This window comes from Bos mutus, chromosome 4, assembly GCF_027580195.1.
Source record: "Bos mutus isolate GX-2022 chromosome 4, NWIPB_WYAK_1.1, whole genome shotgun sequence".
Classification (NCBI taxonomy): Eukaryota; Metazoa; Chordata; class Mammalia; order Artiodactyla; family Bovidae; genus Bos; species Bos mutus.
The window spans coordinates 12,867,209-12,931,209 of record NC_091620.1 but is presented as its reverse complement, the minus strand read 5'-3'; the positions used below and the strand labels follow the sequence as shown (position 1 = coordinate 12,931,209).

The 64,001-nt window shown below is 39.9% G+C and overlaps 3 protein-coding genes across 3 annotated transcripts; all 3 read right to left on the bottom strand.

Annotated features, from left to right (window-relative positions):
- Window positions 1-19,456: 19,456 nt before the first annotated feature.
- LOC102275825 (olfactory receptor 2A1/2A42) lies at window positions 19,457-20,395 on the bottom strand. The gene has a single exon (XM_005902262.2). It carries the CDS (start codon window positions 20,393-20,395, stop codon window positions 19,457-19,459), a length of 939 nt encoding a protein of 312 aa, XP_005902324.2.
- A 17,185-nt stretch (window positions 20,396-37,580) lies between these two features.
- On the bottom strand, window positions 37,581-38,513 carry LOC102276104 (olfactory receptor 2A1/2A42). Its single transcript, XM_005902263.2, has one exon. The coding sequence runs from the start codon at window positions 38,511-38,513 to the stop codon at window positions 37,581-37,583; it is 933 nt and encodes a 310-aa protein (XP_005902325.2).
- Window positions 38,514-59,185: 20,672 nt separating this feature from the next.
- Window positions 59,186-60,125, bottom strand: LOC102276937 (olfactory receptor 2A7-like). Its single transcript, XM_014480287.2, is given in 2 exon segments — window positions 59,186-59,377; window positions 59,379-60,125. Coding segments are annotated over 2 exon segments (939 nt in total).
- Window positions 60,126-64,001: the final 3,876 nt, after the last annotated feature.

The following is a 64,001-nucleotide window of genomic DNA, read 5'->3' as shown; positions in this document are numbered from 1 at the left end:
ATTTACTTAATATACATTTTTTTTAGAACTCAATATACAAAACCCAACTCTCTGCCCCCAAAAGAACTCTCAATCTAATTGAGGAGAAAAAGTAGCGAATAAGGATAACAGAATGTGAGGAGTATTATGTTGGGATCCACACAAAGTGTGATGCACGCATAAAGGAGAGAGTACTGCTTGGAGAGTAGGAAAAGGCTTCATGGATAAGATGATGTTTGAGTTGACTTGTCTTTAAAAAGTATTCTGTTTCATGGTGGAGAGGAGGAAAGGCATACCAATAGCAGGAATGGAATACGCCAAAATAGAAGCATAAGCCCCAGGGAAGCCCCTTTCACCGTGAAGTGTGGTAAAGAATTAGCAGAGAAGAAAAAGAAAAAAGAAGTGGTAACTATGTAAGGTGATGAATGTTAATAAGCTGCATTGTGGTGATCATTTCATAATGTGTATGTATATTGAAACATCAAGTTGTGTACCTTAAACATATACAATTTTTATTTGTCCATTATCCTCAATAAAACTGAACAAAACCCTTTAGAAGAGCCCCATCTCTGGAAGCATAAAGTCCAAATTCAGTAGCCTGTATGACCTTCAAGATCGTTCATGGCTTGACTTCACACTCTCCTTAGGTCTCTAGAGGTTCACAGTTCTTGAAATTTTACCTATAGGTATTTTTAGCTTGGGCACATATATCATAGGATAATATTAATATATAGACCTCTGCGTCTTATTTGGGTTTCCTCAATGGCTCAGCAGGCAAAAAATCCACCTGCAATGCAGGAGACACAGGAGATACAGGTTTGATCTCTGAGTTGGGAAGATCCCCTGGAGGAGGGGGATAGCAGAGACATTACTTTGTCAACAAAGGTCCGTCTAGTCAAGGCTATGGTTTTTCCAGTGGCCATGTATGGATGTGAGAGTTGGACTATAAAGAAAGCTGAGCACCAAAGAATTGATGCTTTTGAATGGTGGTATTGGAGAAGACTCTTGAGAGTCCCCTGGACTGCAAGGAGATGCAACCCATCCATCCTAAAGGAAATCAGTCCTGAATTTTCATTGGAAAGACTGATGGTGAAGCTGAAACTACAGTACTTTGGCTACCTGATGCAAAGAGCTGACTCATTTGAAAAGACTCTAATGCTGGGAAAGATTGAGGGCAGGGGAAGAAGGGAACGACAGAAGATGAGATGGCTGGATGGCATCACCGACTCAATGGACATGGGTTTGGGTGGACTCTGGGAGTTGGTGATGGACAGGGAGGCCTGGTGTGCTGCAGTTCAGGGGGTCGCAAAGAGTCACACACGACTGAGCAACTGAACAACCACCACCACCTGGAGGAGGAAATGGCAGCCCACTCCAGTATTCTTGCCTGGGAAATCCCATGGACAAAACACCTGGAAAATAATATCTGAGAATGACCACATCTTTTCCTAGAATGGTTACAGTGTGTTTTATTCCGTTGTAAATAATATACAAAGTGAAAGTGAAGTCGCTCAGTGGTGTCCGACTCTTTGAGACCCCATGGACTGCAGCCTACCAGGCTCCTCTGTCCATGGTATTTTCCAGGCAAGAGTACTGGAGTGGGTTGCCATTTCCTTCTCCAGGGGATCTTCCCGACCCAGGGATTGAACCCGGGTCTCCTGCATTGTAGGCAGACTCTTTACCGTCTGAGCCACCAAGGAAGCCCAATAATATACAGGTACTTTATAATATAGAAAACAGATATTTAAAATAATGAGATGAAAATAAATATAATGAAAGGTTCTAATATTTTCATCCCATTCTCCCAGTAGATCCACTGAGCATCCTGCTGTAGATATCCTTTAATTCCTTGGTTGGACCTCAACTCTTAGAAAGAATGGGGTCAATATTTCCTTGGTTGGACCGCAGCTCTTAAATTTTACCATCTCCAATAGTTAGTCTACAAGCAGAGTCACCCTCTTCAACCCAAGTAGGCACTCTCATTCAATTATTTAATTTCCTCAATTATTCAACATAATATTTGTTGTGTTTCCATTTTGTGCAAGGCATTGAATAAGAGGCTAAGGATATTATGGTCCACATACTCCTTACCATGTCAGTTTATATTGTTGTTCTTGTTCAGTCGCTAAGTCGTGTCTGAACAGTATGAAAAGGCAAAAAGATACGACACTGGAAGATGAGTCTCCGAGGTTGGTAGGTGTCCAATATGCTACTGGAGAAGAGTGGAGAAATAGCTCCAGAAAGAATGAAGAAGCTGGGCCACAGTGGAAACAACGCTCAGTTGTGGATGTGTCTGGTGGTGAAAGTAAAGTCCAATGCTATAAACTCCATGAATTAATGTAAATTGGACGTGTTCAAGCAGGAGATGGCAAGAATGAACATCAGCATCTTAGGAGTCAGTGAACTAAAATGGACGGGAGCAGGCAAATTTAATTCAGATAACCATTACATCTACTACTGTGCGCAAGAATCCCGTAGAAGAAATAGAGTAGCTCTCGTAGTTAATGAAAGAGTCTGAAATGTAGTACTTGAATGCAATCTCTAAAACAACAGAATGATCCCGTTTCGCTAACAAGGCAAACCATTCAACATTGCAGTGATCCAAGTCTCTGCCCCAACCACTAATGCTGAAGAAGCTGAAGTTGAATGGTTCTATGAAGACCTACACGTTCTAGAACACCAAAAAAAAAAAGATGTCCTTTTCATCATCAGGGATTGGAATGCAAAAGTAGGAAGTCAAGAGATACCTAGAATAACAGGCAAATTTGATCAGCTTATATTATGACAGCACGTAAACATTAAACAAGTGATTACTTAATGGCTATTATAATTTTAATTCGTGCAGAATGTTTATATGTTTAACTTAAGAGAATAAGTCTGTGGAGTTGGAGAAATCAATAGTTTGGGAGTAATACTTCAGCTGACTCTGAAGGATGAATAGAAAGGAACTAGGCAAAGAAGATGGGGAAGAGGGTTTCAGGTGGTGGTGAAGGAATTGAAAACCCCAAGGCTGGAAGGTCACTGGCTCATTTTAGGAACTGAACAAAAGCTAGAGTGTTTCTGATCTAGAGGATGGGGGAGGGACACTGGCACAAAATGAAACTGTGATGTGAGTGGAGACCAGAGATCCTGGGGGTCCTGGCTGGACCACAGTTAGGATCTGAGTCTTTATCCTGATGGCAGGGGAAGCCATTGAAGGATCTAAAGCAGGGATTAAGGGCCAGATCTGCATCTCAACATGGTCACTTAAGAGTATAACAAACTGAGACTTCCCTGGTGATCCAGTGGCTAAGACTCTGCACTCCTAGTGCAGGGGGCCCAGGTTTGATTCCTGGTCAGGGAACTAGATCCCATAAGCCAACCGACTAGAGATCCCACATCCTACAAACAAGATCGGAGATCCAACGTGACACAACTAAGCCCTGGTGCAAATAAATATTAAAAAAAAAAAGAGTATAACAAATGATCTCTAATCTTTCCTTTCTTATCTTTTAATTGTACTTAGAAACCTGCTTTTCCATCACCCTCAGCTTATACTTTCCTGTAAACTTTTACACTCACTTCAAGATTCAACATTAAGGTCACTTTATTTGGTGAAGTTTCCCTCTTCTCTATCCCAAACTTCCACACCCTTTGGAGCTAATCTCCATAATGGCACTTCCTAAGTTTTTTTTTTTTTACTATAATTTACCTGTTTAACTTTGATTTGGGGTGGGCAGGTGCAGAAAGTGGATTGATTACACTCTTCAAGGCACACTGTCTCCTCTGGTTCCTTTGGTTTCGAGTTTCCTCCTTTGTTTTGAATCTTTACTCCTTGTGTATTATAGAAATGAACTCTGTATTGTTGGTATTTTTAGTTTACATAAATGCTGTTGTGCTATCAACTCTTTATGACTTTCACTTTTCCCAATCAGAATAAATTTTGAAGGTCTAGTCATTTTTCCTTGTGAACCCTTACACCACTCTTATGGCAGAAAGTGAAGAGGAACTAAAGAGCCTCTTGATGAAGGCGAAAGAGGAGAGGGGAAAAGTTAGCTTAAAGCTCAACATTCAGAAAACGTAGATCATGGCAGCCAGTCCCATTACTTCATGGCAAATAGATGGGGAAACAGTGGAAACAGCAGCTGACTTTATTTTTTGGGGCTCCAAAATCACTGCAGATGGTGATTGCAGCCACGAAGTTAAAAGATGCTTACTTCTTGGAAGGAAAGTTATGACCAACCTAGACCTCATATTAAAAAGCAGAGACATTACTTTGTCAACAAAGATCTGTCTAGTCAAGGCTATGGTTTTTCTATTGGTCATGTATGCATGTGAGAGTTAGACTATAAAGAAAGCTGAGCACCGAAGAATTGATGCTTTTGAACTGTGGTGTTGGAGAAGACTCTTGAGAGTCCCTTGGGCTGCAAGGAGATCAATCCAGTCCATCCTAAAGGAGATCAGTCCTGGGTGTTCATTGGAAGGACTGATGTTGAAGCTGATACTGCAATACTTTGGCCATCTGATGCAAAGAGCTGACTCATTTGAAAAGACCCGGATGCTGGGAAAGATTGAGGGCAGGCGGAGAAGGGGACGACAGAGGATGAGATGATTAGATGGCATCACTGACTCAATGGACATGAGTTTGGGTGGACTCTGGGAGTTGGTGATGGACAGGGAGGCCTGGCATGCTGCGGTTCATGGGGTCGCAAAGAGTCAGACACGACTGAGTGACTAAACTGAATTGATCCCTTCTTCTTTTATTTTGCTCTAGCCCTATTTTCTTCTTTCACCCACCTTTAATTTTACCTTATGTGTGAATGTGTGTGCATATATATGTTTATGAGCCATATTATATTCTTTTTGCACATGCGTACACAAATACGTGCTCATATATACATAAATTTTTATACAGCTCTTAACAGTGGCAGGATGAGGGACTTAGGGTCCCAAGAATTCCTGTGATGTGGGCTTAAAGTCAAATATTTCTTCTATCATTTTGTAGATATATATTTGATTTTTTTTTCTTATTTAGGAGAAGCTGGGAAATGTGCATTGTATCTTTTTTTGATATTTTGTCTTTTTTAGATGAAAATCTCATCATATTATTGAAAGAAAGAGTTGGGTTTTTGTGTATCACCTCTCCTGACGGTAAAAACTGATAACCTTGTTATTGGCCTCATTCTTAATCTCAAGTCCTTAATGTCTAATTCTCGAAGTATCTTGCTCCAGGTCTCAAAGTCCCCAGGGATTGTCCTTAGGTGTAAGGACAATCTTCTACCTTTATTCATATTATTCCATTCTTCTTCAGAAGGCAGCCAAGTCTCCCTTAGCTGCACAGCAGTTTTTCCGTCTTACTCCTAAGAACAGACCCAGAGCATCCTGTTGATATTGCACCCCTAGGTTCCCACTTATCTGCCTGTAACTCCCTGTGGGGGCAGAGAGGTTTCGGCAACAAGAGGGAGAGGGAGTGACCAGCCATGGATTGCTGTGTTCCAGTTTTGGTTGTCAAGGCACAGAATGGGAGACAGAAAAATGGAGACGAGAATAAAGATGGAGAGAGAGAGAGATGCTATTCACTTTAGCAGAAAAGTCCTAATTCCCTTATGATACAGATAGTTCTGCTTCCATGGTTCCCTCAGGACAGGGATACTGAAGCCATTAAAAATATAGAAATAAAACATTTGAGAGTTAGGTGGAGAGTTCAATCCTATCCTTTTGGTGATGATCAAAGAGTTCCAGAGAGGTTGTGACTTAAGACATCACACCCCTAGCACCTAGGTAGTGGCCAGGTGGTTAGCATCTGTCTGATTACTCAGGCTACCAAGGCAACGGGGCACTTTCTTTAGATGGTCTGCATTTGTGATATCATGACTGTGCATGAATTCAAGGTAAGGTACTCACTGTGGGATAGGCAAAGGGCAATTATGACATGGACTGTGTCCCAGAAGAAGTTGGCGAATTTAGATGCAAATGATAATATTCTAAAGCAGCCTCTGATAAGCCCAAAGGGAGATTAAAAATACCAACCCAGGGAAACTTAAAGGAAAGTATGAGTAAAGTGGTAAGGAAAGGCTGAGTCTTGAGCTGCCCCTGGATAGAAAGTGTGGGTGGGTGTGGGAGATAGATTCCCATAATCGCTGACACTCTACACCACTCCTTAATATGCACATTCCATTCCTGACACAGGCCTAAGAGGGGTTACAGCAGCATTTTGGAAGGGTGTGGGCAGCAGGTGAGCATGAGCCCTGAGACATTGACCCGGGTATGTGTGGAGGAGGTGGAACCATGATCATCTGAAACAACCTTCACCCTCGTAGCACACATCAAGCTCCACCAGAATGTCTTTCTACCAAGTATTTCTTTGAAAGACTCATCAACCAATTTGGTCCCCAGTCCTAGCATACTTAGGATTTCTAGTTCCTGAAGGAAACCTGAATCTTCTGCTTGGCAGAAGCTATAGCACCATCTGGTGGAAATAAATGCTTTAGGTCACAAGTCTTTCTGGTCACAGAAGCTGTCTTTGCACAGATCAATCTTGAAATGTTATCTTGGCTCTAAATCATGCTAGGAGCACACCATTTTTAAGTAACAAAAGGTTTCTCATATATTCTAAATCTTGATCTCATATATTCTAATGGTTAAGTTATCAGCTCTTAATCAGTGGCAGCTTTCTCATTTTCAGAATAATTCCATATACTTAAGGAAATGGCAATCCACTCCAGTGTTCTTGCTTGGAGAATCCCAGGGATGGCGGAGCCTGGTGGGCTGCCATCTATGGGGTTGCACAGAGTCGGACACGACTAAAGTGACTTAGCAGTAGCAGCAGGGTATAATAATTCCATACCATAGTGTCCACTATACTCTTAGCTTCCCTCATAGCTCAGTTGGTAAAGAATCTGCCTGCAATGCAGGAGACCTGGGTTCGATTCCTGGGTCGGGAAGCCCCGGAGAAGGAACTGGCAACCCACTCCAGTATTCTTGCCTAGAGAATCCCCATGGACAGAGGAGGCTGGCAGGCTACAGTCCACGGGGTCGCAAGAGTCGGACATGACTTAGCAACTAAACCACCACCACCACCACCATACTCTTATCTCAGAATTGTTTCTTTTAGGCTCTGCATCCTCAGATTTGGGTTTTAAACATGTCCCAAGGGATCCTTTTCATTGTGTCCATGGGAAAGATTGAGGGCAAGAGGAGAAGGAAGTGACAGAGGATGAGATAGTTGGATGGCATCACCAACTCAATAGACATAAGTTTGAGTAAACTCCAGGAGATAGTGAAGGACATGGAAGCCTGGAACGCTGCAGTTCATGGAGTCGCAGAGTCAGACATGACTTAGCCACTGAACAACAAGGGATCCTGTCCTCTTTGAATTTACCAAAGCAATTCTAAATCCCCAAAGAAAATAAAAGGAAGAAATGCTGACTGAATGGCTCTTTTCAGTCTTCTCCAGAGGAGTTGGAAAAAGAAGGTCGCTTATAGTAAAGGAGCTAAAACATTGTGATGGTGAACTCAGGGAAGAATTAATAGTTGCCAGGAGCTTACAGAATCATTTTCTAGAAATTTTATTGGTTCCACTAAAAAAAAAAAGTCCCTGGGACTATGTTTTAATTCAAATAATAAATGCATTGCATCATTGAATAACTACTGAGACTTTTGAATGTGAGCATTCTGCTTCTCAGTCTCTCTTTACTCTGGTTTGGTCTACATCAAATATGGATTTGATTCTCCCTGTGAAGATTTGGGACTTCAATAGGCTGCCCTCTAAACAGTTTCAGGCTGCTTTAGAGTTTTAGGTTAGGTAGTGTGAATTTTGTGTAAACATCTGTCTTAACTTTCTCAAAATATGATTTTTTAAAAATCATGTTTTACACATTGACATGTTTTGAAATTTAAAGGTATAAAACTTATCCTTTGATATACTTTGCATGCTAAGTTGCTTCAGTCATGTCTGACTTTGTGCGACCCTATGGTCCGTAGCCTGCCAGGCTCCTCTGTCTATGGAATTCTCAAGGCAAGAATACTGGAATGGGTTGCCATGCCCTTCTCCAGGGGATCATCTTGGCCCAGAGAGGGAACCTGCGCCTTTTATGCCTTTATGTCATTGGCAGGCAGGTGCGTTACCACTAATGGCATCTGCAAGCCCCTCCTTTTGTATAAGTCCTGGTTAAATGACCAGGAGTGGGGTTGCTAGGTTACACGGTCGCTCTATTTTTAGTTTTTTAAGGAAACTCTATTTTCCTATAATCCACAGTAGTTACAGCAGTTTACATTTTCACCAACAGTGGAGGAGGGTTTCTTTTTCTCCATGCCCTCTCCAACATCTATTATTTGTAGACTTTTAGACTCGATAGCAAGTCTGATTGGTGAGGTGATACAGCATTGTAATTTTGATTTAATAATTAGTTGAGCATCTTTTCATGTGCTTTTGGCCATCTGTATATCTTCGAGAAATATCAATAACTTCAGATATGCAGATGACACCACCCTTATGGCAGAAAGTGAAGAGGAACTCAAAAGCCTCTTGATGAAAGTGAAAGAGGAGAGTGAAAAAGTTGGGTTAAAGCTCAACATTCAGAAAACGAAAATCATGGCATCTGGTCCCATCACTGCATGGGAAATAGATGGGGAAACAGCAGAAATAGTGTCAGACTGTATTTTTTGGGAGCTCCAAAATCACTGCAGATGGTGATTACAGCCATGAAATTAGAAGATGCTTACTCCTTGGAAGGAAAGTTATGACCAACCTAGATAGCATATTCAAAAGCAGAGACATTACTTGGCCAACAAAGGTCCGTCTAGTCAAGGCTATGGTTTCTCCAGTGGTCATGTATGGATGTGAGAGTTGGACTGTGAAGAAGGCTGAGCACCGAAGAATTGATGCTTTTGAACTGTGGTGTTGGAGAAGACTCTTGAGAGTCCCTTGGACTGCAAGGAGATCCAACCCATCCATTCTAAAGGAGATCAGTCCTGGGTATTCTTTGGAAGGAATGATGCTAAAGCTGAAACTCCAGTACTTTGGCCACCTCATGTGACGAGTTGACTCATTGGAAAAGATTCTGATGCTGGGAGGGATTGGGGGCAGGAGGAGAAGGGGACGACAGAGGATGAGATGGCTGGATGCCATCACTGACTCGATGGACGTGAGTCTGGGTGAACTCTGGGAGTTGGTGATGGACAGGGAGGCCTGGTGTGCTGCAATTCATGGAGTCGCAAAGAGTCAAACACGACTGAACGACTGAACTGAACTGAACTGATATCTTCTTTGGAGAAATGCCTATTTAGGTCTTCTACCCGTTTTTGATGGGTTGCTTGTTTTTTCTTGATATTGAGCTGTAGGAGCTATTTATGTATTTTGGATGTTAACCACTTGGTTTCATTTTTTGCAAGTATTTCCTCCCATTGTGTAGGTTGTCTTTTAATTTTGTTGATGGGTTCCTGTGCTGCGCAAAAGCTTATAAGTTGATTTGGTCCCATTTGTTTATTTTACTTTTAATTCTTTTGCCTTGGGAGACTGATCTGAGGAAATATTGCTACAATTTATAGATTGTTTTGTTAATTTAGCTATTCAGTAGGTAAAAGTGGCTCAAATGGCAAACAGCTTTCAAAAGTTTTTCTTGACATTCTGCTTCCTTTACTTGTTTTAAGAGGTAGATTTATTGTGATGCTGGTAAAACTTAAGCTTCAGTGTCCCTACCAAGGGCCCCTTTCAAGGCCAGAACTAATTTTATAGTCATAAATGTATGTTCTTTTTCCTAAAGAAGTTGAAGTTTTATAAACTTCAGCCTAGTTATGTTGTTGCTTGTCACCATCATTCCAGTTTGCAGCCTCTCTCTTTGGTCTCTTATGTATCCCTCTGGAGTTATTTTATGTACATATAAGCACATATGGCCATAGATTATCCATACCTCCTATTACTTGCTTTTCTTAATGTATCACAGAGATTTTTCTATATAAGATACAGAAGAGCATCCACATTATTTGTTTTATTTTTTGCCATGCCAGGTCTTATTGTGGCATGTGGAATCTAGTTCCCTGACGAGGGATTGAACCTGGGCCCCCTGCATTGGGAGCAGAGACTCTTAGCCACTGGACCACCAGGCAAGTTCCTCCACATTGTTTTTGTTTGCTGCTAACTGCATGACCTTCCATTGCATGGGGGTGGGGGTTACTGCTCTTTATGTAATTGGCCCCCACTTGTGAAATTTAATGGATATTTGCTTTGTGTGGTTTTGTTTTTGCCATTTTCTTGTCTTCTGGCAGGTTTCAGAGACTTTAGAGACTTCAATTCAGTCACTCAGTCATGTCCAACTCTTTGCGACCCTGTGGACCGGAGCACATCAAGCTTTCCTGTCCATCACCAACTCCCGGAGCTTGCTCAAACTCATGTCCATTGAGTCAGTGATGCCTTCCAACCATCTCATCCTCTGTCGTCCCCTTCTCCTCCTGCCCTCAATCTTTCCCAGCATCAGGCTCTTTTCCAGTGAGTCAGTTCTTTGCATCAGGTGGCCAAAGTATTGGAGCTTCAGCTTCAGTCCTTCTAATGAATATTCAGGACTGATTTCCTTTAGGATGGGCTGGTTGGATCTTCTTGCAGTCCAAGGGACTCTCAAGAGTCTCCTCAAATACCACAGTTCAAAACCATCAATTCTTTGGCGCTCAGCTTTCTTTATAGTCCAATGCTCACATCCATACATGACCACTGGAAAAACCATAGCTTTGACTAGATGGACCTTTGTTGGCAAAGTAATGTCTCTGCTTTTTAATATGCTGTCTAGGCTGGACTTAGATGGTAGCTGAAAATCTCCTGTGGCCACTGGTTTCAGAAGAGGTGAGGATCAAAATAGGTGAAATTGGCAAGAGGAGTGTCAGTCTCTAGGTATCCAGGACTGTAACTCTTATCAAAACAGATTCCCTAATACCTACTATTTACAACCTAGCATGAATATATGCATCTGCATGCTTATTTGTGATTGTGAAACAAAGGACAGTCTTGGTAAAGAAATTCTGGGTATCTGAAGGCAAGAGGAAGAGATCATTGTAAGCCTAGGTTGCCTCTAAAATCCTACTGGGTAGGCCTTGGCTTCATAAAAGGAAAAATAGCTCAGGAAGTCCATATTACTCTATCAGTAGCATTGCTGCAGCCCACAGAAAGATTCCCACTGCACATACGCTAATATTTGTTCTGCTGAGTTCCATGGAGAAGGATCCAGGCATGGAGTACTGGACGACTACTGCACACTGGAAGATTCAATCATTTAGCATCTTGACTTTTTACCAACTTCACTCTCTAGTTCCTTTCTGCTCTTCCAGTTCAATACAAACAACATGGGAAAAGCATTTTGGATAACTGGAAATGCAGACTTCTCCACTCTCTCCACCATCTTCAAGCATGAGTGTCCAATCTCCTATTATATCCTGCCTTCTGGGAAGAAAGTATCATTTATCTGTCTAATCAGATCAGATCAGTTGCTCAGTCCTGTCTGACTCTTTGCCACCCCATGAATCGCAGCACGCCAGGCCTCCCTGTCCATCACCAACTCCCGGAGTTCACTCAGACTCATGTCCATCGAGTCAGGGATGCCATCCAGCCATCTCATCCTGTGTCGTCCTCTTCTCCTCCTGCCCCCAATCCCTCCCAGCATCAGAGTCTTTTCCAATGAGTCAACTCTTCACATGAGGTGGCCAAAGTCCTGGAGTTTCAGCTTTAGCATCATTCCTTCCAAAGAAATCCCAGGGCTGATCTCCTTCAGAATGGACTGGTTGGATCTCCTTGCAGTCCAAGGGACTCTCAAGAGTCTTCTCCAACACCACAGTTCAAAAGCATCAATTCTTCAGTGCTCAGCCTTCTTCACAGTCCAACTCTCACATCCATACATGACCACAGGAAAAACCATAGCCTTGACTAGACGAACCTTTGTTGGCAAAGTAATGTCTGTGCTTTTGAATATGCTATCTAGGTTGGTCATAACTTTCCTTCCAAGGAGTAAGCATCTTTTAATTTCATGGCTGCAGTCACCATCTGTAGTGATTTTGGAGCCCAGAAAAATAAAGTCTGACACTGTTTCCGCTGTTTCCCCATCTATTTCCCATGAAGTGATGGGACGGGATGCCATGATCTTCGTTTTCTGAATGGTGAGCTTTAAGCCAACTTTTTCACTCTCCTCTTTCACTTTCATCAAGAGGCTTTTGAGTTCCTCTTCACTTTCTGCCATAAGGGTGGTGTCACCTATATATCTGAGGTTATTGGTATTTCTCCCGGCAGTCTTGATTCCGGTTTGTGTTTCTTCCAGTCCAGCGTTTCTCATGATGTACTCTGCATATAAGTTAAATAAACAGGGTGAGAATATACAGCCTTGACAAACTCCTTTTCCTATTTGGAACCAGTCTGTTGTTCCATCTGTCTAATGGGTTATCCCAAATCTAACCCTTTGCCCAGTTATAACTTTTGCTCAGACAATCTTCTTTGGATCTTTCCCAATATCTTTTATAGAATCGAATTATAGTGGGTTTTAGTTAAAGAGAGCACATTTTAAATCCTGTGTGTTTTATAAGGGGTCAGGTAAAAAGTACTGATGCCTAAAGCAGAGACATTACTTTGCTGACAAAGGTCTGTCTGGTCAAAACTATGGTTTTTCCAGTAGTCACGTATGCATGTGAGAGTTGGACTATAAAGAAAGCTGAGCGCCAAAGAATTGATGCTTTTGAACTGTGGTTTTGGAGAAAACTCTTGAGAGTCCCTTGGACTGCAAGGAGATCGAACCAATCCATCCTAAAGGAAATCAGTCCTGAATATTCATTGGAAGAACTGATGTTGAAGTTGAAACTCTAATACTTCGGCCACCTGATGCAAAGAATTGACTCATCGGAAAAGACCCTGATGCTAGGAAAGATTGAAGGCGGGAGGAGAAGGGGACGACAGAGGGTGAGATGGTTGGATGACATCACGGACTTGATGGACATGAGTTTAAGCAAGCTCCGGGTTTGGTGATGGACAGGGAAGCCTGGTGTGCTGCAGTCCATGGGGTCGCAGAGTCGGACACAACCGAGTGACTGAACTGAAAAAGTACATAGAGAAAGTAAGGGGGGGGGGAGAGAAAAGAAATAAGGTGAGAGGAGGGAACTGATGATTTTCAATTTCATAGATCTAAAAATAATGTTTAGTACTTTTCAGCTTAAAAATTGTTGATGTGTATATTCAGTTCAGTTCAGTCCAGTCGCTCAGTCGTGTGTGACTCTTTGCGACCCCATGAATACTACCATTTTGGAATTCCCAGCTCCTCTTTGGAACTGACAGGGTGGGTGGCATCTTATTAACACTTCAAAGATGGGGCAACCCCTCCACCTTCCCTCCCCAACCTATCATGGTACACCTGAACTCAGATCCATGGGATTTCCTACTATCTGAAGATTTGATGATCAAGGCTGACACCAGCCCTCAGGAAGTGATCTGGGGAGTATTAGCAATTCAGAACGTCTGCTGTAGTGGGGCCCAGAGGATTTGCCTTGAAGCTTTATTTGGATTGCATTTCACATAACATGAAACACAAAGCCATCTGTATCACTGGCAGTGCTGCTGCTGAGGACCTGGGAGGAGGCTCAAGTCTCTCTTCTCCAGCCTTTAGTACCAGCAGGTCTCTCAAATTTCCCTGATGTCCTAAAGGGCCAGAGAGTTAGGAACTCAGAGCCTCTGATTACTTGTGGCAGAGGCTGCTAGATGGTTAACAAAACCGTTTCCTATTATTCCTGGGAAATAACATACGCTGACCATATATCCCAGACATCTTTGTGTTTTTTTATGATCAAGTACTATATCAATATGACTTTTTCTTACTTATGAGAATCTTCCAAATATTACTTGTTTACCCATACTACTTGTTTATTATAATAGTTATAAAATATTCCATAATGTAGGCTTATATAATGTTTAACAACTGGACTGTTGAAGGATATAAGGTTATTTGTGGCATTTTGCTATTACCAAATTTTCAATTTAAAATAAATTTACACATACATGTTTTTAACATGTATATATGAATATTTCTATAGGATATGTTTCTAGAATTGGAATTGCTGCATACCAGGTGTGCAAATTTTAATTTTGGAAGACATATTCCCAAATAACCATGAAATCAATTTATACTTCCACCAAGACTATAGGGAAATTCCTAATTGCCTGTATGCTCAGCCACACTATAAAGTATCAATCTTTTTCTTTTTGTCCAGCTGATGGGCAAACAAATGGTATCCCATGCTTTAAAATTAATTTCTCTAATCACTAGAGAGGCTGTGCATCTCTCATCATATTCATTAGTGGTTTTCACTCGTTCTTCTCTGTGTGGTTCATTTGTCTCTACTGTATCCAGGAATTTTTGCTCAGTTAAACAATTCATTTGTATATTACTACTTTGTTCATTATATTTATTTTGAAACTCTGTTAGCTATATCTTTATCTTTTTCTTAAAAAGGAATTTCAGAATATTCAGAGTGATTTTCTTGAGTCTAAGTTTACTGTATGTAGAGAAAGATTCCCCAAGTCCAGGCTACAGGGAGGCAGCCTGCTTAGTGATTACGGGTGTGGTTGTGGTGTCAGGCTGACCTAGATTAGAACTCAGGTTGTGTCATACACTTTCCTGTAACTCTTACCATCCCTGTGCCTCCATTTCTTCTTGTTAAACATGACTGTAATAAAAGTACTAAACTCGGAACTGTTTTGAAGCTTAGACAAGATAATAATCACATATCTCTGTTGATGTTTGGCAGAAAGCAACACAATTCTGTAAAGGAATTATCCTTCAATTAAAAAATACATAAATTAAAAAAACACTGTTGTGATAGTTTCAGGTGGACAGCAAAGGTGCTCAGCCATAAAAAACATAATGCATACATGTCACCACAATACCTGAAACTTAATAATGCTCAATAAATACTACAAATTAAAATTATTATTTTAGAGACACAAAATTAGACATTATTTAAGTTTATTACAGGTCCCGGAACCTATCCAGTGAAATTACTCTTAACAACATCTGAGAAGGCTAATAAAATTTAACTTTTCTTAGAGTGGGCATTTCACCTTATGCTTCAGCCAGCCTTATACAATTCCTATTTCCTGGAACACTAAAATGTTCAACTCATTTATTAATTCAGCCGTTACTCTTGTGTTCCTACTATGTTTAGAGCCCAAGATATTCAATTATCTTAAGAATCCACTTCATTTTCTCTGCATGGAACTCATTCTGTATTCCTTTGGGAAAATTCAACATCCAAATTCCAATGAAACGTGAGGAAACTAACAGAGAGACAGGAAGTAGAAAATCAGAAAGACCTGCAAAGATTGTCTAGTTCAACTTCTCATTTTATAGATGAGGAAACTATAGGCCAGAGGAGTAAAAAACTTCTCTAAGGTCACAAGCGAGTCAGTGGGGGAACTGGGATGTCCTGAATCTAAGCCAGCACTCTGTTGACTGAATCACACTGTATTCAAGGACCCACCTCTACTTTTGGCCCAACACAAACTTCAAAAATTAGAAACAAAGAGAAGCACAGGTTAAAGAAAGATCAAAATGAGCCAATGCTATTCAAAGTTTGTCAAGAAATAAGAAGTATAAGACACTCCCCTTGCTGGTTAGGAAAACATAGCCGTGTTTTCACCCAGTCAGACAGCATTCCAGCTCTCCGCTCATTTGTTTTTGCCCTCTCTCAACAGCCCCTATTAACAATGATAATCTACATTTACAGTAAGTGGCAAACAGCAATCCTACAGGTCTGTGGTTGGCAATCCCCAGTCCACATGCCAAATATGCTGCAGGTGCCAATTTCAGGCTGCAAATGAGCCCGCCGCCACACGTGAATTCCCGTTCCTATCATTACTGCAGCTATTACTGATAACAGTCTCCACCCTCTTGACTGGGTTTTTTAAGGACAGCACCTCCCATGCCTTTCCATCAAGCACCAGTCCCATCCTGGCCTTCCAGAATCACAGGTTCAGCAGGTGGACATGCTCCTCTGCAAAGCAAATGACCACTGTTCCCTGTGATAGAAATGAAGAAACAGTCCTAGCAGTTTTTACAGTAAATGCTAAAGGCAAAGGCAAGTCGCTCAGTTGTGTCCTACTCTTTGCGACCCCGTGGACTGTAGCCCACGAGGCTCCTCCATCCATGGGATTCTCCAGGCAAGAGTACTGGCGTGGGGTGCCATTGCCTTCTCCAAGTAAATGCTAAATTTCTACCCAAATGTGTTTCCTTTCCTCTCTGTGATCCTAGACCAATACTACATTCTTGATTATTAATATTCATCAAATAAGAATACACTAAAAACAAGAACTGGATAAATCTAAGGGATAGTAAGATCTTTGACTTAAACAGATACAAGGTAACACATTCCCAGGCCTGTAAGGTATGGGTGGAAATTTGGAGACAGGAACTATGATTTGTTCATTCAGTTTACTGAGAGTCTACTATGAACAGTACTGATGCCAGCCATTCAGTTTATGAATATCAACAGATCCTCTACAACAGAGTGGTTTAGAATTATTTTAAAGCCAAACTGCCTGACCTTGTATTTTATTTCCTTGAATTTTAAAATAAATAAAATTAAAGGAAATAAAATTTATTTATTTTATTTTGTGTCCTTGGGTAAATCAATTCACTTTCCTGAAGTTCATTTTCCTCATCATTATATAAGGATAACAATTGTACCCACTCTACAGATTTTGATGCAAAGATTATTTGAAAGTATTTTATATAGTTCTTACCATAGAGTAAGCACTTCATAATTATCAGATACGATTAAACTTTGTAACTATAACTCACAATTAGAGAGACTTTAGGAAGATTAGCAATCAGAAGATAGCTCCACTGAAAATTTGGAAATGCAGATGATTGCTGAGTGCTTATTCTGTATTAGGAGTGTTAAGGCAGTAAGGATAAAGAGAGAAACTGATACTCGTCCTTCCCCACATGAAGAGATGATATATAATTGAGAAATGTTCTGTAGATCCCAGGTGAAAGATCAGAAAATGTTGAAAATAAAAAAACAAAATGTGAATCTCTTTGCCCAAGGGAAGGTCTCACATGTTTTCTTAGTATTTGGTTGTCTAGGAACAGGTTCAAGGGGAGAGATGGCAGTACCCTGGAGCCTCTGCCAACTGACTCGTTAAGGGGCCGCTGAATCTGAGATCTGGCTGGGACCCCTTATCACGTTGTTCCCTCCAAGGCTGAGCAGTCCCCTGTGCTGCTAAAGGGGATATGCTCCTGCACATGGCAACGTAGTATGCAACATCCGTCATGAAATGAAACAACCATTTAAAGACTGTGTTAGGAATTATTGGAACTAAAAATTGTATCCATGCTGGACAAATGACAAGCACTCTTTCTAATGCTCTGGAATTTGGCGAACCATCAATTTAAAGCTTCATTGTTACCTCTTTCTTGCACTTTTCTGTTTCACTATCCTAGTTGACAGGCTCTTCCTCTACCCTGGACCCTTGGAGTCCCAATCCTTTCTTGCTCCCTCATTTTCACACCAGTATAAAGTGAAATTGCTTTCTTTGACAAACTTAAGTACTTTTTCTTAGTGAAGCTCAGGGCCAATCTTTGACTGGATATTGAAAGTTTTTCTTTTCCTCCACTTCCTTCTTCTCCCAGAACATCATACGCTATTTGATTTTTATATATAGGTATGTCTATGTGTTTGGTAATCAGATTGCCTAGGTCTGATTCTGGACTAGGTACTTAATAGCTGTTAGGCTTTAGTTAAGTTACTTAATCTCTTTGTGCCTCTGTTTCTTCATCTAAGAAATGGTGATTAGTCTCTATCTCATAGGTCTACTATGAAGATTTAAAAAGGTAATACTCGTAAGATGCTTAGAACAGAACCTCACTATAGTGAACACTCAGTAAATATGTGTGCATACATGCACACACATGTGTATGAACACGTGAGTGGTGTATGTGACACTAGGAATGTCCTAGTTCTGGGTTTTAACACCATGCAAGTCTAAACCAAACCTCTAATTTCGATAGCTTCCATTCCCATCCTCTTTGTGTTGCTACAAAATTCTGAACATCTTTAGCAACCATGCCCACAGAACTCTCTGACCAGGACCAGAAGCCTTCAATAAATAATACCTAGCTCTCCCAGATTCACTGTGGCACACATTGGGCTGAGAAGAAACACAAAGCTTCCCAACATATCCTGTATTGGAATAGGTTCACCTTATTCTTAATTTAATAACTGATGGTGAGGTACTACATTGTCCTGTTAGTAGAAAAGACTTGGGAGTCATATTGTTGGGATATGAGTCTCACATTTGCCATTGCCTTAATGTTTGCATCTATAAAATGGGATGATAATGAAAAATGCATTTGTTATGATGATAAAAGGAGATGATCTCTATAAAGTATCAATCAATGTGAAGCAGGTGGCATGGAGTACTTAATAATACTTTTAACTATTGTTATTACACCCTTTTTCCATTCAGTTGCCTCTGTGTAGGGCTCTCCATTTATATCCAGCAATTGAAAGTTGGGCTGCAGCACTTGCTGACTCCTCCTTGGTGAAGAGTGTATGTCTATTCAGAGAGAATCGTAGATATTTTTTCCTTGAGAAGATAAGAAGAGTTTGGAAACAAGTGGCCATCAAAAGACCAGCGGAGACTGGACAATGGGTTTTGTTGGGCAGTTCCCTGGGATGCCAGCTATATATGAGACTCAATTTCTGATCACAGAAATTGTAAGGCAGATTACAGGATTTGATCAGCAAAATCAATTTCCCCTAAGTAGGCATTTTGGTACAGCTTCCCTGGTGGCTCAGAGGGTAAAGTGTCTGTATGCAATGCAGGAGAACTGGGTTCAATCCCTGGGTTGGGAAGATCCCTTGGAGAAGGAAATGGCAACCCACCCCAGTACTCTTGCCTGGAAAATTCCATGGTTGGGGGAGCGTGGTAGGCTACAGTCTGTGGGATCGCAGAGTCGTACACGAGTGACAAAATACACTATTTCTAAGAGGATTTACAATTGAGAGGAAACATCCGAGTGTGGGATGAAAATGGACAAAGTTATTCATGGATTCTGCATCTCTGCCTGTAGCAACAGTATTTTTAAAAATTGTTATGAATGTGGTTATATCACTAACGCCTGTTGTTCTGCTGTTATTGCACACACCCAGTGGAGTCAGAGGTAGAGTGTCTATTTTAACCTTTTGGGCTCCTTAGCAGTGGATAAAATAACTTTTCCCCCCTCTGGATCATCTTAATTCACCAAGTAGTTAAATGAAAAAGTAAATAAGTAGTTAAATTAAAAAGTAAATACGGTTGATAGAATTAAATATAATGAATGCAGCAAAACCTAACTAATTTATGGGGAGGAAAAGAGAGTTCTTTACAGAGTGTCTTGGATGACTTAGTCTTGGAGACACAGAGTGATGAGCTTTGGTAGATACTCAGTACCGAAGTTCCAAGTAAACTCTTCAGGCGGGGGCAGTGATTCAAATGTTACTCCAACAGGAAATGACTCTCCTTGAACAGTACTCTCCTCAGGGCACCCTTGACCTCTGCATTCCTCAGGCTGTAGATGAGCAGGTTCAGCATGGGGTTGAAGAAACTGTGAAACAGGGAAAGGCTCTTCTGCTGCTCCTCAGGGTGGCGGGACTTGGGGGCCATGGACATAACGATGGCACTGCCAAAGAAGAGCCTGACCACGAAGAGGTGGGAGGAGCAGGTGGACAAGGCCTTCCTGTAGCCCTCAGCGGACTGGATCCTCAGGATGGTGGCCAGGATGTGCGTGTAGGAGCCCAGCAGCAGGCAGAGGGGCCTGACTAAGAAAAACATGCAGGCAACAAAGAGGACAAGTTGGTTGAGCCCGGTATCAGCACAGGCCAGCTTGAGGACAGACAAGATTTCACAGAAGTGGTTGATTTCATGAGGCCCACAGAAGGGCAGCCTCAGGACGAGACCCGCATGGACCAGGGCCAGGAGGGAGCCACATGCCCAGGAAGTCCCCACCAGGCTGATGCCAACTCTCCAGCTCACAATGACAGAATATTGGAGGGGGTGGCAGATGGCCACACACCGATCATAGGACATCACCCCCAGGAGCAGACACTTGGTGTGAGTGAAACTCACAAAGAGAAAGGTCTGTGTAATGCAGCCAGCAAAGGAGATGGGCTTGGCTGAACTCAGGAGGTTGAGCAGCATCTGGGGCACTGTGCTACAGGTGTAGGCCATGTCAGCAATGGCCAGGTGTGACAGGAAGAAGGACATGGGGGTGTGCAGTCTGCAGTCCAGTGAGGTGAGCCCCAGGATGACCCCGTTCCTCAGCAGGGTGAGGACATAGAACAGGGAGAAGAGCCCAAAGAGGAGCACCTGAATCCTTGGGCCAAGACAAAGAGCCAGTAGAATGAACTCTGTAACTATTGTCTGATTTTCTCCCATTTCACTATGAAAACTATAAAACAGGATCACTTAGGACAGAATTGTTGAAAACCTCTAGACATTATTTCAAAGAATAGCATTTTTAAGGGACATGATTTCAAGATGATGACTGCTGCTGCTGCTGCTGCTGCTGCTGCTAAGTTGCATCAGTCATGTCTGATTCTGTGCGACCCCATAGATGGCAGCCCACCAGGCTCCCCCGTCCCTGGGATTCTCCAGACAAGAACACTGGAGTGGGTTGCCATTTCCTTCTCCAATGCATGAAAGTGAAAAGTGAAAGTGAAGTCGCTCAGTCGTGTCTGACTCTTAGCGACCCCATGGACTGCAGCCTACTAGGCTCCTCCATCCATGGGATTTTCCAGGCAAGAGTACTGGAGTGGGGTGCCATTGCCTTCTCCAAGTTATACATTAAGTTAATCATATAACCTGACATACAGTTTTACAGAAAGGGATTGTGTCACCATGATAGGTTACCTAGAGCCACTGATGCGTGATGGGCAGAAAGAATGTCCAATCAAAAGAGAAGATAAAATAACCACGACATAGGAATCATTCTGAAGCTGCATGTGTCAAGTTACTAAGGCACATTCCTAAATGACGACAAGTTGCTAAGCTGCACATCTGTTACTAAGAGAATTTCTGGAATGTAGAAGTAATCAGTAAAGGAAGAACACCAAAGATGAGAATTAGAGTAGTCCTAGAGAGGAAATGTAATTCCAGTTTCTCAACAGAAATATCAACTGTGTTGCCTTCAGCAAATCAACCTTTGCTCTCTAGATGTAGAGCAGTTTACATGATAACAGGAGGAACGAAAAGATAAAGGGCAACTTTTATGACACTGTGATTGTTTAAGTTGCTAAGAAGGAATCAGTGGATATGCTCCACATGAACTCTAGTGAATACCTGTATGTTACAATGAGTGATGAAATCAAACCAACCATTGGCTGTGAATGTACTGATGCCATCATAGTTACTAATTTACCAAACAACTGTTTTGAATAACAACCTCTACAATTTGTAGGAATTGGGTTTGGGAGTGCTGCATGGCATTTGTGTATTGTGAATCTAGACCTTTTGTGCAAGGGTGTAAATGACTGTAAAGTCAGCACTCACACGTTGCTTTGAAGGCTGTGATGAGTGTGTGTGGACACAGGTGAAACACTTGAAGATGTAGCTTCCCATGTGCTACCTGTAACCCTACTACTCTACTCCTATTAAAAGAGAAAATCTAGGTCATAGAAAAAGTGGGAAAGGCCATACCTGGAACAAGTGTGTGGTAGGCTTCAGTGTTTGTGTGATGGTTTAGCATTTGCATCACGTACCATATGTGAAATTCAAAAAGACAAGACATGACAATTCATTAAAAAATCAACTTGGTCCTACTTCAGCAGCACAAGAACTGACATCTGCTTTACAGATAGCCAATTGTTTTTGAAAAGTAATTTAGTCAATTTGTCATTTAGAGATGTGTATAGCATTCATTTGGTGGTTCAGTATTTGATGCTTCTGTGAATTGGTGATGTTTATTTGTCCTAAGTCCTGGATTACAGCTTCTGCAAAATACCATGTACAAATATAACATCTTTGCTGGTGCAAACATTTAGTTAGCACCTTACGGCTAGGCAAATATGACCTGAGGTTGATCTATTGAACTTGGGCCTGCTTATTTTGGAAGAAGCAGCTTCTCCAGGATTAATGTACAGAAAGGTGCTTTTGTTGATAATATCCTGGTCTAGTTGTCATTAATATAAATTAATACCAGTCATTAATACCAATGGAGACAATAATGAGATACTCCCTGAGGAACTCGGAAAAAAGAGGAATAAAACTTGTAAAGTCCACTCATCGTGAATGGAGAGAACTGGAGAAGGAAAACAAGAGAACTGTGTAGACATACAACTGGAGAATTCTAAGTGCATGCAAAAAACTCCACTCAAGGAGCTTTGATGCAATCTCATGGAGGAAGGGCTTCCCTGGTGGCTCTGTGTGGTAAAGAATCTGCATGCAATGCAAGAGACCTGGGTTCAGTCCCTGGGTTGGGAAGATCTCCTGGAAACAGAAATGGTAACCCACTCCAGTATTCTTGCCTCAGAAATCCCATTTTCAGAGGAGGCTGGTAAGCTACAGTCCATGGGGTGGCAAAGAGTAGGACACAACTGAGCGGCTGACACTTTCACTTCACTGTTTTTCATGGAAGAAGGAAGAGAGGATCTGACTGTGACTCAGGAATCCAAATATAACAATCGTGTGAGGTCCTTATCTGTGGAAAGACTGAGGAATAAAGCAGGCAGTGATCCATGGGCCAGTGGTTATCAGCACATCTTCAGCAGTGTCCCGGGGTGTCTGGCCTGATGGGATGAGTGTGCTGTCCTGCAGCAGGTCTGTGTCTACAGTTCAGATGGCTTCAGTGATCAGGGATCAATACTCTCACTGGTAAGACCTCCAGTTAAGCACCTCCCCACCTTCCACCCTGATTCCATGCTCACCAACCAACCAGGAGGTATTGATTTGCCTTCTTATGCAGACATTTTGACAAAGAGGATATGCTGATAATCAAAGTTCTTGCCAATTTGTTATAACAAATAATTCCATTCAGGGTTATTTATGCCTGGAAAATCCCATGGAAAAAGGGGCCTGGTGGGCTACAGTCCATGGTGTTGCAGAGAGTCTGACACGACTGACCAACTAACACATCAATAAGTTATTAGCAAGACACAATTAAATCAACTGTACTACCAATTTCTAACACATGATGAAGGCTTATTTTTTTCAGGATTGTATTAAAAATCATTGTTCTAGGACAACCTTTTAAATTTATTTGGAAAATACATAAAACATAATAAAGCATTTAGCTGTGAAAATGCATCTGAATCTACCTCTTATAAAATGCTTAATCTCTTTTTAAAGTCCTCTTTTATTTCCTTTTGTAACTTCCAAGTTAATTACATAAAGAAAAAAGAAACACTGCTTACAAAGTAGGAATCTCCTTGAAACCTAAAGGCAGAGACAGGAGGAAGGAGGCCTATTGACTATATTAAAATTCTTTATGAAGAGTTGTCAACTGGATTGTAACACATCCCTTGTGAACAAAGAACAGGTGTATCCATTTCTGTAATTCTGGCACTTAGCAAACGTTTACTGAGTGGACAAATGAATGAATGAGACACATGAGTGAATGAATGCCTAAATATTGAATGCTTGGACCATCCTTGAACTGGGTCTGGTACTTCAGACTTGCTTAAATTTTTCTGAGCATCAGTTCAGTTCAGTCACTCAGTTATGTCCAACTCTTTGTGATCCCATGGACTGCAGCACGCCAGGCTTCCCTGTCCATCACCAACTCCCAGAGCTTGCTCAAACTCATGTCCATGGAGTTGGTGATGCCATCCAACCATCTCATCCTCTGGCGTTGAGAATAATCATACCAAATTAAGGACATTCTTCCCAAGGCCAAAAAGAATGCTGTCTAAAGTTTGGTAATAACAAGTGTAGAATCTCCAAAATATTTAAGCATTGAACACCTGAAAAACACTTCTACTTTCTTTTTTCCCTCATATTTTATGCTGGTGGTGGTTTAGTCACTAAGCTGTGTCCAACTCTTTATGACCCCGTGTACTACAGCCTGCCAGTCTCCTCTGTTCATTGGATATCCAGGCAAGAATACTGGTGTGGGTTGCCATTTCTTTCTCCAGGGGATCTTCCCAACCCAAGGGTTGAACCTGCGTCTCCTGCCTTGCAGGCAGATTCTTTACCAATTGAACCACCAGGAAAGCCCTATTTTCATTCTACATGGCATTAGAAGTCTCTTACCTGAACTCAAATGGATTAGTTTACTAAAGATTATGAGAACTGAAAGATGAGACTAAGAAAGAAATGAAATTCCAATTTTCAAATACAACATTCAAGCATCATTTTATGCTATAATGATGCATCTGATATGTATGTACAAGTTAGCAATTTAAAAATTGGCAAATTGTTTGATGACTAATACATTATCCAGGATCTCTGTGGTTTCAAAGTAAATATCTAAGATTGGAATCATTTCTTTATACATGAACAAACCTGTCAGCACTATATGGGGCCTCTGTTTCAAAAAGTAAAATTTAAGATCTGGTGGGCTGACAAACTCTTTTCTAATGTTGTGGGTGTGAGTCACAGAGCATTCCTAAAAACAAAAGCTATTTTCAAACCCCCAGTTCAACCCAAGTGCTGCATGCTTACTTCCAAGTTATAAGAAATATCTGTTACAGTTAACATACTCAGTAGAGCCCTTCTTTGATTCTTTTCTAGATCAAAATATTATAGCATTTCTGTTGATCTTTCTTCCTTGAACCATGTGTTATTTAGAAAGTGATTGTGTAATCCCCAAATATTTGGGGGATTTTCCAGCTAAATCTGTTAATGATTTCCATTTTAATTCTGTTTTGATCTAAGAACAGACATTGTGTGATTTCTATTCTTTTAAATTTGTTCAGGTGTATTTTTTGGCCCTAAATGTGCTCTATCTTGGTGAATGTTACATGTGAGCTTGAGAAGAATGTGTATTTTGCTGTGGATGAAGTAGACTCTAGGTGTCTAGTTGGTGGATGGTGTTCAACTATATCCTTACAGATTTTCTAACCTCTGGATTGATCATTTATCATAGAAAAGCAAGATGGAGTAGTAATTAAAGAGCATAAATTTAAGGATCAGACATGCATTTCACTACTTGTATGATTCTGAGTTCTTAACCTCTCAAGCCCTAGTATTAAAATTTTTGAAAGAAAAGTGACAGTATCTATTACATGAGGTTGTTGTGAAAATTGGGGTAATACACGTTAAATAGTTAAATGAATTAACTGAGGTAAAAATTAAGCATATTTCTACTAAACAGTGACTGTATTATAGTGTAAGTAAACAATGTCCTTTTGTGGATAATATACAGTTGAGGGATCAGTAAGGCAGGTTTTGGCTTCTGACCTTCAATGTCTTTATTTGGAAAGTGCATGATTAGTTTAAGAGATATTGGGGATTAAAAAGGGCTTAAACCTGACAATTCTATTAAAAACTAAAGAGATTATCCTTTAAGTAGCAACTCTGGCTTTTCTGCATTTTCCTCAACCACACATATACATATACACACACAACCACACACACATACATTCACTTTCATTCATGTACACTCTAGATTTGGGAAAGTCTAATACATAAAGTGTTTTCTGTGTGCCTGACACTGTTCTCCAAGTTATAGGTAATGGATGAGATATGTATGGGCTTCATAGATTATATATTGTGGTTCTATTGATGAGACATAAACATAAAGACTGAAGTAAGGTCAGTTTCCCTGAAATGAAAGATCACACCCTAATATATCCTAGAAAAATCTCTGTTTATAAAAATTATTCCATATATTTAACCTAAATCCAACACCCAGGATTTTCTTATTCTTTTATCTAGTATCAGAGGTTTGCAACTTCTAGCGAAGTTATAGGTTTCATACAGCTACTTATCCACTGTATAGAATGAAATTAACTGAATTAAATATATACTTACATTATTTGTGAGGAATATGTTAAAAAGTTAGCATTAATTTTTCTTCAAACTATCCCCACAGCAGAATAATTATTAGCCCATATTTATAGAAGAATAATTATTAGCCCATATTTATAGAAGACTGAATTTCCTTATCTGTGCTTAAAAAGAAGAGCAGTATAAAAGTGAGAGTTAAGAATTTGGTATTAACATATACACATTACTGTATATAAAACAGATAACCAACAAGGACCTGCTGTATAGCACAGGGGATTCTACTCAATGTTTTGTAATAACCTATATGGGAAATGAATCTGAAAAAGAATAGATATATGTATAACTGAATCACATTGCTGTACACCTAAAATGAACACAAATTGTAAATCAACTATACACTAATATAAAATAAAAATCAGATTAAAAAACAAAACCAAAATACTAGATGTTACACATGTACAAGAGGAATTGATGGTAAAATAAAATACAGCAACCTGGTTCACACCCATATTTGGACTCAAGGTCTCAGGAGAGAAAAGCACCTGAAGGCTGGATGGGGTCCTGCCTTGGCAAGCTTCTATGGGAGCTGTAGAGCCCTCACCTCTGTTCCAGATTGGAAATGGGACCAGATCCTCAGAAAGGAGGTTTATTCTCTGATGGGCTCAACCTGGCTATAGCTCTTGAGGGTTCACTGGAAGGGGTGGCTGTGACATGTAGCGCATGACCACCTCCACTGGGGAGGGGGACAGAGCAACTCTCCTTTTCTCTTTCCCTTCTTGTCCCCAGCAGGACAAGATTAGGAAACACAGACAGCCCAGGGCACACCCCTGAGAAAACAGCACTCCTTACAGTCCCTGAATACTTGGCATTATTTGGATTTCATGAATCCCAGCACTGCTGTGGTTCTCAAATCTCCAGATGGTTCAGCTGAACCCATAAGGAACCTGAACCAGTAAGACATCGAATAAGCTCCTGGCATTAAGTTGTATAGTTTCTCTTCTCCCCAGTGTTATCTGGGTCCCTTGTGTTAGCAGAGGTGAGCAGAAAGCACCCTGAAAAAAGCAGCTGATTCCAAGTAACAACTCAAGATGTGTAGATGCTGCTGAGATTTGCTTATAGAGGCAGGAAATGGATTAGGAGGTCCAAAGAGGCAAGGTGTCCCGGGGGGCTTATTAGACACTGCCTAGGGAAGGATTTTCTAAGACACAAACCATCAAAGTAGGTTGACCACTGGAATTACTCTCTAGTCTCTGCTCTGAAGAGGTGCTGAAGAGTCTTCTCCTTCAGGAGAAGGGGGAGGACTTGGGCTTTCTCCAGAAACCATCACCTCTTCCAGGAGCATGGAGACAACTGTTGCCTAAGGTATCCTCATGTTTATTTGTCCTTTTGTCTTATATTGAACATTCAAGGTTATGAATTTCATGTCAAGCAATTGTGAAATTTACAAATGAATGAGTTTTTATAGCGTGACCTCTGACTTGCTGGGAGTGAGGCATAAACATAATCTTTCACAGATTATCACATTTTGAAAACATGCTTACCTGCGCTCCACAGGTGTGTGTCCATTATGAGAAGAACCATGTATTTATTTAGGGATGGGGTAAGTGCTCCTGATTATATAATAAAGTTGGTACATAGCAGGCAACCCATAAATATTAAGATTACTTTCTTCTTGACTTCTCCTTTCCTTTCTCCAGGTGAACTGCAGAACATCTGAAAAATGGAAAACTAATGTAAACTACAAAAATCCTGCTAAATTCCATGAAAATAATGTTTTAGGACATGTCTTTCAATATTTAACATCACATAAACATCACTTATAAAAAGTCAGTTTAGGATATAAAAACAAAAACTTTTAAGTAATAATTAGAACTATAAAATTTTGGAAATACATCACTTCAAAATACAGTATTTTCTATTACATGTTAAGTTGATACAACTTTTAACCTGTGGACAGCTTGTAAAAGTGGTCAGAGTGAAATATGAACAAATACAAGACATAAATGTGTATGCTTAGTTGCTCAGTCATGTCAGACTCTTTGCGACCCCATAGACTGTATGTAGCCTGCCAGGCTCCTCTGTCCATGGGATTCTCCAGGCAAGAATACTGGAGTGGGTTGCAATGCCCTCCTCTAAGGAATCTTCACAACCCAGGAATCAAACCCAGGTCTCCCGCATTGCAGACAGATTCTTTACCAACTGAACCACCAGGGAAGCCCAGATAAATGTATACAAAAGAACCTATTAATAATACAGTGAGATTGGTCATATCTTATTTGACATGGATATGCTCTCAAATGTTTACACTATATGTCAGCATGTAGAAATCAGGAATGTCTTTCATGAACAAGTAGTAAACTAGAAACTTGTGTAAAGAACAGTTTAGAGAAATATATCTAAACTTAGAAATATTGGTTATAAATGGATATTTTCATAAAAAATAAAACTTAAAAGTAAGACAATCAGTAATTAAATATAAGATTTGGGATTTTCACAAAAATTAAAACTTCTAAAAGTCTGATAGGAACATAAAGATAAATATCTACAGCTCAAAATTGTCTATATTCTGTTAAAATTAAACTGTAGTAACTATCTTTATAGTGTTTACTCTTTAAAGAGAGTAAAAATGATGTAAGTGTATGATAGAACTCAGCAGACAGACAACACAGTCAGTATTAGGTGAAATGAAAACATTTACATTATTTGTTAGCATTGGGCATTGATTTCATTAGACATTTATAATTTTATAATGTGATTTATAAAGCTTATACATTTATAATTTGATGCCTACAATAAATATACTGCTGGCATTCGATTTTAGAGTTCACTTGAACACCATACAGATAAAGATCAGCATAAAATGGGTGGATTCCATTGCCTTTCAAAGTATATCTGTAAAAGAGCAGGAACTAAATTGTGAAAACTACCCAAGACACCAGTGAATGTATCTTCAGGACTGTGACAGAAACGGATGGCAAAGAATGAAAATGACAATGCTCCGAAGTATATTTCTTAAGTAATCATGAATTAAAGGGACAGAATTTGTTTGGGATCCTTCACAACAGAGAAGGAAGAGGCCGAATTTACTAAGACTATTGATAGGTTTTTGTTTTTTTAATGTCAGCTGCTAGTGTTACCTTAGGCTCAGATGGTAAATAATCCACCTGCAATATGGGAGACCTGGGTTGGGAAGATCCCCTGGAGGAGGGCATGGCAACCCACTCCAGTATTCTTGTCTAGAGAATCCCCACAGACAGAGCCTGGTGGGCCACAGTCCGTGGGGTTGCAGAGTTGGACACGGCTGAGTGACTAAGTACAGCACAGCACAGCACAGCACTTCCCTTAACTAAGACAGCTCTGTAGAAGATGTGTGAGTTTCTTCCTTATGCAGTTGTCTCTGGGGTGTAACTGCCAGCACATGGCTGCATCCCCCAGCCTCTTACTTTACAGACACAGTCACTGCCTTTGGAGGATCTGGGTGAGTCCTACTCTGCCACTCAGTAACCATGTGATCCCTGAGGATAGAGATCTGGGACTTCTCTGATATTTTAATTCTTTTCAAAGTATAAACTGAATATAGTTCATGTAAAACCTTGATTCTCCGGCAATTGTTGTTCTTAGATAAGATTCTTTTGTTTTTTCTCTAATTTTATTTTATTTTTAAACTTTACATAATTGTATTAGTTGGTATCAAAATGGCTGTGTCCTCATAGAACAGTACTTGATATGGAATAAGCACTCAAATAATGCAAACTATTAATACTTGTGATGCAACATCAGCAGACTTAGAGATCTGGGATGCTTTGCAAATAAATGATATTTTAATCCTTTGTAAACAGACTATCAAAATCCTTTTTCTGGTTTCTTCTGAACACTGGGAATTGCAGGACAGTTCATGTGGAATATTTCCAGTTTTTAAGGAATTATATCTTAATTCTCCACACATTAAGAGAGTTCCCTTTCTCCATTCCAGCATTTAGTTCTTTGGATTGCCGCCATTCTGACTGGCGTATGAGCATCTTTTCATGTATTTGTTAGTATTCTTAAAATGTTGGTTTTTTTTGATTGGGTTTTATTTTTGAACTTCTACTATTTGTAATTTTCTCCCATTCTGGCTCAGGAATTAAATTTATTCAATTCTCAAGATAATTGACTTTATTTTGTTTTCATGTAAAAGAAAAAAAAGCACCCAACATTCTAGAAAGCTAGCAGAAAGGCATAAAATTAGAGATCTGGGAGGAACTTATAGGTCATCTGGTCCAACATTTCATCTTACAGTGGGAAACCGATGTCCATGGCAATTAAGTGACTTTCTGAAAGGCACACAGTGGCCTGGTAGAATCGGCATAAGCAGCTAGATGTCCTGGCTGTGAGTCAGGCCTCTGAGGACTAAACCAGACTTATGCTCAATGATGCACCTTGCTCCCTGGCCTAAAACAGTTACCAAATTAAAAACAAACAACAGAGAACAAGCAAAAAATAAAACAAATGAACTAGACCAAAGTGAGCCCAGAGCTCTCGTCAAAGTTCATCAAGAAAGCAAGGCAAATGATGTCTTCCCTGTAATCTGTGATAAAGCACCACAACCATAACATCCTGTGAGACCATCTTTGATCTCTTCTTTCATTTTTCTCCCTCTTCCTCCTAGGAACCATAGGTTTACCAAAGCTTCTCCATATCATAAATATTTAAAGTGGTCTGTAGATCAGCACCATTAGCAAGATAGGAGAGGTTGTCAGAAATGCAATCTCTGCCCATCACATTCACACCTGCTGAATCAGAACAAGTATTTATTCAAGATGCTCAGACTTCTTGTCAAGGAGTATATGTCAAGGCTGTATATTTAACTTATATGTAGGGTACATCGTTCAAAATGCTGGGCTGGATGAAGCACAAACTGGAATCAAAATTGCAGGGAGAAACATGAGTAACCTCAGATATGCAGATGGCACCAACCTTATGGCAGAAAGCAAAGAGGAACTAAAGAGCCTCTTGATGAAGAGAGTGAAAAAGCTGGCTTAAAACTCAACTTTCAAATAACTAAGTCCATGCCATCCAGTCCCATAATTTAATGGCAATAGATGGGGAAACAATGGAAACAGTGACAAACTTTATATACTTGGGTTCCAAAATCATGGTGTATGCTGACTGCAGCCATGAAATTAAAAGAGGTTTTCTCCTTGGAAGAAAAGCTATGACAAACCTATACATCATATTCAAAAAGAGAAATATTTTGCTGGAAAAGGTCTGTCTAGTCAAAGTTATGGTTTTTCTAGTAGTCAGGTACTGATGTAAGAGTTCAACCGTAAAGAAGGCTGAGCACCGAAGAACTGATGCTTTTTAACTGTGGTGTTGGAGAAGATTCTTGACAGTCCCTTGGACTTCAGGGAGATCCAACCAGTCAATTCTAAAGGAAATCAACTCTGAATATTCATTGGAAGGACTGATGCTGAAGCTGAAGTTCCAATACTTTGGCCACCTGATGTGAAGAACTGACTCATTTGAAAAGATGCTGATGTTGGGAAAGACTGAAGGTAGGAGGAGAAGGGGACAACAGAGGATGAGATGGTTGGATGACATTACCAACGTAATGGACATGAGTGAGCAAGCTCTGGGAGATGGTGAAGGACAAGGAAGCCTGGCATGCTGCACTCCATGGGGTCACAAAGTGTTGGACATGACTGAGCACCTGAACCACAACAGATGACTTGTATCAACATTGACACCAGAGAAGCACAAATCTATATACCTAGCAATGAACAGTGTCCTATTGGTCAGTAGTTGGCAGTGCCCATGTGATATGCCAAGGACACCGAGGCTTTGCAATTTCTAGTGGCTTCTGAACTTGTTTCCACCCCACATCCCATCCCTATCACCTGCAGTAGTTATAGCCTAATTCTTCACCATATCACACAAGACACAGAAGGGTTAACACATTCTATGTATCTACTGTGCTAGTACAAGCACCATCCTGGTTTAGCTATTTGGCGTGCTCTTTTTGAAAGGGACATAACCTTTGTTCTATGTGATAGAAATGAATATACACAGCTCTTTTTAAATTAGGCAATCTTAATATATTGGCAATAGCCCTGAATCACTGGCAAATGGGATGTAATTATTAATATTCTTCCCATAAGAAACTTTTGCAAGAACAAAGTGAATATGGAACTAAAATTATTTAATGGTCAGTAAGATGTCTAACTTTGAAAGATTAATGGTTGCCATGTTTTATGGAAGTACTTACCTTTTTTTGGATAGGAGTTTTGACTAAATGATCATATTTTATTTAGTCATTTACTGAGTGTCTACTATAGAACAGGACTGGTAAAGCCATTGAAGATGTAAATATCAGAAGGTCCCTTACAAAAGAATGGTTTGCAATTAATCTAGATTGTGTGTGCTCAGTTGCTCAGTCATGTCCAACACTTTGCAAATTCCTGGACTGTAGCCCACCAGGCTCATCTGCCCATGGGATTCTCCAGGCAAGAAGACTGGAGTGGGTTGCCATTTCCTTCTCCAGGAGGTCTTCCCAACCCAGGTATCGAACTTGCATCTCCTGCCTTGGCAGGCAGATTCTTTACCACTGTGCCCCTCCTCTAGATTGGATTGACTCAATTTGAATTCTGATTTCACTTTTTGATTTTTAGTGACAATGAATGTGTTGACTCTCTAAACTTCAATTTTTATAACTGAGATACACTTAGTACTTACTTCACAATTTGATGTGATGATTACTATCTAAAGATTTTAATATAGTGTTTGGGACACAGGCAGTACTAAATACATTTTAGCTATAATTATTTTCTACATACTATGTTCTGCAAATAAGAACAATTTTAAAATGTAAAAAAAAATGAGAAGATAGTTTAACACTGAAAATTATGTGTAAATCGTTAACTGATAAGGCTTATAAATTCACATGAACGGCAATTGTAGAGTACTCACTCTGTGCTAGGCAGTGTGCTAGTGCTGGTGAAAAGTGATAAGCAGAGTCCAGTTCCTGCCCTTGGGGAGTTCTTCATCTTACAGGTGAAACGTGATACCTACCTGAGCAAGGTTCTGTAAATACCACCCTTTTAACCACTGGGAATGCCACAAATGAAATCTGGATTCCTTTGTCTTGGGAAAAGGCTCTTTTTAGACAAAATACTATCAAACATCCATTCTGCCTGTCCTCTGCTGGTGAGGAACCAGTGAGAAACTGTGGCATCAGTCTTCTCTTGCACTGGTTCTCTTTCACTTATCAGCTCATTTCCAGAGAACCGCCTCCTTCTCTGACCCTTCTGTGACCCTCTGAGCCACAGTTCTTCCTTGTTACTACACCCACTGTTCACATCTCACTTTGGAGTCAAGCTGCTATCTCTAGCAAATGTAAGTCCTTTCTTTTGAAAAGCCCAGTGCCCTCACTGGTTTGAGTCACTTGCTTTGATTCAACCTCTCGATTTCCCTGATTTTTACCCATGCTGCTGCTAAGTCGTGTCAGTCATGTCCGACTCTGTGCGACCCCATAAATGGCAGCCCAACAGGCTCCCCTGTCCCTGGGATTCTCCAGGTAAGAACACTGGAGTAGGTTGCCATTTCCTTCTCCAATGCATGAAAGTGAAAAGTGAAAGTGAAGTCGCTGAGTCAGACATGACTCCTCCGTCCATGGGGTTTTCCAGGCAAGAGTACTGGAGTGGGGTGCCATTGCCTTCTCCCATAGGTATGCTCTAAAGAGGCCATTACCCAGTGGTAATGATTATAGGGTCAAGAATCAGACTGCCTTAGTACAATCCTGAACTGGATTGTCATTCGCTGTGAACTGGGTGAGTTACTCAGTCCCTCTGCCTCCATTTCCTTATGTGTAAAATGGGGATTGTCTCTTGCCTCAAAGGGCTGTTTTGAGGATGAAATGAAATAATTCTTGTAAAGTGCAGTGCCTGGCCTGTAGTGAGAGAAACAGAGAGACAAAATCAGAGATGGAGATAGAGAGAGAGAAAGACAGAGGGTGTTGATGTCTTTGTGATGACTTTTGATCTTCAGTTTAGTTCAGTCACTCAGTTGTGTCCAACTCTTTGCGACCCCATGAATTGCAGCATGCCAGGCCTCCCTGTCTGTCACCATCTCCCGGAGTTCACTCAAACTCACATCCATCGAGTCGGTGATGCCATCCAGCCATCTCATCCTCTGTCGTTCCCTTCTCCTCCTGCCCCTAATCCCTCCCAGCATCAGAGTCTTTTCCAATGAGTAAACTCTTGGTATGAGGTGGCCAAAGTACTGGAGTTTCAGCTTTAGCATCATTCCTTCCAAAGAACACCCAGGGCTGATCTCCTTCAGAATGGACTGGTTGGATCTCCTTGCAGTCCAAGGGACTCTCAAGAGTCTTCTCCAACACCACAACTCAAAAGCATCAATTCTTTGGTGCTCAGCTTTCTTCACAGTCCAACTCTCACATCCATAAATGACCACTGGAAAAACCATAGCCTTGACTAGACGGACCTTTGTTGGCAAAGTAATGTTTCTGCTTTTCAATATGCTATCTAGGTTGGTCATAACTTTTCTTCCAAGGAGTAAGGGTCTTTTAATTTCATGGCTGCAGTCACCATCTGCAGTGATTTTGAAGCCCAAAAAGATAAAGTCTGACACTGTTTCCACTGTTTCCCTATCTATTTCCCTTGAAGTGATAGGACCAGATGCCATGATCTTAGTTTTCTGAATGTTAAGCTTTAAGCCAACTTTTTCACTCTCCTCTTTCACTTTCATCAAGAGGCTTTTGAGTTCCTCTTCACTTTCTGCCATAAGGGTGGTGTCATCTGCATATCTGAGGTTATTGATATTTCTCTTCCTCTTCACTTTCTGCCATAAGGGTGGTGTCATCTGCATATCTGAGGTTACTGATATTTCTCCTGGCAATCTTGATTCCAGCTTGTGTTTCTTCCAGTCCAGCATTTCTCATGATGTACTCTGCATAGAAGTTGCATAAGCAGGGTGACAATATACAGCCTTGATGTACTCTTTTTCCTATTTGGAACCAGTCTGTTGTTCCATGTCCAGTTCTAGTTGTGGCTTCCTGACCTGCATATAGGTTTCTCAAGAGGCAGGTCAGGTGGTCTGGTATTTCCATCTCTTTCAGAATTTTCCACAGTTTATTGTGATCCACTCAGTCAAAGGCTTTGGCATAGTCAATAAAGCAGAAATAGATGTTTTTCTGGAACTCTGCTTTTTCCATGATCCAGCGGATGTTGGCAATTTGATCTCTGGTTCCTCTGCCTTTCTAAAACCAGCTTGAACAACAGCTTTTGATCTTAGCTGAACTAAATCACCAATCTCAGTGAGAGTAGACTTAATTCTTACCTTCTTCATAGTTTTTATTCCTCTAGAAGTGCAATACCTTTTGCAACTCTGTCCATAGGTTTTACTGTCCAGAACAACCGACCTCTCATAAACGGTCTCTGATCTTCCAGGCATTGGAGAGCAAAGAGTAGCTCACTTTGCATATGTGAGACAGTGCAGAGATACTTCTTCAGTTAACATATTCTTCCTTGAGATATCTTAGACTTCTTCTTTATTGAATTACAATGATATTGACCTATGACATTGTTATGGTTAAGTACACAAGGCTTGGGAGTCAGACTGTCCAGGTTAAAGTCTGACACTGTTTTTCTGGTACATGCATACATAAAATAGACCAATAATAGGACCCTCTTCTGGGATATGTTATGATGACTGAACGAGATGATCCATGCAAATGATCGATATAAGTATGAAGTGTACAGCACTGAGTGATTAATTCAAACCTTAACTCTTATTATAAAAACCCATTTTGTTTCTACATTCAGTAAGCACTGTTGCCCACTCACAGTGATTAAGAGTAGGGTTGAGAAGTTACTAAACCCCAAATGAAGGACACACCCTTATTCTACTGAACAACCCTCCTGTTCACTGTTACTGTGAAATTGAGGAAGAGTCTGGAGGAAAGTGGCCACCCTTGTCTCAGGGCAAGTTATAAAGTGGATGTAAAAGTAACACTCTGAAAAAATTATTTCAAACATATGGGACTCAACTCTGACCATTGGGTTTGTAAACAGAATTAATTACCACAAGGCAGAAGAGCCAGTCATACCATACTAGCCACTTATACTATCAGGTAAAATTTCCTATGAAATTACTGTTGAAAAGACACTAGAAAATAATATACAGAGACAGTCTGTACATCTACATAACTTACATTCAACACACAAAATTTTCTGGGAATCTAAAAAACAACAGAAAATATTTGTTTGTACCCATTTTCCACCTAGTTTTATTCTTTTAGTAGCCATGAGCTAATCAGTTTACCCCCAAAGCTATAAACAACATACTATTTCCACCCCATCAGCAAGCTTTTCCTTTATCTTCCCTGCTTTCTCAAAATCAGTTCAGTTCAGTTTAGTCACTCAGTTGTGTTTGACTCTTTGTGACCCCATGGACTGCAGCACACCAGGCTTCCCTGTCCATCACTAACTCCCAGAGCTTGCTCAAACTCATGTCCATCATGTAGGTGATGCGATCCAACCATCTCATCCTCTGTTGTCCCTTTCTCCTGCCTTCAATCTTTCCCAGCATCAGGGTCTTTCCCAAGGAGTCAGTTCTTCACATCAGGTAGCCAAAGTATTGGAGTTTTAGCTTCAGCATCAGTCCTTCCAATGAATATTCAGGGCTGATTTCCTTTAGGATTGACTAGTTGGATCTCCTTGCAGTCCAATTCCTTTTGGATTGACTGGTTTGGATCTCCAAAATACCTTGGTATTAATTATGTTCCTTTAATCAGCCTGCTCCCTAATATGACTCAACAATTTTCATATGAGATTTTTCAGCATTATGGAGCACAACTAGCTAGACATCTCTGACTTACTCTTGAGCAGGGGGAGTGCAGTTTTTGAGAGTGGACAAGTGTGCTTCTAGGCTTTTGAAGATCACTTCCCTTTATAACCTCCTATTTTCTTTCAAATCTTGTGACCTATACAATTGGGCAGGAAAGCATAAAGAATGTATTCAACTGTGTAGACTCAGGAAATCAATTTAAATAAATGTTAATTTCAGAAATATTAAATTCAGAGCAATCAAACCAAAAATCATAGTATAATCCAAGCTATGGGTTTTCCAGTAGTCATGTACTGATATGAAAGTTGAACCATAAAGAAGGGTGAGTGCCAAAGAACTGATATTTTTGAAGTGTGTTACTAGATAAAACTCTGGAGAGTCCCTTGGACTGCAAGGAGATCAAACCACTAAATCCCAAAGGAAATCAACCTTGAATATTGACTGGAAGCACTGATGCTGAAGTTGAAACTCCAATACTTTGGCCACCTGATGTGAAGAGCTGACTCATTGGAAGACTCTGATGCTGGTAAAGACTGAGGACAGGAGAAGTGGGGACAGAGATGAGATGGTGGGATAGCATCACTGACTCAATGAATATGAGTTTGAGCAAACTCTGGGAGATAATGAAAGACAGGGAAGCCTGGAGTGCAGTTCATGGAATTCACGGAACATGCTTAGTGACTTAACAATAACAATAAAATCACATCTGAAAGAAAAATCAATGAATGCAGTATAGCTAAAAATTTTCCTTCAAAGGAAGAAAGAAGCCTTATTCTTGTGTCATCAAGGCATACATAAGAGAGCAGAGAACTTTTTTGGATTCAAATGTAACCAGTTAGAAATGACTCTCCTTGAACAGTGCTCTCCTCAGGGCACCCTTGACCTCTTTGTTCCTAAGGCTGTAGATCAGCAGGTTCATCATGGGGTTGAGAAGACTATAAAACAGAAAAAGGTTCTTCTGCTGCTTCTTAGGGTGGAGGGACTTGGGGGCCATGGACATGATGATGGCACTGCCAAAGAAGAGCCCAACCATGCAGAGGTGGGAGGCACAAGTGGAGAAGGCCTTCCTGCAGCCCTCAGCTGACTGGATCCTCAGGATAGCGGCCAGGATGCGTGCATAGGAGCCCAGCAGCAGGCAGAGGGGCCCGACGAAGACAAACACAGAAGCAGCAAAGATGACAAGTTGGTTGAGCTTAGTGTCAGCACAGGCCAGCTTGAGGACAGACAGGATTTCACAGAAGAAGTAGTTGATTTCATGAGGCCCACAGTAGGGCAGCCTCAGGACAAGACCCATGTGGACCAGGGCCAGGAGGGAGCCACATGCCCAGGAAGTCCCCACCAGGCTGATGCCGACTCTCCAGCTCACAATGACAGAATACCGGAGTGGGTGGCAGATGGCCACACACCAATCATAGGACATCACCACCAGGAGCAGACATTCGGTATGAGCGAAACTCAAAAAGAGAAAGGTCTGTGTGATGCAGCCAGCAAAGGAGATGGGCTTGGCTGGACTCAGGAGGTTGACCAGCATCTGGGGCACCATGCTGCAGGCGTAGGCCATGTCAGCGATGGCCAGGTGTGAGAGGAAGAAGTACATGGGGGTGTGCAGTCTGGGGTCCAGTGAGATGAGCCCCAGGATGACCCCGTTCCCCAGCAGGGTGAGGATATAGAACAGGGAGAAGAGCCCAAAAGGGAATAAGTGGATCCTTGGACCAAGACAAAATCCTAGTAGGATGAACTCTGTAACCATCGTCTGATTTTTCTCCATTTCACTAGTAAGAGAGAACCAGACAGCTATGTGACATCTATTTTATTTAATACTTCATATATTTTTGGTATATGGATAACTATTAATAAACATCTTTAAGAACTCATTGAATTATAAATAAGGAAAGAAAGAATAGAAAGGTTAGGGAAGGGGAAAGGAAGGAAGAAGGAAGCAAAAAAAGAAAGACAGACTTATCTATCTAAATAAAGTTAAGTGTTCAATAAACTAAATTTTCTATCTAATATTCAATTTTACAGAAGGGAAATATGTCATCAAAAGACTTACCTAGAGCCACTGACATTGTCCTGAAATTAAGAAATATCAAACCAGATTACAAGAAAACAATCATGAAATATGGATTGTCTAAGAGCTGCTTATGTCCAAATCAGTGGGAGAACTACCTGGTAGTAGAAAGAATCAGAAGTAATTGGTATTTAAATCCCATGTTCACAGATTGGAAGAATTAGTACATGCTGACAAAAGCCATAGATGGATTCAATGGAACCCCTATCAAAATTCCCATTGTATTTCTAACAGAACTAGAAAAATAATCCTAGATTTTTAAGGAATTGCCAAAATCCCAGAATAGCCAAGGCAATCCTGAGAAAGAAGATCAAAGCTTAAGGCTTTCCACTTCTAGATCTCAAGCTGTATTACAAAGTTACAGCAGTCAAAACAATACGTTGCTGGCCTAAAAACAGAAACACAGGCCAATTAAACAGGATTCAGGGCACAGAAATAAATCCCTGCAAATATGTTCAACTAATATTTAACAAGGGAGCCAAGAATACTCAGTGGAGAAAGGACAGTCTCTTCAGTAAATGTGCACATTGGATATTCATATATAAAAGAATGAAATTAGACTCCTATCTTACACCACTCACAAAAATTAGCACACAGTGGATTAAAGTCTTAAACAAAAGAACTGAAACTACAAAGAAATAAATAAAACATAAAATAAATGATCCTTGACCTGGCTCTTGGAAATGAATTTTTTGACATAACATCTAACAAAATAAAAAATAAACAAGTGGAACTACCTCAACTAAAAAGGTTCTGCACAGCAAAGAAATAAAAAAATTAACACAATGAAAAGACAACATAAGGCATGGGAAAAGATACTTGCAAACCATATATATTGAACAAGGGGTTAATATTCAAAATATATATTTTAAAAAACCCATACAACTCAGCAGCAAAAAAAGCCAATCAGTTCAGTTGTTCAGTCATGTCCAACTCTTTGTGACCCCATGAACTGCAGCACGCCAGGCCTCCCTGTCCATCACCAACTCCAGGAGCCTACCCAAACTCATGTCCATTGAGTTGGTGATGCCATCCAACCATCTCATCCTCTGTCATCCCCTTCTCCTCCTGCCTTCAATCTTTCCCAGCATCAGGGTCTTCTCAAATGAGTCAGCTCTTCACATCAGGTGGCCAAAGTATTGGAGTTTCAGCTTCAACATCAGTCCTTCCAATGATCTCAGGACTGATCTCCTAGGATGACTGGTTGGATCTCCTTGCAGTTCAAGAGACTCTTAAGAGTCTTCTCCAATATTACAGTTCAAAAGCATCAACTCTTCGGCACTCAGCTTTCTTTATAGTCCAACTCTCACATCCATACATGACTACTGGAAAAAACATACCCATGACTAGATGGACCTTTGTTGCCAATAATCCAATCTAAATGTGAATAAACAATCTAAATGGACATTTACTCAAAGAATACATACAGATAACCAAAGGCACCTGACAAGTTACTCAGTATCACTCAATATCAGACAAATGCAAATCAATATCACAGTGACCTATCACATCATGCCTATTAGAATGGTTATGATCAAAAAGATAAGAGATGACAAATGTTGACAAAGATGTGAAGAAAAGGGAACCCTTTTACACTGTTGGTGGAAGTGAAAATTGTTACAGTTAATGTGAAAAACAATATGGAAGTTTTCCCTGAAAATAAAAATGGAATTACCATACGATCTAGCAATTTCTCCCAGGCATTTATCTGAAGGAAAAATAAACACTAACTCAAAAAGTTATCTGTGGCCCCATGTTCATACCAGCATTACTCACAATAGTCAAGGAAAGGAAACCACCTAAGTGTTCACCAGCAGATGAGAGGATAAGAAGTAGAGAGTGTGTGTGTGTTCAGCCACAAAAAGAAGGGAGTCCTGACATTTGTGACATGAACAGACCTGGAGGGCATTCTGCTTAGTGAGATAAATGAGACAGAGAAAGACAAATACTGCATGATCTCATTTATATGTGGAGCTAAAAACCGAACACCGAACTTATAGACAGGGATTAAATTTGTGGTTAAGGATTGAAGGGTACGTATGGAGCAAAACTAGATGAACATACTCAATAGGGACAAAGTTCTAGTTATAAGGTAAATAAGTACTAGTGACTATAGCTAACACAATGAATATAATTAACATTACTCTATGGTATATTTAAAAGGTGTAAGAGAGTAATGATCCTATGACTTCTAACCACAAGAAAAAAAAAGCAGTTTCTCTTTTTATGGTTATCAATATGTGAGATGGATTTTTAAATTTATTTTTTAGTTTTAAAATTAAAATTTTATGCTAGAGTACCAATTAACTATATGCTATGATAGAACTGTGGTGTTGGAGAAGACTCTTGAGAGTCCCTTGGACTGCAAGGAGATCCAACCAGTCCATTCTGAAGGAGATCAGCCCTGGGATTTCTTTGGAAGGAATGATGCTAAAGCTGAAACTCCAGTACTTTGGCCACCTCATGGGAAGAGTTGACTCATTGGAAAAGACTCTGATGCTGGGAGGGATTGGGGGCAGGAGGAGAAGGGGATGACAGAGGATGAGATGGCTGGATGGCATCACTGACTCGATGGACGTGAGTCTCAACGAACTCCGGGAGTTGGTGATGGACAGGGAGGCCTGGTGTGCTGCGATTCATGGGGTCTCAAAGAGTCGGACATGACTGAGCGACTGATCTGATCTGATGATAGATATTTACTAGATTTATTGTGGTGATCATTGTACAATATTTGCAACTCAAATCATTACAGTGTATACCTTAAATTTAGATAATACTGTATGTTAATGATATCTCAGTAAAACTGGAAAACAGCTTTTAAAAGAGAATAAGATTGATCATAGCCTAGAATCAGGAACTAGACCCATCTTACTATTGATTCAATCCTTCACATTTGGGAAATGTTTTATATCTGAAATCCAAAACATATTACCATTTAAACAAAAAAAAAAAGTGACTGAAATCAGCAGTAAGGATTAATACATATTTTATAAGTATCTAACAGAAACAATGATAAATTCAGCTTGCCTCTTGACAAATTGCAGCATTAGTATGTTAGTGCTAAGATATCTAGTCTATGAATTTGTGGTTTGGTAAATTAAACTTTTTTTTCCTACCTTGTATCTTGGATGATAGTTTCCTCTATAAACTATGTCAAAATTCAACATTATTTCTAGTGCAAACATTTGTCAGTGCCATTGCAAAAACAAGTAACTTGAGGTTTAGCTACACTTTTAGGATTAGTGTTGAAAAAGGTGCTGTTTTTGGCCACACCTAATTTAGCTGTCATCAATACCTGTGGAGATATCAACATGGATGTAAGAGACAGAATTGAATTTTGAGAGAGAAACTTGGAAACATAAACCGAAGTGATGAGAATAAGAACCCATAGGTTAAAAACAAGATAATATCAAGAAACACGTGACTTAAGAGTTTTGGGAATCTCCAGAAGTCCACCTAAGGTGCTTTGAAACAGTATCAGGGAGACAGGACAGAAAGATGCGCTTGAACCCAAATGTACTCAGTTGAGTGAGTTACCTGTTAGAGAAAGACTGGGTGAAAGAAAGGAGCTGCTCAGTACAGAGCACAGACATAAGGTCAGAGAGGCAGTACTGTCTGTGCGTCTTAAAGACCTTCAGGGAAGGGGAAGCCTGACCAGTTGACACAGGATTCTACGCATCAGGCAATTCTATGTCCACAGTCTAGATGGATGGCTTGGATGACCAGTACTCAATAACGCTAGTCAGTAAGCTCCCTGACTAGCCCTTCTGCTCTGATTTTGTGTTCACCAATTCACCATTTAACTTAAGACTTAACACTTAAGAGAATGCTCAGTTGTGTCCGACTCTTTATGACCCCATGGACCCCATGGAATTCAGTCCATGGAATTCTCCAGGCCAGAATACTGGAGTGGGAAGCCTTTCCCTTCTCCAGGGGATCTTCCCAAGCCAGGGATCAAACCCGGGTCTTCCACATTGCAGGTGGATTCTTTACCAGCTGACCAGGGAATAAGATGAAGGCATCAATCAGCAAAGTTGTTTGCTTATTATGCAATTGCATTTCAAATTCTAAATGAATGAACATTTAGATGTTCTGGCTTATGCATTATCCAACTGTGGTTTACATAGCATGATGTAGTTCCTGAACACTTTCCAAAGCTGGATCTAAAAAGTGAGGACTAGACCCCAGACCAAGGTAACCTCACTAAAGCAAAACTTGGAAAGAAATGGATCCCTTCTAACAACAACAGATGAGATGTCTGTTTCCTCCTAAACATTATTCATAAGTTGTCACATTGCCTGGACACAAAAGTAACCTAACTGATACAGTAAAAAGTCGTTATATATTACCAGGGATTATTTGGCTTTAGGTTAATATTATACATTTCTATGCATAACAAAGTTTCTATATGTTTTAAGCACATAAAACATGTAAGAATATTTGACTGTGAAAGATATACAATATATTTGAATCCATCCCCTCCTAAAACAGCAATTTCCTTTTCCAATTTTCCTTCACAGGAAAATATAAATGGAAAAAGAAATACAGTACAAATCATGATTTTTTTTTAGTGCAATTGAAAGACAGATGAAAAAGGTCAGAATGCGTGTATATTCTTTTAAGCACAGCAGCCATATTTATTTCAGATTTGATTTATTTTAAAGCACAGCAATAGGCTTGTTCATTTTTATACCCCTGGCAGTTAATAAACAAATGAGTAAACATCTACATTGTGATGTCCTTATCTCAGGTCTGGTGTCTTTTAAAATACGTTCTACTATGACTATTTCAAGTTCAGCTCATTAGTCCCAAACAAAGTATAGAAATTCAAAAGAATTTCACTCTGATGATTTGGACTAAAATAGGATTTTAAAATGTTAATAAGAATAACTAAAGAATTTATAAATTGTTTTAAGTAATTAAACTTTGGATAGACTTCTTTATTTTTTCTTATTTTTATTTGCTACCTACATATCTAATATTAGTTAAAAACAGTCAAATGGAATGTAAACAGATTAAGCTTAAACTTCTGGTGGGGTTAAAGGGGAAGTATCATAGTTCCAAGTGTACCTTATAAGCATAGTGATGTCTATTAATTCATATATGTACGGTTCCAGAGTTAAAAAATGGCAAATTATTATCTGGTTAATAAATAATCAGGCAACTCTAAAGTTCTAAAGTAAATATTTAAGAAGGAAATCATTTCATATATAAATAAAACATCAGAACCTGATGAAACCTGTATCCTAAAACATAAATCTTGAAGCAATAGGGAGCTGGAAAGTTCTTTTCTAAAGTAGTAGGCATGTGTGAAGAAGAACTCCTAAGATGATCACCCATGTTTATCCACAGCTCAGTTGAACTGTGAGGGTGTTTACTTGCACATAATAAGAAAGAACTGAAAGCTAATTCATCTTAGTGCTTACGTAGGGCTAAGCCAAGACTTCGCAAAGTTGTTGTATGGGCTAAGGACTGATAAGTGACTTTTCCCAGATATAAGAACTACTGCTGAGCACAAAGGTCTGTCAGTTTCCCGTAATGAAAGGCTATTTGAGAATCTGTTAAAGGTTAATAATAATTGATCATACTACTGAGTGCTTCCGATATACCAGGTACTGTGGAAGTACATAGTGAAGCAGGCTGATGGTTCTGGGCTCTGTGAAGACATGATTGAAAATATGCTTCAGGAGAAAGAGTGGGGATATATATTAAAAATGTGCACATAAAATGGAAACATCCTATAAAAAGAAAATGTAAAGAATTATTGATGATCTCATTCTTCTCCTTCCTTGCTATTCTACTTCTTAACATCTTGGTTCCTTTCTTTACTCTTTCCATCCCCATCACAAAATCTTATCCTCCAACCTACAGAAAATTTAAGTTACTCATATTTATTGAGTACATTCTAGATGCCTGATAGTTTTTAATGCTACATTTAATGAAAGATAAATATAAGACATGGATTTAGTGTCCATTTGGCTTCATAACACACTGTAATAAATATGTTCTCATAGATTTGATATATATTGTGACTATGCCTGCCATAATATAAATGCATAATTTATACAATAACCAATATGCTGATAATCCTGAAATGCAACACCTTTCCATAATATACCTACAATGGTTTCCTTTGGCTTGAAAATTTCCAAATGTTCCATTTAAATCCACAATACAGAAACTTCTTTCTTTTCAAGTAAATCTTTATCGCATGGATATTTCTCCACCAATAACACAAAATAACTAAATCCTAAACACCTTTGCATATTTGGCTTATAAAATGTGCATCTAATTACTTATACAGAATATGAATGATGAGCATGTATTTTTAGCATTAACAGAGAATATTTATTTCTCTCAGACTTGTAGTGGTAACAATGGTAGCTAATAATAATAATAATAAAAAAACCACATGCCATAGCAGACCTAAGAGAAATAAATGGTAAAATAAAATAAGGCAACCTGGTTAGCACCCCCATTTGAACTCAAGACCTCAGAAGAGGAAAGTACCTGAAGGCTGGATGGGGTCCTGCCTTGGTGAGCTTCTATGGGAGCTGTAGAGCCCTCACCTCTGTTCCGGATTGGAAATGAGACCAGATCCTCAGAAAAGGAAGTTTATTCTCTGATGGGCTCAACCTGGCTGTAGCTCTTGAGGGTTCACTGGAAGGGGTGGCTGTGACATGTAGCGCATGACCACTTCCACTGGGGAGGGGGACAGAGCAACTCTCCTTTTCTGTTTCCCTTCTCATCCCCAGCAGGATAAGATTAGGAAACACAGAGAGCCCCAGGGCACATCCCTGAGAAAACAGCACTCCTTACAGTCCCTGAATAGTTGGCATTATTTGGATTTCATGAATCCCAGCGCTGCTGTGGTTCTCAAATCTCCAGATGGTTCAGCTGAATCCGTAAGAAAGCAGAAGCAGTGTGACATGGAATAAGCTCCTGACATTAACTTCTGTAGTTCAGCTTCTCTTCTCCCCAGTGTGATCTGGGTCCCTTGTGTTGAGGAGAGGTGGGTGGAAAGCACCCTGAAAAAGCAGCTGATTCCAAGTAACAACTCAAGGTGTGGAGATGCTGCTGAGAGCTGGTTATGGAGGCAGGGAATGGATTGGGGAGTCCAAAGGGGCAAGGTGTCCCAAGGGACTTATTAGATGCCACCTAAGGGAGGATTTTATGAGAATCTCTAATCTCCATTCAGAGTCCAGTCCCTAAGAGGAGTGAAGGAAAGGATCCTCCCCCAGACAGCTTCCCTTAGCAATCTCCTGCCTCTTCTGGGAGTTAGAGAATATTTTGTATCTCAGATGTTGTCATATTTATTTGTATTTTGCTGCATTCTTTTACTGAACATAAAGGAGTTAAAATGCTATTTTTGAAATTTCACATCAATCAATCAGGCAATTTAAGAACTAATAAGTGCACCATAGCGTGATTCCTAACTTGCTAGGATCATGATGTAAACTTGGGTGAAGTGGGCACAGTTACCAAGTTTTGAGAATGTGTCCACCTGTATTCCTGCTCTACGGACCCACTGTGAGAAGAAACCCACATGTGAGGATACCAAAGCTGGCTCCTAATTGTGTGAAATTCCAGGTGCATATTAGGCAATCCATAAATATTGGGACTTTTCTTTCTTTCTTTTAATGTTCTTGATGACTTGCAGGAATGTGGAAATCAGGAAACCAACACATAAAAGAAAAACCCAAATATTGTGAAAACACTAGATTACGACATGGTTTATGTGTTCATTTGCTCTGGAGAAATGTGGAAATCAGGAAACTAATACATAAAAGAAAAACAAAAATACTGTGAAAACAACAGATTAGGACATAGTTTTCTATGTTCTTTTGACCATTATAAAAAGTAAAAAATTTAACTAAGACAATAATAAGTATAAATGTTTATGATACCGAACCCCGTCACTTCATGGCAAATAGATGGGGAAATAGGGAAATGTATCATTCCAAAATTATAATTTTTTTCTACATATCAAGGTGACATAGCTTTTAACTCATGGACAACTCCTAAAGGTGATCAGAGTTTATCACTTTTATACAAAAAGTTTATCATTTATACAAAACATAAATGCATACAAAGGAAAATAACATACATAATATAGTTACCTTTTAATTACAATAAACATGTTTTCAAATATTTGCATTATCTGTCAGCATTGGGCATTTTATATAATCACTGAGCTTAAGATTCTGATGCTGGGAAAGACTGAGGGTAGGAGAAGAAGGGGGCGACAGAGGATGAGATGGTTGGATGGCATAATTGACTCCATGGACATGAGTGTGAGCAAACTCCTAGAGATAGTGAAGGGCCAGGAAGCCTGGGACATTGCAGTTCATGGGGTCGCAAAGATTAGCACTCAACTTACAACTGAACAGCAACAATAACTATTATGGTTATAAGAGGGTCCACTGAGATTTGAAGATAATTTCCATTTGAAAGTAGAATAAGTAAAAATAAACACATTGATAATACAAACACCTCCCAAATTATCTTAAAAATTGGTTTGCAAATTAGTGGCTTTTAAAAAATAACTAGTGGCTTTTAATTGATAAAATAAATATTCAAGTCAAGGATGAACCTATCTTCAGAAAGTCATCAAAGTCTAGGAATTGTAATTCATGGAAAGTGACAATTGTAAAATATTTTTATTAAGTGTATTTCTGGAGTAATTATGTGTTGAAAGATCAAAAGTTCAATGTATCATTTGGAATACTAAAAAATGGGAATTTAAAGCAGAATTTGCTTACTGATCACTGTGCAAGAAAGAGAAAGTTTACTTAGTAGATACTGCTATTTGATTATGAGAATTTTGACCTATTTGGCACAATTTATTCTAAATTTGGGCTTCCCAGGTGGCTCAGATGGCAAAGAAACTGCCTGCAATGCAGGAGATGACGGTTCAATCCCTGGGTTGGGAAGAACACCTAGAGAGGGGAATGGCTACCTACTCCAGCGTTCTTGCATGGAGAATTCCACCATGTATGATAAACATGCCAAAAATACATTGCCAGGTGTGACAAGTTCTCATATGCAAAGTAGACATGTTCAAGATATCATACAAAACTATGCTGAATAGTAATGGTGAAAGTGGGCACCCTTGTCTTGTTCCTGACTTTAGAGGAAATGCTTTCAATTTTTCCCCATTGAGGATAATGTTTGCTGTGGGTTTGTCATATATAGCTTTTATTATGTTGAGGTATGTTCTTTCTGTTCCTGCTTTCTGGAGAGTTTTTATCATAAATGGATGTTGAATTTTGTCAAAGGCCAAGACAAGGGTGCCCACTTTCATCATTACTATTCAACATAGTTTTGGAAGTTTTGGCCACAGCAATCAGAGCAGAAAAAGAAATAAAAGGAATCCAAATTGGAAAAGAAGAAGTAAAACTCTCACTATTTGCAGATGACATGATCCTCTACATAGAAAACCCTAAAGATTCCACCAGAAAATTACTAGAAATAATCAATGACTATAGTAAATTTGCAGGATATAAAATCAACACACAGAAATCCCTTGCATTCCTATACACTAATAATGAGAAAACAGAAAGAGAAATTAAGGAAACAATTCCATTCACCATTGCAATGGAAAGAATAAAATACTTAGGAATATATCTACCTAAAGAAACTAAAGACCTATATATAGAAAACTATAAAACACTGGTGAAAGAAATCAAAGAGGACACTAATAGATGGAGAAATATACCATGTTCATGGATTGGAAGAATCAATATAGTGAAAATGAGTATACTACCCAAAGCAATTTATAGATTCAACGCAATCCCTATCAAGCTACCAACAGTATTCTTCACAGAGCTAGAACAAATAATTTCACAATTTGTATGGAAATACAAAAACCTCAAATAGCCAAAGCGATCTTGAGAAAGAAGAATGGAACTGGAGGAATCAACCTACCTGACTTCAGGCTCTACTACAAAACCACAGTTATCAAGACAGTATGGTACTGGCACAAAGACAGAAATATTGATCAATGGAATAAAATAGAAAGCCCAGAGATAAATCCACGCACATATGGACACCTTATCTTTGACAAAGGAGGCAAGAATATACAATGGATTAAAGACAATCTCTTTAACAAGTGGTGCTGGGAAATCTGGTCAACCACTTGTAAAAGAATGAAACTAGACCACTTTCTAACACCATACACAAAAATAAACTCAAAATGGATTAAAGATCTAAATGTAAGACCAGAAACTATAAAACTCCTAGAGGAGAACATAGGCAAAACACTCTCTGACATACATCACAGCAGGATCCTCTATGACCCACCTCCCAGAATATTGGAAATAAAAGCAAAAATAAACAAATGGGACCTAATTAACCTTAAAAGCTTCTGCACATCAAAGGAAACTATTAGCAAGGTGAAAAGACAGCCTTCAGAATGGGAGAAAATAATAGCAAATGAAACAACCGACAAACAACTAATCTCAAAAATACACAAGCAACTCCTACAACTCAACTCCAGAAAAATAAACGACCCAATCAAAAAATGGGCCAAAGAACTAAATAGACATTTCTCCAAAGAAGACATACAGATGGCTAACAAACACATGAAAAGATGCTCAACATCACTCATTATCAGAGAAATGCAAATCAAAACCACTATGAGGTACAATTTCACACCAGTCAGAATGGCTGCGATCCAAAAGTCTACAAATAATAAATGCTGGAGAGGGTGTGGAGAAAAGGGAACCCTCTTACACTGTTGGTGGGAATGCAAACTAGTACAGCCACTATGGAGAACAGTGTGGAGATTCCTTAAAAACTGGAAATAGAACTGCCTTATGATCCAGCAATCCCACTGCTGGGCATACACACTGAGGAAACCAGAAGGGAAAGAGACATGTGTACCCCAATGTTCATCGCAGCACTGTTTATAATAGCCAGGACATGGAAGCAACCTAGATGTCCATCAGCAGATGAATGGATAAGAAAGCAGTGGTACATATACACAATGGAGTATTACTCAGCCATTAAAAAGAATACATTTGAATCAGTTCTAATGAGGTGGATGAAACTGGAGCCTATTATACAGAGTGAAGTAAGCCAGAAGGAAAAACATAAATACAGTATACTAATGCATATATATGGAATTTAGAAAGATGGTAACAATAACCTGGTGTACGAGACAGCAAAAGAGACACTGATGTATAGAACAGTCTTATGGACTCTGTGGGAGAGGGAGAGGGTGGGAAGATTTGGGAGAATGGCACTGAAACATGTAAAATATCATGTAAGAAACGAGTTGCCAGTCCAGGTTCGATGCATGATACTGGATGCTTGGGGCTAGTGCACTGGGAAGACCCAGAGGGATGGTATGGGGAGGGAGGAGGTAGGAGGGTTCAGGATAGGGAACACATGTATACCTGTGGCAGATTCATTTTGATATTTGGCAAAACTAATACAATTATGTAAAGTTTAAAAATAAAATTAGAAAAAAAAAGATATCATACAATTGTGCTCATTTCACATGCTTGCAAAGTAATGCTCAAAATACTTAAAGCTAGGCTTCAACAGTATGTGAACCGAGAACATCCAGATGAACAACCTGGATTTAGAAATGGCAGAGGAACCAGAGATCAAATTGCCAACATCTGTTGGATTACAGAAAAAGCAAGGGAATTCAAGAAAAACATCTACTTCTGCTTCATTGACTATGCTAATGCCTTTGACTGTGTGGATCACAACAAACTGTGGGAAATTTTTCAAGAGATGGGAATGCCAGACCACCTGACCTGCCTCCTGAGAAACCTGTATGCAGGTCAAGAAGCAACAGTTAGAACCAGATATGGAAAAATGGACTGGTTCCAAATTGGGAAAGGAGTACCTTAAGGCTGTATATTGTCATCCTGTTTATTTAACATACATGCAGAGTACATCATGCAAAATGCCAGGCTGGATGAAGCACAAGTCAGAATCAAGATTGCTGGGAGAAATATCAATAACCACAGATATGCAGATGATACCACCCTTATGGCAGAAAGCAAAGAAGAACTAAAGAACCTCTTGATGAAAGTGAAAGAGGAGAGTGAACAAGCTGCCTTAAAACTCAACATTTAAAAGACTATGATCATGGCATCTGGCCCCATCACTTCATGGGAAATAGATGAGGAAATAGTAGAAACAGTGACAGACTTTATTTTCTTGGACTCCAAAATCACTGCAGATGGTGACTGCATCTATGAAATTAAAAGATGCTTTCTCCTTGGAAGAAAAGTTATGACAAACCTAGACAGTGTATTCAAAAGCAGAGACATTACTTTGCCAAAAAAGGGTCTGTATAGTCAAAGCTATGGTTTTTCCAGTAGTCATGTATGGATGTGAAAGTTGGACCATAAAGAAGGCTGAGCACTGAAGAACTGATGCCTTTGAACTATAGTGTTGATGAGAGTCCCTTGGACTATAAGGAGATCAAAGGAGTCAATCCTAAAGGAAATCAGTCCTGAATATTAATTGGAAGGACTGATGCTGAAGCTGAAACTCCAATACTTTGGACACCTGATTCGAAGAGCCAACTCATTGAAAAGACCCTGATGCTGGGAAAGATTGAAGGCAGGAGAAGGGGATGACAGAGGACAAGATGGTATCACTGACTTGGGAGATGGTGAAGGACAGAGAATACTTGTTGCAGTCCATCGTATGCAAAGAGTCAGACATGACTGAGCAACTGAACAACATTCTAATTTTAGAAAATACCTTTCAGTATTATTGAAATGCATTAGCTCTGACTCCAGGCTTATTGAAGCATGATATTTCTTATTCATTTCTCACATTTTTGAAAGTAAAACTGGAGGATCTTGGATAATGGGTATAGGTAATTCTTTTCCTGAGAAGAAATATCCATCATTATAAAGGTTCAAATTGACATCCACATTAAACATGATTATGTCATGAGTTATGTTAAAGTCAGTCAGTTCTTCAGTGACCATAACCTCCTAGTGAAAAACGCCCACACTGGATAAACACTAATGTTCTAATTATGATCTCATAGTCTGATCATCAAAAATTCCCACAGATATGGTTGATTAATAGGGTTAGAACAGTATTTTCTGACTTAAGTATAAACTTCATTAAGGACTAAACATTAACCCTAACCAACATTAAAGAACACTGATCCCCTTGTTGAAATGATATTTGTTCAATAATATAAATAAAACTTTGATACAATTAACTAGTCTCTCTTAATCCCCCAAATTCTTAATTGTTCAGCACAGCTTAACTCTACTAAAGTTTAACAGAACTTACTTCTTCAGTCTACTCTAGGGTTTAACCTACAGTCAAAACATTTCTGTAACTGTGCTTAAAAGCCTTTACTTATCTCCAAGCTTTACCACTTTCCAAGTAGTTGAGACTTGACTATATTCCAAAATAATATTTCAGTTCAGTTCAGTTCAGTCGCTCAGTCATGTCTGACTCTCTGCGACCCCATGAATCACAGCACACCAGGCCTCCCTGCAGGGCTCCAGCTCCGGTGGATCCAGGGAATTCGAAGCGGGGATGGCGTCAGTGAGGATCAGGAAACAACTGCTTAATTAAATGTTAATTAAGGATATAAAGAGTGGTTAAATAAGGATAGCTCAGTGAGAAAATTTAGTGGAGAAAAGAGGCTGAATAACTTGGTTTACGTGGAAAGCTAATAAAATTTCAAAACAAGGAATTTTACATCACCTACGTAGGCCGTAGGTGTCCTCCTATTCTCCTGAAGGAGAAGAGACACTAAGGCCTCCCCGGTCAGATCTTAAAAGCCCAGGCAAAATTAGTAGGCTTGACGAGCCCCCCCGTCCCAGATGGAAATTCATCCAGAAGGTGAGAGAAAGAACGACATGGGGAGACCAAGTTTCGGTGAACAAAAGGGTGTACTTTATTTTCCAAAGTAGTTTTATACCTTAAGTTGTGCATAGAGGATAATGGGGGAAGGGGTAGAGTCATGCAAGGACAGCAGTCCCTGATCCTAATAGAAGCCAGGCTTTCAAACTTATCATATGCAAAAGTTTAGGTGATTTACATCATCTTCTGGCCAGGAGGCCTGTTAACATTTTAAGAAACTTATTTTTCTCTAAAGGTGATTATTTTAAAGTCAGGCGCCACCCTCCAAAAGCATTAGATAAAGTTGCATTCCTATAGGGCAAAGGTGTGGTGGGCTATAACAAGAAAAGAATTAACTCAAGGGTCCAAGGTTACAAACATTAAAGCTACTACTTACATTTCTATACACCAATTATATCCATCAATACACTGCCAGGGACACAGTAGGTAAGGGATATGGAGACTTAGCAGCAAACATTGGCCCAACAAGTGAAAAACCCTTCACCAATACAATTTCTAATCAATCTTTTAACTGCTCAAAGGAATCTGTATTTAGACAGTTTAGAACATCTCATGTCTCTCACAGTTGGGAGGCTCTGAACAATCACATGTGGCCAGAAAAACCTATTCAGGCAGGCTAGAGGACCTCCAAAGGAGTTTGTAGGTTGAAACACTGTCACACACAGGAACTTTATTAACTGGAGCTGTAAGTTAACTCTTTTTTCAGAGAGAGGTGGTGGGGGACAGCCCCCCATAAAGTCAGAGGTATAGGTGAGAACACAAAGCAGAGAGTAGGCAGACTCTGGTTTTGGGGGTAGATGCTCGAGAATTTCCAGGGGGACTTCTGAGGATCGATCCCGCCTTTGCATATGCCGAGCCTCCTTCCTCATGACCTTTGCCACAGGCGGAGTTCCTCATGCTGGCTCCCGGCACCTCCCTATCCATCACCAACTCCCAGAGTTCACTCAGACTCACGTCCATCGAGTCAGTGATGCCATCCAGCCATCTCATCCTCTGTCATCCCCTTCTCCTCCTGCCTCCAATCCCTCCCAGTGTCAGAGTCTTTTCCAATGAGTCAACTCTTCGCATGAGGTGGCCAAAGTACTGGAGTTTCAACTTCAGCATCAGTCGTTCCAAAGAAATCCCAGGGCTGATCTCCTTCAGAATGGACTGGTTGGATCTCCTTGCAGTCCAAGGGACTCTCAAGAGTCTTCTCCAACACCACAGTTCAAAAGCATCAATTTCGGTGCTCAGCTTTCTTCACAGTCCAACACTCACATCCATACATGACCACTGGAATGACCATAGCCTTGACTAGATGGACCTTTGTTGGCAAAGTAATGTTTCTGCTTTTCAATATGCTATCTAGGTTGGTCATAACTTTACTTCCAAGGAGTAAGCGTCTTTTAATTTCATGGCTGCAGTCACCATCTGTAGTGATTTTGGAGCCCAAAAAATTAAAGTCTGACTCTGTTTGCACTGTTTCCCCATCTATTTCCCATGAAGTGATGGAACCAGATGCCATGATCTTCGTTTTCTGAATGTTGAGTTTTAAGCCAACTTTTTCATTCTCTTCTTTCACCTTCATCAAGAGGCTTTTGAGTTCCTCTTCACTTTCTGCCATAAGGGTGGTGTCATCTGCATATCTGAGGTTATTGATATTTCTCCTGGCAATCTTGATTCCAGCTTGTGCTTCTTCCAGCCCAGCATTTCTCATGATGTACTCTGCATAGAAGTTAAATAAGCAGGGTGACAATATACAGCCTTGACATACTTCTTTTCCTATTTGGAACCAGTCTTGTTGTTCCATGTCCAGTTCTAACTGTTGCTTCCTGACCTGTATACAAATTTCTCAAGAGGTAGGTCAGGTGGTCTGGTATTCCCATTTCTTTCAGGATTTCCCACAGTTTATTGTGATCCACACAGTCAAAGGCTTTGGCCTAGTCAATAAAACAGAAATAGATGTTTTTCTGGAACTCTCTTGCTTTTTCCATGATTCAGCAGATGTTGGCAATTTGATCTCTGGTTCCTCTGCCTTTTCTAAGACCAGCTTGAACATCAGGAAGTTCACGGTTCACATATTGCTGAAGCCTGGCTTGGAGAATTTTGAGCATTACTTTACTAGTGTGTGAGATGAGTGCAATTGTGCGGTAGTTTGAGCATTCTTTGGCATTGCCTTTCTTTGGGATTGGAATGAAACTGACCTTTTCCAGTCCTGTGGCCACTGATGAGTTTTCCAAATTTGCTGGCATATAAAAATACACCATCGGTGAAAGACGCAATTTATTTTTATATCCCTTAAAAATAGTGTTTTTTTCTTACCAGCAATAGAAAAGTCAGGTTTAAAAACTTCTTAAAGTTTTGTCTGTCTATGTATTTAGCCACAAAACATTGATACTTAAAAAAATGTTTTTTCACTAGGAGGAAATTTTTTAACTGTGTAAACACCTCACTTAAGTCTGTCTTTTGAGATTATAGTAATCTATATGGGTTATGACCAACTTCAATAGCATATTAAAAAGCAGAGATATTACTTTGCCAACAAAGGTCTGTCTAGTCAAGGCTATGGTTTTTACAGTGGTCATGTATGGATGTGAGAGTTGGACTGTGAAGAAAGCTGAGCGCTGAAGAATTGATGCTTTTGAATTGTGGTGCTGGAGAAGACTCTTGTGAGTCCTTGGACTGCAAGGAGATCCAACCAGTCCATCCTAAAGGAGACCAGTCCTGGGTGTTCATTGGAAGGACTGATGCTGAGGCTGAAACTCCAGTACTTTGGCCACCTCAAGCGAAGAGTTGACTCATTGGAAAAGACCCTGATGCTGGGAGGGATTGGGGGCAGGAGGAGAAGGGGATGACAGAGGATGAGATGGCTGGATGGCATCACCAACTCAATGCACATGAGTTTGGGTGGACTCTGGGAGTTGGTGATGGACAGGGAGGCCTGGCATGCTGCGATTCATGGGGTCACAAAGAGTTGGACACCACTGAGTGACTGAACTGAACTGAACTGACTGATATGGCATTCTACATAGAGTATTGGGAAATCTCTGTTTGTGTTGCTATCATTTGAGGTTTTTTCATTATAAGAATAAACAATGATTAATAAATCATGTATTTTCCCTATTTTGTTTTGTTCTTAATCTCCAAAGGCTCGACTAGCCTCTTGGGCATTCTATCTTTATTCATTTCCTTTTCACCCATCATATTTATCATGCACCTGTTCCTATGAATATTCTCTTATAGAACTTCTCCCATGTCTCTATTTTCCAAACACATCAATCAAACTTTTCTAAAGCTTATACACTAGTTAGGTAATCAGCTTTGCAAATTCTTTCAGATTGCTTTGAGAAACTTGCTTTTCTCTTTATATCTTTGAACAAGAAAAATAAATTGATTTCATATAGTAAGTAGGAAAATATATTCATAATAAAATTTTTAAATCTCAGGGTTAGAAGACTGTGAAACTGAATGAGGTCATTCCCTGAGCTGTATTTTGGAATACTTATCCAAGAAGTAGAGGGTTGGATTTATCATTTCCAGATAATAGATAAGACTACTGTGTATTTGGACCTACATCCTCTTTACAGGATCACTCTGAAGGAACAAAAAATCATTTGACTAGAGAAGACAGTTACAGGAAGTGTTCACAATAAATCAGTCAATATCAAGATTTCTGGTTCTAATAAACTTCTAATGAAATGTTATTAAAAAATTTCATGTGACCAAGTAAGTTTGGAAAACACTGGCGAACAACTGGAATAGAATTTTTCAGTACTTACCATAGGAATTTTTACAGTTTTTACTGTGATATTATGAATTGTGAGACCCTAAAATGAGTCATCTAATATGCAATAACTCTCAAACTCATTTGACTCCAGAATTTATTTTTAAAGCCCTCTTCAAGAACTGGAGATTTGAGGAAAACATTTTGGGAGATATGGGGCTCGAACATAGCTTGATGAAGAAATTATAAAGCATGTTATTCTAGGTCTGTGACTTTTGAATACTTGTCTATGACATTCAGTAGCATCACACATTGCTATTGGTAATATTTGGATAATGATAATATTTAAATGTGCAGTTTTCTAAAATAATTCCCACATCTACTGAATCAGTGATCTAACGGTGGGTCAGGAGATTTATTCTATTTTTAATAAGCATCTCAGATACTCTTATGTGGGCTTGGGCTTAAGAGGTTTTGAAATAATATCCTCCTAGGTCATTGTCCAGTGCATGGACAACACAAGAGAAGACTCTACACATGGACATCACCAGATGGTCAACACCGAAATCAGATTGATTATATTCTTTGCAGCCAAAGATGGAGAAGCTCTATACAGTCAACAAAAACAAGACCAGGAACTGACTGTGGCTCAGATCATGAACTTCTTATTGCCAAATTCAGACTTAAATTGAAGAAAGTAGGGAAAACCACTAGACCATTCAGGTATGACCTAAATCAAATCCCTTATGATTATACAGTGGAAGTGAGAAATAGATTTAAGGGACTAGATCTGATAGAGTGCCTGATGAACTATGGACGGAGGTTTGTGACATTGTACAGGAGACAGGGATCAAGACCATCCCTATGGAAAAGAAATGCAAAAAAGCAAAATGGTTGTCTGAGGAGGCCTTACAAATAGATGTGAAAAGAAGAAAAGGGAAAAGCAAAGGAGAAAAGGAAAGATATAAGCATCTCAATGCAGAGTTCCAAAGAATAGCAAGAAGAGATAAGAAAGCCTTCTTCAGCGATCAATGAAAGAAAACAGAGGAAAACAACAGAATGGGAAAGACTAGAGATCTCTTCAAGAAAATTAGAGATAGCAAAGGAACATTTCATGCAAAGATGGGCTCGATAAAGGACAGAAATGGTATGGACCTAACAGAAGCAGAAGATATTAAGAAGAGGTGGCAGGAATATACAGAATAACTGTACAAAAAAGATCTTCACGACCCAGATAATCATGATGGTGTGATCACTCACCTACAGCCAGACATCCTGGAATGTGAGATCAAGTGGGCCTTAGGAAGCATCACTATGAACAAAGCTAGTTGAGGTGATGGAATTCCAGTTGAGCTATTCCAAATCCTGAAAGACGATTTTGTGAAAGTCCTGCACTCAATATGCCAGCAAATTTGGAAAACTCAGCAGTGGCCACAGGACTGGAAAAGGTCAGTTTTCCCTCCAATCCCAAAGAAAGGCAATGCCAAAGAATGCTCAAACTACTGCACAATTGCACTCATCTCACATGCTAGTAAAATAATGCTCAAAATTCTCCAAGCCAGGCTTCAGCAATACGTGAACCATGAACTTCCAGACTTTCAAGCTGGTTTTAGAAAAGGCAGAGGAACCAGAGATCAAATTGCAAACATTTGATGGATCATCAAAAAAGCACGAGAGTTCCAGAAAAACATATATTTCTGCTTTATTGACTATGCCAAGCCTTTAACTGTGTGGATCACAATAAACTGTGGAAAATTCTTCAAGAGATGGGCATACCAGACCACCTGACCTACCTCTTGAGAAACCTATATGCAGGTCAGGAAGCAACAGTTAGAACTGAACATGGAACAACAGACTGGTTCCAAATAGGAAAAGGAGTACATCAAGGCTGTATATTGTCACCCTGCTTATTTAACTTATATGCAGAGTACATCATGAGAAATGCTGGACTGGAAGAAGCACAAGCTGGAATTAAGATTGCCGGAGAACTATCAATAACCTCAGATATGCAGATGACACTACCCTTATGGCAGAAAGTGAAGAGGAACTCAAAAGCCTCTTGATGAAAGTGAAAGAGGAGAGTGAAAAAGTTGGCTTAAAGCTCAACATTCAGAAGACAAAGATCATGGCATCTGGTTCCATCACTTCATAGGAAATAGATGGGGAAACAGTGGAAACAGTGTCAGACTTTATTTTTCTGGGCTCCAAAATTACTGTAGATGGTGACTGCAGCCATGAAATTAAAAGACGCTTACTCCTTGGAAGAAAAGTTATAACCAACCTAGATAGCATGTTGAAAAGCAGAGACGTTACTTTGCCAACAAAGGTCCGTCTAGTCAAGGCTATGGTTTTTCCAGTGGTCTTGTATGGATGTGAGAGTTGGACTGTGAAGAAAGCTGAGCACTGAAGAATTGATGCTTTTGAACTGTGGTGTTGGAGAAGACTCTTGAGAGTCCCTTGGACTGCAAGGAGATCCAATCAGTCCATCCTAAAGGAGATCAGCCCTGGGATTTCTTTGGAAGGACTGATGCTAAAGCTGAAACTCCAGTACTTTGGCCACCTCATGCGAAGAGTTGACTCATTGGAAAAGACTCTGACGCTGGGAGGGATTGGGGGCAGGAGAAGGTGACGACAGAGGATGAGATGGCTGGATGGCATCACTGACTCGATGGATGTGAGTCTGAGTGAACTCCGGGAGTTGGTGATGAACAGGGAGGCCTGGTGTGCTGCGATTCATGGGGTCACAAAGAATTGGACACAACTGAGCGACTGAACTGAACTGAGGTCATTGTCAACCCAGATGTGATCATCTTTTCATAAAACTCTCTATACCCAGCACTCTCTTCATGGCATTCTTAACTTCTGAATTCTTAAGAGTATAGATAAGGGGATTCAGCATAGGGTTGAAAAGGCTGTGAAACAGGAGAAGGTATTTCTTCTGTTCCTTGGGATTCCCATATCTGGGTTCAACATACATGATAATGGCTGTGCCATAAAAAAAGTCCGACCACACAGAGGTGAGATGAGCAGGTGGAGAAGGCTTTGCTTTGCCCTTCCCCTGACTGGAGTCTAAGGATGGCACGGAAGATGCACACATACGAGATTATAACTGAGGAGAAGGGTCCCACTAGCACAGAAACTGCTCCAGCCAATACCATAAGCTCATTGATGTGTGTGTCTGCACAAGCAAGTTTGAGAACAGCCATGATTTCACAGAAGAAATGATCGATTTTCTGGGCCATGCAGAAGGGTAAGGGCATAAGTAACACTAGATGAACCAAAGACAGAAGGACTCCAATGGTCCAGGAAGTCACCACCAGCATGACGCAGACTGTCCAGCTCATGATGACTGAATACCGGAGGGGGTGGCAGATGGCCACATACCGATCATAGGACATCACCACCAGGAGAAGACATTCTGTGATCGCAAATGTCAAGAAGAGAAAGGTCTGTGTGATGCAGCCAGCAAAGGAGATGGGCTTGGCTGGACTCAGGAGGTTGGCCAGCATCTGGGGCACCGTGCTGCAGGCGTAGGCCATGTCAGCGATGGCCAGGTGTGAGAGGAAGAAGTACATGGGGGTGTGCAGTCTGGGGTCCAGTGAGATGAGCCCCAGGATGACCCCGTTCCCCAGCAGGGTGAGGACATAGAACAGGGAGAAGAGCCCAAAGAGGAGCATCTGAGTCCTTGTGTTAAGGGGAAATCCAAGTAGGATGAACTCAGTGACAGAGGACATATTGTCTCCCATAGCCCTACGACAGAAGGAACTGAATTAATGTCCAGGGTTAAAGAGAAGTCTCTTAAAAGAGAGCTGTGTCACCTTATACCTTTCTGTGGTGTAAAATGTATTCAGAAACCCTTTTGGTGAGTTTTTGTGTTTTTAAATGGAATTTTAAATAATATATTTGGTAATCCTAAAATGCATACATACACATAAACACATATATACATATATTTTCTTTCTTGTTAAGTTTTTAAGAGGCTAAATTTTCAAAATAAGTATGTTGCCACATGTTAATCAAATATAGAGTTTTTGTTTCATTCAGTGAAATATCTCATATCATTGAAATAAATTTTATTCTTCTTTGCTTATATTAAAGTTATCTCCATTTTTTCCCAGAAACTATGACACTTAACTGATATACATGCTAAAGTCGTTAAGCTGCTATACATTAATTTTGAGTTGGAAGGTTTTATCAAGGACAGTGCATTCTCTAGGTAGACATACCATTTTCCAAAGTACACCATTAGCAATTAACCACTTACCTGCCTGTTGAGACACACTTTTCACTTCTGCATCTTAGTGGTTACCTCCACAACTAATATTGCACAAAATCTCTGCTTGTTCAAGTACAAAAACCTATTTTCAGCCTACAATCTATTCTTTCACATTTAGCTTTTCACAATATTCAGATGAACATTTATATGAATGCTTGAATAGATATATACTGTGCTGTTTATCTAAACACAAAACAGAATCAATAATTTCATTAGATTAGGACTCATTATTGATAAACACTCTAGAAATACTCTGTTTCAGACATTGGCTCTACAGGTGATTGAGAATAGCTACAGGACTTCTGGGAGGGATGATGGAAAGGGGTCTAAATTCCTTGAAAGATTGAATTAAATAATCTTTCTTACGCTAAGATTCCACAATTAGAATGCAAGTATAAACATAATATTGTCCCTCTTGTTTAAATTTTATTCTCATCTTTTATGCAAGATCATCTTATCTTGGAGAGAGTAAGAATGAATAATAATTCTCAATTTAAATGGCAATAGAACTATAAACATTTACAAATCATCCAATTTCCATTGTTACTCCTTTGTTACTATTCCCATGATGTCATATCCAGAAAGTTAAAAATAAATCATTTTGTTTATTAAATTCCATTTTACCCACCACTGTTCTGAGGGTGGAGTTATCAAGCTCATACTCATGGCTCAGACTCTTGTTTTTGCACATAAACATACAGCTATTTGTACACTTATACAAAAACTGGAAAAAAAGCTATGACCAACCTAGACAGCATAATAAAAAGCAGAGACATTACTTTGCTAGCAAAGGTCTGTCCAGTCAAAGCTATGTTTTTGCCACTGGTCATGTATGGATGTGAGAGTTGGATCACAAAGAAAGCTGAGCACTGAAGAATTGATGCTTTTGATCTGTGGTGTTGGAGAAGACTCTTGAGAGTCTCTTGGACAACAAGGAGGTCCAACCAGTCCATCCTAAAGAAAATTAGTCCTGGGTGTTCATTGGAAGGACTGATGCTGAAGCTGAAACTACAATACTTTGGCCACCTCATGCAAAGAACTGACACATTGGAAAAGACCCTGATGCTGGGAAAGATTGAAGGTGGGAGGAGGAGGGGACAAGAGAGGATGAGATGGTTTGATGGCATCACCAACTCGATGGATATGAGTTAGAGTCAATTCTGGGAGTTGGTGATAGACAGGGACGCCTGGCGTCCTGCAGTCCATAGGGTCACAAAGAGTTGAACATGACCGAGCAACTGAACTGAACTGAATCCAAAAACTGAATATTCTTCCTTTAAATATTTGACTTCTCTCTGTATGTGATAGTTCAGGCCTATTTTTTTTTTTAATAAAAAGGCACTGGACTTTACAAATGTTAAACATTTAGCAGAAAGTCACACACACTTTGCTCCTTACTTATAGTTAGCCACCAGTCAAAAATAACCATTCAGATACAGATTATATTAACACATTGATATTTTGCTTAATATATTATCAAGGAGCAAAATGGGAATGTGAATGAAAATACACTTTTGCATGTTATTGAAGAGTGATGGTAACAAAGCAATGAAAATGATGTTCAAATATATTTGGCCAGAACTCACAAAGGCAATTAAGAAACGTGTGTGTTTAGAGATGAGTGCTGTATGGACCCCACACCACCTTCATGCATAAAAAAGCAAACATACCCAGTGTGACTAAGTTTCCTGATGATTCTGAAAGACTTGCTCCTCCTCTGAGGACTATCGAAAAAGGACCTTGGTTACTCATGCTGCCTAAGAGAAGAGAAGGCTTTATTCATTTATAATATCCACAGGGCTCCTTCCCAATTGTCATGAGGGTTTGTGTAGGGTACAGTAGGTCTCACACCAATGTGCTCCCTATAGAGGCACACAGAAGACAACCACTGCCCCCCTTCTGAGACGGAAGAGGATTTGTAGTCTCTGAGGAAACAAGAGAAATTTCAAGGTCTTTAGAGGTTAAGAACAGGTAGTACCTTCATAATGAAAAGAGTACACACATATTAAGTTACATTCTTGTTGTTGTTCAGTCACTAAGTCATATCCAACTCTGTGACCCCATGAACCACAGCACACCAGGCTTTCCTATCCTTCACTATCTCCTGGAGTTTGGTCAAACTCATGTCCATTGAATCAGTGATGCCATTTAACCACCTCATCCTCTGTCGCCCCCTTCTCCTCTTGCCGTCAATCTTTCCCAGCATCAGGGTCTTTTCCAATGATTTGGCTCTTCACAGCAAATGGCCAACTTATTGGAGCTTCAGCTTCAGCATCAGTCCTTCCAGTGAATACTCAGGATTGATTTCCTTTAGGATTAACTGGTTTGATCTCCTTGCAGTCCAAAGGACACTTTCAAGAGTCTTCTCCAGCACTACAGTTCAAAAACATCAATTCTTCAGTGCTCAGCCTTCTTTATGGTCCAGCTCTCACTCTCTGGTTACTCCATGAATATCACTGCTCCCCAATACAGGAATTTGTTATGGTTCATGAATTTTTATGTCGGTCCAGCTCCCAAACATACAAGAGGCACTTGGGAGATGCAGAGATTGATTCTTGCTTATTATCTGATAGTGAAACAGAAACTCGACAGTAATTCCTGAAGCTGTATTTCTTTTCGTGTACTTGGTCTCATTTTGCAGCTATGGTGAACCTTGTAGTAGAATAAAAATCTTAATCATCACATCATTTTAGATAGCAACTCAGAACCTACACCCTTGAGCACCGATCTGGAAATGTGTGGGCATCCTAGTTAGGGTTTCATGTTGGATGTGCCCTGCAGCTTGTGGATCTGTCTGGAGGATGAATGAGTAAAGCACAAGGGCTGACGAAGTTTACTTTTGAAAAGCTTTTGATAATTTCTGGTGCTTTCCTCATGGAAAATGATAAGCTCTATAAAAGTAGAGGGCCACTCCTGTCCTCTTTATCCTTATGGTGGGGCACATGTATTCTACCTGTCAGAGTAGGCATATACTACTATCAGTATATACTGAACAGCAGTATTCTAATGCTTCAGAGTGTTATCAAGAGCCCAGTGCTCCAAATCTGCATGTCAGGTTACAATTTCTATCTGATCTACAAGGTCTGAGTAATACAATATGTATTGTTGTTACTCAGTCACTAAGTCCTGTCTGACTCCTTGCAACCCCATGGACTGCAGCATGCCAGGCTCCTCTGTCCTTCACTGTCTCCTGGAGTTTGCTGAAACTCTTTTGCATTGAGTCAGTGATACCATCCAAAGGTCCAATGAATAACAAAATGTATTGGAACCAGTTAATTCCTTGGCCATTTGCCCTTTGTCACTCCTTTGCTGTGAAATGAGCCTGAGGAAATGTGAACAATTGTGA

Coding starts and splice junctions, on each gene's coding strand:
- LOC102276104 (XM_005902263.2), bottom strand. CDS start 38,513: ATGGAGAAAAATCAGACGATGGTTACAGAGTTCATCCTACTAGGATTT.
- LOC102275825 (XM_005902262.2), bottom strand. CDS start 20,395: ATGGGAGAAAATCAGACAATAGTTACAGAGTTCATTCTACTGGCTCTT.